General features: G+C 44.9%; 1 protein-coding gene, 1 long non-coding RNA gene and 1 pseudogene across 5 annotated transcripts; 1 reads left to right on the plus strand and 2 right to left on the minus strand.

Annotated features, from left to right (window-relative positions):
- Positions 1-15,176: 15,176 nt before the first annotated feature.
- Positions 15,177-27,065, minus strand: PTCHD3 (patched domain containing 3). The gene is made up of 4 exons (XM_077808261.1): positions 26,268-27,065; positions 25,607-25,728; positions 17,845-17,990; positions 15,177-17,250 (listed from the first exon to the last, which is right to left on the minus strand). The coding sequence occupies exons 1-4, from the start codon at positions 27,063-27,065 to the stop codon at positions 15,674-15,676; spliced, it is 2,643 nt and encodes an 880-aa protein (XP_077664387.1). The 3' UTR covers positions 15,177-15,673.
- Positions 27,066-27,394: 329 nt separating this feature from the next.
- Positions 27,395-50,482, plus strand: LOC144259923 (uncharacterized). 4 transcript variants are annotated; one of them, XR_013344936.1, is made up of 5 exons: positions 27,395-27,531; positions 28,752-28,975; positions 31,041-31,131; positions 36,654-37,254; positions 37,832-38,457. It is a non-coding gene; the product is annotated as an uncharacterized LOC144259923 (long non-coding RNA). The 4 variants fall into 4 exon arrangements; XR_013344934.1 differs by lacking the exons at positions 36,654-37,254; positions 37,832-38,457 and adding an exon at positions 49,258-50,482; XR_013344935.1 differs by lacking the exons at positions 36,654-37,254; positions 37,832-38,457 and adding an exon at positions 49,258-50,482 and having other exon boundaries at positions 27,403-27,531; positions 28,766-28,975.
- On the minus strand, positions 45,298-47,599 carry LOC144261088 (patched domain-containing protein 3 pseudogene; annotated as a pseudogene).
- Positions 50,483-71,845: the final 21,363 nt, after the last annotated feature.

The raw sequence follows: 71,845 nt of genomic DNA on the forward strand, positions 1-71,845 counted from the left end.
TTGTTAGGGGGCTTATTCCTTCACCCGCTTACTTCCCTGGTCCTTCTCGCATGAACAGAGAGCAACAATACCTGAAGTCCAAAGGTGCAAACAATTCGATGTTTATTGGGGTGAACTTCCAGCAAGCATGATTCCAGTTTCCTTCCTTAGTGTCCCCCTTCCCAGCTCTGACACCACCAAGACTTACCTGTGTCCCTGCTCCCATTCCTCCCCTTAGCCAAACATGATTTCAATTTCCCCACCCCCATTCCCTGTTCCCATTTCCCCCCCCCACCCACTTCCTGATTGACTGCAGACTATATAGTAAAACTTGAGTTCTGCTTAGCTATACCTTAACCAATCATTTTACTGAAATTTAACTAACCAATCCTAACATATTGTAACATGATGATTTAACCAATTTTATCCCACCACCTTAATTAGTTTACACCCAGCAAAATTAATTATACAGCAGACAGAAACAACCACAGAACCAGACAGAGATTATACAGACAAACAATGGGGAAATGGGGACTACAGTGATAGAACAAACACAGAAATGAGGATTTCACATCCCACCTATTGACAAGTGAGTTCTTGCCAGACAGGATGCTATCAAACTAAGTTTCCTTTTACATTTTCTAGGCACTTCCCTTTCTCTGGAGGTGATAGGCACTATCAGGACAGGATTGTATTCCTAACTGCCCAATAGCACCTTCTTTCAAAGTGACTAGTTTGGAATGTGAGGAGGTGACCGGTCGCTTCCCAGCTTATGGCTGCCTCTGCTGCTTATCATAGAATCATAGAATATCAGGGATGGAAGGGATCTCAAGAGACCTTAGCCAAAGGCCTTAGCCTAAGCACAGGGCCTCAGACTGTCACAGGAAGAGAAGGACCTTACACTGGCAGGCAGTGATTTTGATTCTCTCTTTTATACCTCTAACTAGCCAAGTGATAAGAATACACCTAAATTCTTAGTGTATAGGCCTTTACAGGCAGGCCTGAATATCTATATCCTAACACCCGTCAAGAAAGAGATTCTGGAGTCATTGTGGATAGTGCTCTGAAAACATCCACTCAATGTGCGGTGGCAATCAAAAAAGCTAATAGAGTGTTGGGAACCATTAAGAAAGGGATGGATAATAAGACAGAAAATATCATATTGCCTTTATATAAATCCATGGTATGCCCACATACTGAAAACTGCATGCAGATGTGGTCGCCCCATCTCAAAAAAATATACTGGAATTGAAAAAGGTTCAGAAAAGAGCAACAAAAATGATTGGGGTAGGAAACAGCTTCCGAATGAGGAGAGATTAATAAAACTGGGATCTTTCAGCTTGGAAAAGAGACAACTAAAGGGGGTATGATACGGGTCTATAAAATCATGAATGGCATGGAGAAATTGAATAAGGAAATGCTATTTACTCCTTCTCATAACACAAGAAGTAGGGGTCACCAATGAAATTAATAGGCAACAGGTTTAAAACCAATAAAAGGAATTATTTCTTCACACAACATATAGTCAATCTGTGGAATGCTTTGCCAGAGGGTGTTGTGAAGGCCAAGACTATAACAGGGTTCAAAAAAGAACTAGATACATTCATGGAGGATAGGTCCATCAATGGCTATTTTCTCAAAAAATACACCAGCTTGCTTTTTGAAGTTTTGCCTAAAGGAAAATTTCTGTAAAGAAATTATACAAAACACACACACGCAGAGGCTAACTGAAAAAGAAAAACCAGCTTATGTGAAAAAGTTAACACTTTTCTTTTTTTACACCAGAGATAAGGAGTCTTTTTCCCTACAGCCCTTTTCTTTCCTAACATTTTAAATGCACCAATCTTTAAAGTTTTGCCTAAAGGCTTTAGATTTATGCAAAAGATGAAAAACAGTGAATATATATGCCCATCATTTACAATAAAAGTTATATCAAACTTCCTTATTTAATTTACTGGAAATTGACTTTAGCTGTAAGCTTTGTAAAGGGAGAAAGTCCTAATCCCAGCATTTACAATAAAAGGCTTGAATAATTGCATAATAGGATTAAAGCTATATTAGCAGGCTTTTATACTGAATGATACTCAGAAAGTAGTTTATTCAAAAATTAGCTACTTTTTTTAAATTTAAAAGGAAAATCTGTTGCTTTTTACAAGAGCCCCCCATTCCCCCTCAGGGTCACCATTTCAGATTTTAATGGGGGACAAATTTAACTGATTGCAGGGGCTAGTTAGGCACCTGAAAACTCTAGTTTTTTGGCAGATAACTTAGCAATTAGCTGACAGGAGCACTGTATCTAATTCCTATATAAAAGAAAGAAAATTAAATAAATATTAAACTCAGCTCTAATATTAACATAGCACCAAACGTGTACATGACCCCAGAAATGGGGCAGATGGCAAGACAAACTATAAAAAGGGGCATGTAAACCTGTCCAAATTACATGGTGATGACTCGTATTGAGTGGTTTACTACTGAGAGCCCATTTCTTATCTTTTTGCACACATGCTACCTTGTGGGTTATGGTGAAAGCAGAAGCACTTTTATTCTCCTGCCCTTGTGGGGTCATCTTTGCTTTTAGGATGGACTAATTTTTAGCCCCATCCCAGTTAGGGCTTTTTGCTGCTGCTTCCAGGTCGCCTGCTGGAGAGCACATCATTGTCTTTTTCTAATCTACTTTGGTTTTCTCCTCAGTGGGTGTTTCCATTTCACTAACCTGGGGACTTTTCCCTTCTGTAGGGGGAGGAACACTCTCACACGACCCATCTTTTACTTGACCTTCGCTATAGCTTAAACCTTTGTTCTGAGCTGCCTTCTCTCCGGCCAATAGTTCTACTTCTTCATCCTGGGCCTTCATGATTTGAGACTGGTGGAAGACTTCTGTATGAAGCTCTTCCAGGTCTTTCTTCAAGAGAAAACACTGTTGGTCACCATTTTCTTTTTTTGTCCTCAGGTGGGACAACTGCTCCTGTTTTATAGCTTGATCCAGGACCTGAATCCTGGAGGAGCATTGCTCTTCTAGCTTCTACAAGGCCTCTGCTTTCTGAACTTGTAGGGCATCCATCTGCGTCAGGATGTCAGCCTGGTCCTCACAGCTCCAGTAATTTCTTCTTCCGAACCTTTCCAATTTTTTAGAAGATGGGTTTTCTGGGTAACTGTAGAAGTTATCATCATCATTATAGCTTCTATTTTAGATACAAACTCTGTATTTATGCCTGTCGAAACCCAGTCCTTTGGTGGGCAATCCAGTTCTTCCAGTGCCTCAAGTTGTTTTGCTATGAGACTGTTGGCTTGCTTAGATTTCTCCAGCTCATGAACACTATTGCCATTGTGCTTGGGACTCATCAGGTCCTCCGTCTCAGTGGGGAATTGTTTACTGAGCCACTTGAGCTCCTCTTTTTGTTCCATGGCTTCTTCCAGGGCTCTGGTCAAAGAGAAGCCTTGATCTCTTTCTTGTCTACTTCTACCCCAGCACGTACACAGGGATGTTCTTCCCTACTAGAGGATGACTGAGGTTCTCCAAGTCCGTCTGCAGCTTCTCCTTGGCTTCCTCCACTGACTCTCTTCATGTCAGCAACCTGTTGGTGCAGGGTAGAGATCTGTTGCTCCGGGCTTCTCTTTGACTCCTCTTCCTCCTCCAGCTGCTCTTGGAAGATGTTCTTCTCATTTTCCATCTGCTTCAGTTTCCTCCAGAGACTCAGCTTCTGGCAAGTCTCCTCCTGCAACAGCTCTGAAGTATTCTGGTGCTGTGACTCCATTGTCTTTCACTAATTTGATCATCTCACTCTCTGACTAACTCAGAAGGCCTGTGATGTAGTCTAGCTCAAATTGCAAACTGATCCTTGCAATCTGACTTTCACAGCCAGCTCCATCCACACACACTCACACAGTAAATTTTACCTGCAGCTCTTGGAGCTGTCCTTCTACCTTTCTCTGCTTTATTCAGTCCTCTTTGCCCTGCCAAAGTATCTTCACTTTAGTGGACAGTATGGCCTACTTATTCTCCAGAGCCTGCTTTGTGTTTTCAAAGTTTGCCGTAACTAGCTTGGTTTGTTCCAGCTGTTCGGTCAGATCTTTCACAACTTGTATATGCCTCCGCCTCAGTTCCTGGTTTTGTGCCTCATGGGTCTTTGCCTCATCATCCAGGGCTTCTCTCAGAAGAGGTGTTTCCACTTTGCCCTGAGTTTTTGCTGTACAGCAGTGGAGTGTAGGCTGTCTGCAAGCTCCGTTTCCAGTGTCTTCAGTTCCTCCTTTAGGTCCTGCTTCTCGGTTTCTGCTTTATTTCTGCTGCTTGTTCACACTCCAGGTCTCCCGGAAGTTCAGTGAGCTGACCTTCTAGTTCAGATTTCTAGTGTCAGGTTTCCTCCTGGACCACATTTTTCTGGGCTACCTCCTCAATCTTAGTCATGACTGCTTGTAGTTCCTCCTCCTTCTAGGGCAGTTATCTTTTAAGTTCTGTGATCTCTAGCTCAGTAACCTGGTCATCCAGATGAGTGGAATCTTCCACAAGCTTCTTGGAAATTATCCCAATTCTGGTTACTGCCCTCCATTGCAAAACAGGATCCATTTCATGACGTGCTAGTGCTGTTGTTATATACCTCTGTCTTCTCCAGAGTCATCATCTTTCGTCCTTCTCATCGCTCTCTGGATGTCTTCCTTTTGCTCTGCTGCTGCTGTAGTGCTTAGCCTGGAACTATGTTCTGGTCCCTAAACAGATTCATCTTCTGGGTCACTGATGTCTGGAAGTGGTCCTGGAATGCTTGCAGAGCCACATCATGCAGCTTCCTCTGGCTTTGCAGCTGGTCCTGTGCCTTGGAGAGACTGCATAGTTGCCTGCAGATCCTGCTGCAACTTCTGGTTACAGACTTGCAAAAATGTCATCTCCTCCTCCAGCTTGAGCCTTCATCTGCTCATGGAGTTCCTCTTAAACGGCTGGGCTTCTTGGGAGGTTAACCAGGAATTTCCTCTGATGAATGTGCTCAGGCTGTCCAGCGTGGCTCATGAACGTGGGTGCCAACCTCAGGGCAGACTGTTACAAACCAGGGCACAAACCCCAAATTGGTTGATTGTTCTATACTTAGATTTCAGCAACCAAGTATTAAGTGTGAAGTCCTCAAGCACTGTAACAGCCTTAACATGGAGCTACAGCCAGTCCCCTTGGGCACTCCAGTCTATCTTGCCACCCCGGTAAACTTACCTTTATGACAGATGGTCCCTTACACCAAAAATCACAAGAATATTAAGGTTACTCCTAGTCCCAAAGGTCCAGTCACTTACCCCAGGTCAATTGCACCTTAAATCTTACACCAAAGACAATGCTTGTAGCCAATCCTCTAATAAACTAACTAAAAAGTTATTAACTAAGAAAAAAATGAGTTATTTACAAGGTTAAAGCAGGTAAATATGCACACACAAATCAGTTACAGTCTTAGGTTTCAAAAGGCAATGGAAGCTGCTCTATATGTCCTTTAGGGCTAACCCAAGCTAAGCAGCTTGAGGATCCCATGCTTATGCTTAGAAATATTACCTTCTCGAAATTCCAAGCAGCAGTGATACAGTTTCTTCTGGTCAGGGATTTTTATTCCCTTCTACCAGAGTTCTAACTGTGACGGGGCATGTCTACCTGCAGGTTCTCTCTTCAACAGTGTGTAGGGGGAGCAACCAACAATGTCTTTGTTCTTCGATGTTTCACAATGGCTCATTGGTTTCATTGGGCCTTCCTGGTGGGCAGGACCGAACACTTTCTGTAGGAAACCAGCATTTCTACATTAATTAATGCTCCTTTTCCATTTGATGACTTACACAATTACAGAGATTTACAATGCAAAGACTTAAGAGAACCTTATAACATGGGGTAAAGCTTTTATAAGTCAGTTTAATATATGCAGCATCCTACAAGCATTTCATGAAGTCTAAACGCATTCTTATAAATTTAACATCTAGTTTAACAATACTAACACACAGGTGAGCCAGACTGGTTTCCAGTTTTGCATTTGTCAGCGTTCACTGAGGCCTGCCTCCTGGTCTGCGAGCGTCAAAAATACTGGTCTCATTTTCCAGTATAGGTACTTGTTCATCCACCTTAGCCACAGCCAAATGGCTTCTTTCTTCCTTGATTAGCTCCTTCTGTCTGTTCTTTGAATGATTAATTTGTTTTTGTTGCTCAACCGGACTCAATCGGAAAATCTGCATCTGGGTCTGCAAATTACTTAACAATTCAAGATTATCAGGGCCCTTCTCAAAACTTGCTCCCTGGTGCCTATCAACTCCTCTCAGCCTTTCCCTGGTTCCTTCAGCCCTGTACCCTGCTGCCTTTTGGAGCAGCTGACTGATTCTTCATCTGACTCTTGTATCAGCTTACTCATGCTTCCCAGACTCTCATGTCCTGAGGCTGAGGACTGACTCAAGTCATCCCCAGCAAATGGAGAGAAGTTTGAAACTCATGGCTTGTCCCATTATGGTTTGTCCCTGAGGCTTGCTTCTGGGGCAACCTCAGGTTTGCCCAGCACTACATTCTTACTTCCCCATAACAGCCCCCTGTGGAAAGTTCCTGCAGGGCAGCATCTTGTGACATGCCTTCTTCCTGGCACCTAACACAATTTACCCAGGGGTATCATTCTAACTAACCCCAAACTGTGTCCCCTTAGTTATTTCTTCAGCTCCTGCAGCTGTCTGGGTCTCAGTATCCTTAATAATGCAGACCTCCCCAGGTGCCTTAGTGTCCTGTGTTGGCCAGCAATCCACATAGTCTCTGGTTCTCAAGGGCAGAGCCAATGTATATGCCCTTTGGGCGAAAGTCCACACATCCAGTTAGCAAGTGTGGCGGGGTGGGACTCACGCCTGCGGCGCCTCCTGCTGGTCATCCAGGGAACTAGCGTTTCCAGCCTCCGGAGTGCCCTCTGCAGGCTGGTGTCCCGCCTGCCACTGGGGCCTGAGTCCCTCCCGGACCCCAGTGCCCCTTTCACGCCAGGGTGCTGCCCCTGGCAGTACCCCCACAAATCTGGGTCTCCCCCCCGAGGAACCCCCGCCCTCTATCCTCACCTCGCCTCAGTCTTTAGCTACTGCCAGTCACCATCTAGCCCCCGCTCCCTGGGAGGGACTGCAGTATAATTACAGGTTTCAGAGTAACAGCCGTGTTAGTCTGTATTCACAAAAAGAAAAGGAGTACTTGTGGCACCTTAGAGACTAACCAATTTATTTGAGCATAAGCCTTCGTGAGCTACAGCTCACTTCATCGGATGCATACTGTGGAAAGTGTAGAAGATCTTTTTATACACACAAAGCATGAAAAAATACCTCCCCCCACCCCACTCTCCTGCTGGTAATAGCTTATCTAAAGTGATCACTCTCCTTACAATGTGTATGATAATCAACATACAGACGTTCTTGTTAAACCCTGGATTTGTGCTGGAAATGGCCCACCTTGATTATCATTCACATTGTAAGGAGAGTGGTCACTTTAGATAAGCTATTACCAACAGGAGAGTGGGGTGGGGGGAGGTATTTTTTCATGCTTTGTGTGTATAAAAAGATCTTCTACACTTTCCACAGTATGCATCCGATGAAGTGAGTTGTAGCTCATGAAAGCTTATGCTCAAATAAATTGGTTAGTCTCTAAGGTGCCACTAGTACTCCTTTTCTTTTTGCGAATACAGACTAACACGGCTGTTACTCTGAAACCTGTCATTATGCAAGGCACTGCATTTAGCCGTATGGAGTGGAAATCTATCAACTGCATGAAAAAACTTGTACAGATACAGACAGACATCATCTTCCTTTCCAAATGCAAACAGATGGACATCGTACCAAAAGGACTGAAGGTAAAAAATCCATTACAATCTACATACCACACAGACTATGCTGACAGCTTGTGCCACACGCTCTCAAAGAAACTGCGGAACCACCTGATCAACATCCTCTACAGCAAACAGGGAAAGATAAAGAATGAGCTCTCAAAAATGGATACTCTCATAAAAAAACAACCTTCCACACAAACTTCCTCGTGGCTGGACTTTACTAAAACTAGACAAGCCATTTACAACACACACTTTGCTTCTCTACAAAAGAAAAAGGACACTAAACTTTCTAAACTACTACATGCCACAAGGGGCCACAGCAATGGTTCCCTCAACCCACCCAGCGATATTGTTAACCTGTCCAACTATACTCTTAGCCCAGCAGAAGCAGCTGTCCTATCTCGGGGCCTCTCCTTCTGCCCTTCCACCCCCACGAACATGGTACAGTTCTGTGGTGACCTAGAATCCTATTTTCGACGTCTCCGACTCAAGGAATATTTCCAACATACCTCTAAACAACATACTAATCCACAGAGACCTCCCTACCAACACTACAAAAAGAAGGATTCTAGGTGGACTCCTCCTGAAGGTCGAGACAGCAGACTGGACTTCTACATAGAGTGCTTCCGCCGACGTGCACGGGCTGAAATTGTGGAAAAGCAGCATCACTTGCCCCATAACCTCAGCCGTGCGGAACACAATGCCAGCCACAGCCTCAGAAACAACTCTGACATCATAATCAAAAAGGCTGACAAAGGAGGTGCTGTTGTCATCATGAATAGGTCGGAATATGAACAAGAGGCTGCTCGGCAGCTCTCCAACACCACTTTCTACAAGCCATTACCCTCTGATCCCACTGAGAGTTACCAAAAGAAACTACAGCATTTGCTCAAGAAACTCCCTGAAAAAGCACAAGATCAAATCCGCACAGACACACCCCTGGAACTCCGACCTGGGATATTTTATCTACTACCCAAGATCCATAAACATGGAAATCCTGGGCGCCCCATCATCTCAGGCATTGGCACCCTGACAGCAGGATTGTCTGGCTATGTAGACTCCCTCCTCAGGCCCTACGCTACCAGCACTCCCAGCTACCTTCGAGACACCACTGAGTTCCTGAGGAAACTACAATCCATCGGTGATCTTCCTGATAACACCATCCTGGCCACTATGGATGTAGAAGCCCTCTACACCAACATTCCACACAAAGATGGACTACACGCCGTCAAGAACACTATCCCCGATAATGTCACGGCTAACCTGATGGCTGAACTTTGTGACTTTGTCCTTACCCATAACTATTTTACATTTGGGGACAATGTATACCTTCAAATCAGCGGCACTGCTATGGGTACCCGCATGGCCCCACAGTATGCCAACATTTTTATGGCTGACTTAGAACAATGCTTCCTCAGCTCTCATCCCCTAACGCCCTCTACTCTACTTGTTCTGTTCATATTGATGACATCTTCATCATCTGGACCCATGCAAAAGAAGCCCTTGAGGAATTCCACCATGATTTCAACAATTTCCATCCCACCATCAACCTCAGCCTAGTCCAGTCCACACAAGAGATCCACTTCCTGGACACTACAGTGCTAATAAACGATGGTCACATAAACACCACCCTATACCGGAAACCTACTGACCGCTATTCCTACCTACATGCCTCCAGCTTTCACCCTGCCCACACCACACGATCCATCGTCTACAGCCAAGCTCTGTGATGTAACCGCATTTGCTCCAACCCCTCAGACAGAGACAAACACCTACAAGATCTCTATCAAGCATTCTTACAACTACAATACCCATCTGCGAAAGTGAAGAAACAGACTGATAGAGCCAGAACAGTTCCCAGAAGTCACCTACTACAGGACAGGCCTAACAAAGAAAATAACAGAATGCCACTAGCCGTCACCTTCAGCCCCCAACTAAAACCCCTCCAACGCATTATTAAGCATCTACAACCTATCCTGAAGGATGATCCAACATTCTCACAAATCTTGGGAGACAGGACAGTCCTTGCCTACAGACAGCCCCGCAACCTGAAGCAAATACTCACCAGCAACCACATACCACACAACAGAACCACTAACCCAGGAACCTATCCTTGCAACAAAGCCCGTTGCCAATTGTGCCCACATATCTATTCAGGGGACACCATCACAGGGCCTAATAACATCAGCCACACTATCAGAGGCTCGTTCACCTGCACATCCACCAATGTGATATATGCCATCATGTGCCAGCAATGCCCCTCTCCCATGCACATTGGTCAAACTGGACAGTCTCTACGTAAAAGAATAAATGGACACAAATCAGATGTCAAGAATTATAACATTCATAAAGCAGTCGGAGAACACTTCAATCTCTCTGGTCACGCGATTACAGACATGAAAGTTGCGATATTACAACAGAAAAACTTCAAATCCAGACTCCAGCGAGAGACTGCTGAATTGGAATTCATTTGCAAATTGGATACAATTAACTTAGGCTTGAATAGAGACTGCGAGTGGCTAAGTCATTATGCAAGGTAACCTATTTCCCCTTGTTTTTTCCTACCCCCCACCCAGACGTTCTTGTTAAACCCTGGATTTGTGTTGGAAATGGCCCAACTTGATTATCATACACATTGTAAGGAGAGTGATCACTTTAGATAAGCTATTACCAGCAGGAGAGTGGGGTGAGGGGAGGTATTTTTTCATGCTTTGTGTGTATAAAAAGATCTTCTACACTTTCCACAGTATGCATCCGATGAAGTGAGCTGTAGCTCACGAAAGCTTATGCTCAAATAAATTGGTTAGTCTCTAAGGTGCCACAAGTACTCCTTTTCTCCTTACAATGTGCATGATAATCAAGTTGGGCCATTTCCAGCACAAATCCAGGTTTTCTTCCCCCCCCCCCCGCCCCCCGCCTTTGAGTGTCCTTTCAAAGACTGAATGACTCACCCAAGAGACTGAGTTTCAGAGACCTACCTGCCCATTAACTAAAGTGGTTTGTGATGGGCCATCCTCACTGTTCATTGTGGAAGTTGGTTTTGCCTGGAGTAGAGAAGTTTTTCTAAACCTAATACTCACCTCTCTTGTGTCCAGGGCTATCCTTAGGCATACACAGCATACGCGGCTGCATAGGGCACCTGAAAATTTGGGGCACCCCTGGGTCTTAGTGTCCATGCTCCCACCTCTTCCTATCCCTCTTCTGACCCTTCCTGCAGGCTCCCACAGCTAGCTGCTGCAGCCTGGTGAATCTTCCTCCAGAGGGGATCTAGTAACTTAAAAGTGAAAAAGCCTTCCAGCCTGCCAGACCTATTAGCACAACACTGAAACTGTTAAAGAGCCATTCAAGTGGTAATGAAGCCATTTAACAGGCATTTGCCAACCCCCAGGTATATACTTTTAGTTTCTGAATTTACTGACAAAATCACATCTCTAAAAAATCCTTGCATAGATTTTTAGATTCACAATCTGAGTATTCATCTTTAGCCTTAAATCCTTGGATCTTCAGTCATATAGTTTTTTAAATAAATCTTTCAAAAGACCACTCTTATCTAAAATACACATTTTAATTTTAATTACTACAGTACAAAAAACTTGCTTCCAAAGTCTTCCTGTCCTTTCTGTCCATCCTTTTCTCCCTTCACTCCCCTGTTGAAGAGAGCCCTTCAACAGACAACAAGTTGCAGTGGGGGAGGTTTAGATTGGATATTAGGAAAAACTTTTTCACTAGGAGGGTGGTGAAACACTGGAATGCGTTACCTAGGGAGGTGGTAGAATCTCCTTCCTTAGAGGTTTTTAAGGTCAGGCTTGACAAAGCCCTGGCTGGGATGATTTAACTGGGAATTGGTCCTGCTTCGAGCAGGGGGTTGGACTAGATGACCTTCTGGGGTCCCTTCCAACCCTGATATTCTATGATTCTATGATTCTATGAACACCCCTTTCCTTCCAAATAGCTGGACAAACGAGTTTCCCTTTCTTTACCTCTAACTATTTGATGAACTAGTTTTAAGACAACCCTCCAGCAAAATCAATACCTTAGCAAGATATAAAATCCTTTCTTATTTCTTATGCCTAAAATCTTTGGAAACATATTTTTTAAAGTTGGTGAAATTTCATAAACATGTCTATTGTTATGGAGATTACACAGAATAAATTAGTGTTCCCTTTTTCTAAAAGCAATGAACATTGTTATGAACACACTAAACCTCTGTGACTGATGAATTTAAAATAATGTCTTTGTTTCAGTGAGTTAAATATGTAGTAATCTGGAATGATTACTTTATGAAGGCTTAAGAGTACATTTAAAATATAAAATCACCTTAGAAATACTGATTAAGAAAATGTAAAACAAAGAAAAGCTGCATCATGTACTCCATAATATTTAATGTTGTATTCAGCAGGACAGCTGATTTGCCCTTACTACAAAGTTTTTGCAAATAAATCTCTGACAAACTTCAGGATATATCAAAAAAACCTGTGACTGCCATTTTTATTCCCAAGTTTAGTGCTTTTAATTAGGTACCTTCTGCATGTCCAATCTTCACCTTCTCGCATGCAGTGGAAAACATGCTCCATTTTCTTTAGAAAGAAATTGCAGAAGAGTGTTTTTTTCAAATGTCATTTGCGTCATTTGAGTTCAGGGATTTGGCTGCAAGGGGGTGAGTGGGGGAGGAAGAGGAAGAGGGAGACAGTGGGGAGAGGGCGGGGCCCGGGCAGAGTGGGGACGGGGCCACAGGCAGAAGAGGTGGGCTGGGGAGCTAGCCTCCCCAAGCGGCAGCTTCACCCACTGCCCATGACCGCAGGTAAGAATGGGTCAGCTCCCACACACCCAGGGCGCGCTGCAGTCTCCTTAGGCAGAGGCCTTATTCATAGAGCCGAATGCACTGGCGCTGCGCATTCTGCATGAGGGAGAGGGCACAGGGGTCTCTGCGGGGAACTGTGACTCTCCACCACCATGAGGCAGGCTGGGAGGCTCAGTATCCTTTGCTGCCTCGCTCTCCCACCCCCGGGCTGTGAGCCCGGGTTGCCGTCGGGCATAGGGGCACCAGTTTAATAATACTGCGTAGGGCCCCATAAATCCTAAGGATGGCCCAGCTTCTGTCCCTTCATTAAGAAATACAAATTTATTGCCAAACATATTCACTCTGTCCCCACATTACTTCAGTGAGGTGCTCTTTGGCCTTGTCTCCTCCTTGCTGTATGTGACACTGAGCCAGAAAGGGTTAAGCAATTTGCAGGCTAAATGACCCAAATTCTACCTTTAAAGACATATTAGAAAAGTATGTAAAATGGTAATTAGGGCCATTCCTTATAAATAGCTAACGAAGCCATGTTAGATAGACTAGAGCTTTGAAATGCAAACCTGTATGGTTAGGTAAATACTAAAAGGTATTCATATGTGTTTACTTACATCTTGTTAAACAGTGTAACCAGTGGTTCTTGGCAGTTATTATATTCTGCTGATTCACAGATCAGAAGGAATATTAACGTTTAGATGAAACGAGTGTAATAATATCATTGTCTATATTTCTCTTTGAAGTTTGTAGTGAACTATCTATGAACTGTTTAATGCTTAATTACCTTATACTGATGAATGTAACTGATTACCTGGGTATACATAGGAAATAGGAGATTTTAATTCAAAGCCACAATGTTTCACCCAAGGAATTCCTGCTGTCAAGAGGCTATCCACAGCCTGCCAGAAATCTATAATAACTCTAAGCCCCAATTCTGTGCCTCAGATCTGCTTAAACTTGGTCAAGGGAAGCTTGAATCGCAAGACTGAGGTCTCCAGCTCCAGTATGGATTACTCTGCTCTTTCACATGGAAGAGTTAGAACAAACTCTATATATGGTCTACATATTTGGATTATAACCTGATGAACTGATTCTGGAAAGAACTTTTTGCAACTCAGCAGCTCACCCTCTCTACTATGAAACTTACCTAAGAGCTTTATTCTGTATGTATAATGATTAAGGCTGTGTGTCTGTCATGGACGTCAAGAAAGTAATGAATTCTGACTTTTCATGACCTCCATGACTTCTGCAGTGGCCGGTGCGGCTGGCTCTGGGGCTGCTCAAACAGATCAGGCAGCCCCTAGGCCAGCCTCACCAGCCACTGCTGGGGCAGTTTGGGTGTGGGAGGGGACTCAGAGCTGTGGCAGAGGCGTTGGGGAAGCACTTACCATGGGGCGGGAGCTCCCTGGAAGTGGCCTGCATGTCTCTGCAGCTCATAGTCTGGCATGGTATGGTATTGCCACCCTTACTTCTGTGCTACTGCTAGCAGGGCTCTTCCTTCAGAGCTGTGCACCCAGCCAACAGCTGTTGCTCTCCGGCCATCCAGCTCTGAGGGCACATAGAAGTAAGGGTGGCAATACCATGACACCCCTAAAATAACCTTGCGACCCCTCTGCAACTCCCTTTTGGGTCAGGACCTCCAATTTGAGAAATCCTGGTCTCCCCCATTAAATCTGTATTGTGTAGGGTAAAAGCACACAAAATACCAAATTTCACGGGAGGAAACCAGATTTCACCATCTGTGATGCATTTTTCATGGCCGTGAATTTGGTAGGGCCCTATTCATTACACTCTCCTGTAGGCAGGTCAAATCAGTTGGGTCTGCAGTTACAAAAGAGATCCTGCATCTTTCCCATTGAGGAAGTGTCATTCCCTGGGAGGGGGTCAGCTCCCATGTCGTCGTCCAGGAGATACACATCTGCAGCTGTCTGTTCGGTATGATACCAACAGTTCCATTCTCATGGTCTGTCTGGCAGAATCTTTCTAGAGTGCTCCACCACCAATAACTAATCTCAAATTTAAGCCACCACCACCAGAGATCCCAAAACAATTGCGTGCTGATTGGGAGCCAGGAGAGCAGAGTGGCGCGGGCTGGGTCACTCCACTTCTTGCTGCCCCGTGAGTGTGGGGTCGGGACTGCCTTGCACTCACCGGGCAGCAGGAAGTGGAGCGACCCGGCCCCAACCCGCTCCACTCCACTGGCTCATGCCTGATCCTGCCCCCCCCTCGGAGGCCTGGGGCCCCACACACACACACCCCGCACGGAGGTGGCTGCGTAGGACACCAAAATGGCTAGGGACGGCCATGGCTCAGAGGGTGTCTATTAAACAGGATGATTGCTGATAAGGCCAGACTAGCCAAAGGTGGCAACTCAGCTTCTGCTGCAAAGGTCCCAGATTGCTCCTGCTCTTGTGCAATAACCTGCTGTTGCTGAGTTGCCAGTCGTTGCAGTACTTAAGTGCTGCTGCTGTTCCTAGGCCTGGTTTTCAATCAACCACTTTAACAATTTGTCTGCTTCCATGGTAATACAGGGATGCCTACATTTAAACTTCATGAGAGTACACTGTGAGAAAGCTCAAATAATGCTGGCATAATTTATATTCCTTTTGAAATCTTTATTGGGCATTTAACACAGAATACATAAGATCAAGAGAACATGCTTTTAACTTCAAATGTATTTTAACCAATTTTTTTTGGTTTGGTAATATTCTATTATTGTGATATCATTTTACTTAACCCATGTTTTCTCTCATGATCTAAGGGCTTATCAGGATGAACAGCTTGTCCACGGCAAACTGGGGTATAATCTACAGCATACTTGCATGCTGTGTAGTAACTGACCATGTGGACCCTGCTATGGTGCGCTAAAAGTTCCCTAGTGGGCTTTGAGCTAATCCCATTAAGTGTTAATCCTGAACAGTAGAAAACTGACATTTTCATACAATGCTAATTTAAATCTGCAGATTAATGTTTTGAAACCTTCAACATGTTCTTTTTGGCTGATATGCTGTATTTTAAATTGTATGTAAATTGATGAGCAATCTGGATTTATTTTTCCTTCAGCATGAAGCTGTTTGATACATTACTTGGACTTTGTGCGTCACTAAAAGAGCTGCTGTTTTTTCCTCGTTTTTATATTTACCCTTTTGTGTGATGATCTGCCACGAATTCCAAAAAATGTTAAAAATACTGGAATAAAAACAAGACCATGAACAGCTCCAAACAAGATAACGAGAAACATAATCTTAAAAAATGTTCTGAAGATGTAAGCTTGTGCTGCAGACAGCACAATTACTCCTAATATAGTGGAGATAGCACCTTGTATCACCGGGTAACCTAGAAGATACAGGGCATCAACTGCCCTTTCATTGACAGTTGACTTTTCACTTGAAACAAATGCATAGGATATATGAGCAGAAAAATCTACTGAAAACCCGATGCAAATGACAAGGTTAATCATGGATATGGAATCAAGATTAACATTCCAGTATGTCATGAAACCAGCAACGCCAGCAATAACAGAAGCAATAGCAAAAGTTACCCACAAGGAGCAGAGCGGATTGGGAATAAGCAGCAAGGAAACACACAACATGACTCCAGTAGCAATTCCAATATTCTGAATGGTGTTTGGCACTATTACAATATACTGATCATAGTATATGAATGCTGGGTGATATACCATTAATGGGATCTTACAGTCCTTGGCTAGGTCTCTTAATTGGTGTAAAAGGTTCTTCTCATCAACTGCAGTAGTAACATTCACTGTTTGAATGAAAAAACGTGAGGCTGCTATTTCCTTATAGCGAATATCAATGTCCCATTCAAATTCTGGAAATAATTTATATAGTTCAGATAGATTACCCATGAAAAACGCCCTAGTATCTATATTCAGTGAACCGATTCTAGCAACATTCTCATACATTCGTAGCCATGACTCTGAGAGACTCTTCTCCACATAGGAGTTATTTTCTAAAGACTCCATACAGTTCTCAATGTCATTACGAATGGATAGATTCCAATAAGGCACATTTTCTGTGATAGTGACCATAACCCTGGGACCATACTCTGAGAAATATTCATCTTCCCAGTCATAGTACTGAATGACATAAGAATCGTCACTAGCCAGATTTCGCAGGTCTATACCTTCCTTCATCTGAGTACACCCATAAATACTACTAGCCAGGAACCCTCCATACAGCAACACCACAAACACTTTGGTCCAGATCTTTGTAAGGAAAGGACCATAATATTTCCTAAAGAATTTGTTCATTGGATGTTCACCTTCGGCCCAAGAAGACTTATCAGAAAACCCTCCTACACAGCACATGTTGTACAAGCAGGAGTGATGAGGCGGAACAAGGTCTTTCACTTTTGTGCAAATTAACCAGTGTCTGTTGCCTTCTTCCCTTTTACCATTTAAAGCAAGAACAGCTCCTAAAAATGTGATGTTGTATAAATAGCAGAAGATGAAAGCAGTTCCTGTGTAGAGACAAAAGGACTTCACAGACTGAAAGGAAGTCATGATCCCTATGTAGAAAGCTAAAACATCAGTGAGAGTGGTGATTGTGATAGACACTGCTGCCTCTGCATAAGTTTCAGCCATCCGCTTTTCAACTTTATTTTTAGGATTAGTCTGTTGCCAGCAGGAGATCATAATGAACATGTCATCAACACCAACCCCTACAAAAGGGAAAAGGTCAACTTATTGTACATACCATCATTATCAATTTTTAATGGAAAATAGCAAAATTGCAAAACAAGCAATGACTTAAGCTGAGCAATAAGCATTGTGTTCACACCAAGCGAAGTTATGGACCCACAGAAAATAAATGCCACACACCCCCTCCATATACGAGGTAATGTATTACATTTTCCCATGGTGCGATCTCTTTAGGTGAGATCTCTCTTTCTCTCTCACCACATTTCTCTGAAAGAGAAAGCACCTCTGGGATAATGAGGTAGATCTCTCATCCATGCAATGGAAAATACAGAACTGCTTTTCGGAGCATGGATCCACCTTCAACCTCACACTGAGCTGAATGGCCCTCTGCTGCTGTACCTCCTGCTATAAACCATTACAAGTGAGCCCTTATTTTGCACATTCTGCACTGCTGAATAACAGGATGGATAAACACCTGGAAAACGACTATCATACCCAGTGGTCTTAACTTATAATTGTGCTGATCCCTGATTCATGCCATGTAAACATAATCTCCCACTAGGCACATTTTGCAGTTCCATTTTTTCCATCAAGCCCAATTCCTTGTCACTTACCCAGTATAAGAAATGGTGCATTTGCTACAGTCATGTCAAATGGTATCCCACAGAACAGCAACAATCCAAAGCTGCTTAGCACAGCTAACCCAGAAGACAGCACTCCACATGCTGCAACCCACACTTTATTCTGTACACAGTCAACCCTGGAAAATTGTGTAAAAAGCATCTTGTTTAGATTTTAAATGCTGTGTTTTTATATTATACAATTATATTATAAATAATATAAAATATGTAATGGCATGCAAAATCCTTATAATATAGAAATTTTATATATCATGTTTGGTAAAAGCAACTTTGGTTACATGAGTCTCATTAATACTTTAATGAGAGCATCAGGTATTAACATTTTAAAGTCACAACATGGGCCAAATCAGTCCTTCAATTTAAAATGCACAACCAGTGACTCAGTGTAGTTGCATGAGTTTAACTGACAGCAGAATTGTTGTAGCTCTCTATTCCCCCATCACACAACAATGAGTAAAAAGAAAGTATTATGGTGCCACCTACTGGGAAGCAAAGAGTTGTGAAACTCTACCCTGATCATGTAAACCAGACCCACTTTTCAGTTTTCTTTGACTCCTAGGCATCTTGCCTGAGAAGTGTGGGGCGCTGTGTCGGGAGCTGCACCATGCAGCTCCCGGAAGCCATGGTAGGGGCCCGCTCCGGCTCCTACACGCTCCAATGGGAGCTGCAGGGGTGTTGCCAGAGGATGGGGCAGTGTGTAGAGCTGCCTGGCCGCGCCTCTGCAAAGTAGCTGGAGAAGGGACATGCCACTGCTTCCGGGAGCCACTTGAGGTATGCACTGCTCAGAGCCTGCACCCCCTGAGTCTCTCCCCACGCCCCAACCCCTTGATCCCAGCCTGAAGCACACTCCTGCACCCCACACCTCTCATCCCCAGCCCCACCCCAGAGCCTGCACCCCAGATGGAACCTGCACCCCTGCCCCAGCCCTGATCCCCCTCCTGCCCTACGAACCCCTCGGTCTCAACCCAGAGCACCCTCCTACACCCCCAAACTCCTCATCCCCAGCCCTACTCCACAGCCCGCACCCCCACCCCAATTCTGTGAGCATTCATGGCCCGCCATACAATTTCTATTCCCCGATGTGGCCCTCAGGCCAAAAAGTTAGCCCATCCCTGCTTTATAGCATGCCCATCAAGGCAGCATCTACGCATCTTGCAAGAGATGCTCACTGCCTTACAGAATCAATCTCTCTAGCAGATATTATGAAAATGTCCTACTGAACATTTACATACAACTAGTGCATGGCTATGTCAACCGTTTCTTTAAAGCTGTCACAGAAAACCAGGCAGGAAAGGGCTGGGGAAAGTTATAGATAGAAACTCTACAGTGAAGCAGAGAGAGAAAGAGTGGCTTTAGTAATAACATTGTTTTCCTTATTCGAATCAAGTTTTTTCTGCTCAGGGGACAGCATCTTCTTCTGTAAGTCCTTACATTTGTCACATGACATAGTGTCAGACATTGACTAATTTAGGACATAAGAGGAAAAGAAAATGCCAAAGTTCCTTCTCTCTACAAGTCTTTCAGTCTGGCACATACATGGAATGCCCTGAGTGGAAGGAGCATATTACAAGATTAGAAAAGGAGTACTTGTGGCACCTTAGAGACTAACCAATTTATTTGAGCATGAGCTTTCGTGAGCTACAGCTCACTTCATCAGATGTATACCGTGGAAACTGCAGCAGACTTTATATATACACATATTCTCTGTGTATATATAAAGTCTGCTGCAGTTTCCACGGTATACATCTGATGAAGTGAGCTGTAGCTCACGAAAGCTCATGCTCAAATAAATTGGTTAGTCTCTAAGGTGCCACAAGTACTCCTTTTCTTTTTGCGAATACAGACTAACACGGCTGTTACTCTGAAACCTATTACAAGATTGTGAGCCCTAATGATGCTTATCACAGGGAACAGTAATGCCCAGGGAAGTTTATTAGGAGTGAAGCTGTAAATGTCTATAAATGGATTAAAAATTCCCTGACAGCTCACAAAATGTAATTGCAAATAGGAACTCCTCATCAAGGTAGTGTGTGTCTAGGGGGGTCCCAATGCGATCAGTTCCTGGCCCCGCACTATATAACGTTTTTATTAAGGACATGGAAGAAAACATAAAATCATCACAGATTAAGCTTTCAGGTGACACAAAGATTGATGGTGAGGACAAGTCACTGATAAGGAGCAATCTGGACCTTTTGGTAAGCTGGCAAGCAAACAATATGCATTTTAATAAGGCCAGAAGTTTAAGCTTTAAATTGTAAAGTTAAAGTTATACTTTTAGGAACAAAGACTGTAGGCCATTCTTACAGGACGGGGGATTCTGTTCTGGGAAGGAGTGACTCTGAAAAAGACTTGGCTGAACACAAGTTACCAGTGCAACACTGTGGCCAAAAGGGCTAATACGATCCTTGGATGTAGACATAGGGGAATATTGAGCAGAAAGAGGCTCAATGAGCACCTACGGGGGAAAAAAATAGCTGTTCAATGGCATGCAGGAGGCACTGAGGGAGGAGGGGGAACGGGGGTGGGGCCTGTGGTGGAGCAGGGGTCCAGCACCCCCAGGGAAATCCCAAAGTCGGCACCTCTGAGAGAGGTTATATTACCTCTATATTTGGCACTGATGTGACTGCTATTGGAATACTCGGTCCAGTTCCAGATGTTGATAAATTGGAGAGGGTTCAGAGAACATCCACAAGAATGATGAAACAATTGAAAACTACGCCTTATAGGGGCAGACTCAAGGAGTTCAATCTGTTTAGCTTTACAAAGAGAAGGTGTCATAAATATAAAGGGAAGGGTAAACCCCTTTGAAATCCCTCCTGGCCAAGGGAAAGCTCCTCTCACCTGTAAAGGGTTAAGAAGCTAAAGGTAACCTCGCTGGCACCTGACCAAAATGACCAATGAGGAGACAAGATACTTTCAAAAGCTGGGAGGAGGGAGAGAAACAAAGGGTGTGTGTCTGTCTATATGCTGGTTTCTACCGGGGATAGACCAGGAATGGAGTCTTAGAACTTTTAGTAAGTAATCTAGCTAGGTATGTGTTAGATTATGATTTCTTTAAATGGCTGAGAAAAGAATTGTGCTGAAAAGGATAACTATTTCTATCTGTGTATCTTTTTTGTAACTTAAGGTTTTGCCTAGAGGGATTCTCTATGTTTTTGAATCTAATTACCCTGTAAGATATCTACCATCCTGATTTTACAGGGGGCATTTCTTTATTTCTATTTACTTCTATTTTTTTATTAAAAGTCTTCTTGTAAGAAAACTGAATGCTTTTTCATTGTTCTCAGATCCAAGGGTTTGGGTCTGTGGTCACCTATGCAAATTGGTGAGGCTTTTTATCCAACATTTCCAGGAAAGGGGGGGTGCAAGTGTTGGGAGGATTGTTCATTGTTCTTAAGATCCAAGGGTCTGGGTCTGTAGTCACCTAGGCAAATTGGTGAGGCTTTTTACCAAACCTTGTCCAGGAAGTGGGGTGCAAGGTTTTGGGAAGTATTTTGGGGGGAAAGACGCGTCCAAACAGCTCTTCCCCAGTAACCAGTATTAGTTTGGTGGTGGTAGCGGCCAATCCAAGGACAACGGGTGGAATATTTTGTACCTTGGGGAAGTTTTGACCTAAGCTGGTAAAGATAAGCTTAGGAGGTTTTTCATGCAGGTCCCCACATCTGTACCCTAGAGTTCAGAGTGGGGGAGGAACCTTGACAGAAGGGTAAGGAGTGACCTGATCAATCTATAAAAACCCAGAGAACAAAAATGTGATAATGGGCTCTTTACATTAGCAGACAAAAGTATAACAAGATCCAGTGGCTGGACGTTGAAGTTAAACAAATTCACACTACAAATAAGGCACATATTTTAACAGTGAGGGGTAATCAATCATTAGAACAACATACCAAGGGCTGTGGTGGATTCTCCATCGCTGGCAATTTTTAAATCAAGGCTGGATGTTTTCTAAAAGAAATGGTCTAATTAAAATAGGAATTAATAGAGTGATGTTCTACGGCTTGTGTTAGGCAGAAGAGTAGAGTAGATGAGAAGATCACAGCGGTCCCTTCTGGCCTTATAACAGGGGTCGGCAAACTTTTTGGCCCGAGGGCCACATCTGGATATGGAAATTGTATGGTGGGCCATAAATGGTCACAAAATTGGGGGTTGGGATGTGGGAGGGGGTGAGGGCTCTGGCTGGAGTTGTGGGCTCTGGGATGGGGGCAGAAATGAGGAGTTCAGGATGTGGGAGGGGGCTCCAGGCTGGTGCAGAGATGCGGGGGGTGAGGGCTTTGGCTGGGGTGCGGGCTCGGGGGTGGTGCTGAGGATGAGGAGTAGGCGGTGCAGGAGGGTGCTCCAGGATGGGACCAAGGGATTTGGAGGGTGGAAGGGGGATTAGGGGTGGTTCAGGGGGTTGCAGCATGAGAGAGGGTCAGGGTGCAGGCTCTGGGGGGGCACTTATCTCAAGCAGCTCCCAGAAGCAGCGGCATGTCCCCTCTCCAGCTCCTACGTGGAGGCACAGCCAGGTGGCTCTGCACTCTGCCCTGTTTGCAGGCTCCACCCCTGCAGCTCCCATTGGCCATCGTTCCTCGCCAATGGGAGATGCGGGGGCGGCGCTTGAGGTGGGGGCAGCGTGCGGAACCCCCTGGCTGCCCCTATGCATAGGAGCAGGAGCGGGGACATGCTGCTGCTTCTGGGAGCCACACGGAGCGGGGCAAGCCCCCAACCCCCGGCTGGAGTGGGGCAAGCCCCGGACCCCGCTCCCTCGTGGGAGCTCAAGGGCCAGATTAAAATATATGGAGGGCCGGATGTGGCCCCCAGGCTGTAATTTGCCCAACCCTGCTTTATAATCTAATCTGTGGTTTGGCTTTACTGAGGAAAGAGAAGAATAATTATGACATAATTCTTAAAAAGACTGATGAGCAGTCAGTTCAAAAAAGGAATAGATTTTACACAAATGGGCATGCTCTTAGGAGAAAGTATGGAAACCTTCCTGAGGGCCCTCTATGAATAAGCAGATAATCGTGACTTTGGTGTCACTAAGGAAGAATATACAAGAGATCATCTAGCAGTTTGGATTGTAGACAAAAATTTTCAGAAAAATACAGTTAACGCCTAAGTTAGCTTTAGGACAAGCACTGCAAGTGTCATGATACCCTAATCTAAGGAAAATACAAGTCATTCAGCAAGAGAGTGATGGAAATACAAGAAGTGGCAAAGGAATAATTCCTATTGGAAAAAGCAGTACCATTTAAAATTGCATCTTAAAGCATGGAGTTCTCTGGCTTGAATTGTAGCAGGTGTCTCACGGGAGAACACTGAACAGATGAGGTCTGCCCACACAGTAGAAGCATATGTAGAAAAAGTAATAAGGACAAGGGAATGTGTCCACGGACGCAAAGAAGTCAGGGAAATATCCTAAGCAAGAGCGAGTGCCTATTTTCTGTGATCTCTGTTCTAAGACAGCATTCATGAACAGGCTTTGATCTCAAGATTTACAATATTATTGTTACATTTAAAATTGATTCAGGAGCAGAGGAAACCTTTATTTGTAATGAGACTTTTAACAAGATTAAGTTCTACTCTGAAGCTGGACCAGTAGAAGTCACTGTGCTCAATAGCCCTGCGTGATAAATAAATTGATGGGTCAGTTTAAAGTCTGTACTAGATGTAAAAATCAAGGAGTATGTGTTTGATCTGTTTGTCGTTAGTGGAGTTACTGCAAGTAGCCTCATGGACCAAGCCATAATCTATGCAGATGACTCTCACAAAATGCTGGAAAAAAATCAGTGTGGGGATCCAGTATAAACCAGGATCTTAAACACAAGATGGAATCATGTAAATCTTAGAGACAGACACAGCTAACTGCGGTCATTGAGACACTACATGGTTGAAGCTGTTCAAGGTACCCATCAGAAGTAACAAGGAGCATTTTAGCTGGTGTTTGTCTAACCTGCTCTTAAAAATCTCCAATGATTGAGTATTACACTCTTGATCCATATTTAGCTTGTGGTCCACTATGACCCCCAGATCTCTTTCTGCAGTACTCCTTCCTAGGCACTCATTTCCCATTTTGTATGTGTGGAACTGATTGCTCCTTCCTAAATGGAGTCCTTTGCATTTGTCCTTATTGAACTTTATCCTATTTACTTGAGACCATTTCTCCAGTTTGTCCAGATCATTTTGAATTTTAATCCTATCCTCCAAAGCACTTGCAACCCCTCCCAGCTTGGTATCATCCGCAAACTTTATAAGTGTACTCTCTCTATGCCATTATCTAAATCATTGACGTAGATATTGAACAGAACTGCACCAAGAACTGATCCGTGTTGGACCCCACTCATTATGCCCTTCCAGCATGCCTATGAACCACTGATAACTACTCTCTGCGAATGGTTTTCCAACCAGTTTTGCAACCACCTTATAGTAGCTCCATCTAAGTTGCGTTTCCCTAGTTTGTTTATGAGGTCATGCGAGACAGTATCAAAAGCTTTACTAAAATCAAGATACACCACGTCTACCGCTTCTCCCCTATTCACAAGGCTTGTTACCCTGTCAAAGAAAGCTATCACACTGGTTTGACATGATTTGTTCTTGACAAATCCATGCTGACTGTTATGTGAATGTATATGTGCATATTTATTTATTTATTTTTCCTAAAGTTAATTAAGTATTTGGTGGCACTGTGAGGACACCAAAAATTTATTGTGAAAACCTCTGTTCTAGAGGTTTCAGAAACAAACCACCACCAAGAGATTTTCCTATCCCTAAAAAGAGTAAAACAGAAAATTCAACAAAACATGAAACTCAGCAAAATGCACACATTCATATTACAGGTTTTTCTTGAACATTTCATATGTATTTGTCTTGTTTAAAAATGTTTTTTTCAATTCAAGGGTAACATAACGAAAGGTTGATCTCACATAGGCCAAAACTAGAGATGCAGAGGCGCAAGAAGGGAAGATTTTCACCTTGGAACCTGGCAGCCCAGGATCCTCATTTTGGTCATTGACAACTGCCTTAAATCCATATTTTCAGATACTCCTGCAATGGAGCAGGTGTAACTAGTTATATAGGAAAGAATCCCAACACATCCTTGATGGAGGACAGGCTCAGCTGTAAGAAAGCCCATGAAAGCTCTCTTCCCCCTCCCCTCCCCTCCCCCCCGGGTTATTTTTCCACCTTCACTCTTTTTCTCCTGTTTTATGTAAGTGTGCTAACACAGGTACATAGAAAGCATTGCCTAGTCCACCTACCTGTGGGTGGCCACAGCACTCTGTACCCTGCAACTGCTACTCCAGGATTGGTCCCTCCGTGCTAAATTACTTTACTAATAATGTTTTGATTTAACGTATCTGCTTTTCAGTACCAGATAAGCATCAAGTCACGTTTCTCTCTTTAAAAATATATATATGGGCATGTTTGAGCAAATCCTTACTCAAGTGAGTAGTTCTCACTCAGGCAAGACGTCTGACTTCACTACAGCTACTCACGTGTAAAACTTAAAGGTTACCTACCATTTTTGTATCAATATTAATAGCCATAGACTTTTACTATTAGTAGTAGATCACCTACAGAGGACTAGGGATCTGCTGTACTAGGCAAGAGGGTCCTTGTCTCAAATTACACACTCTTCTTTTTCAGACGAAAAAGAAGAGTTTGTAATTCAAATAAAAGGTAATTTAAATAAAATATATAAATGATATGGAAAAAATAAAAAAAAAGATGATTAACTTAGAAGACAAGAGCTTACCTTAAACAAGAAATAATGGAAAAGGTTATAGTTAGAAAGTATGTTATGGAAAACAGGGGGATCACTTTCTTAGTATTTCCTTCAAACTCTTCCTGTCTGGATACTGAGGTAAAGTAAGCCACCTGCCATTAAAAAAAAAACAAAAACCAGGTTAAATAACATTTGTCACTACTCTTTTATTGTATGCCTCTGTTTAAACATGATAGGAATAGGGTTCAGAGAGTTATCGTAGGCACTTCTATTTTCATATCTTAATTATGATTTTAGCTGTAATTAGCTATGTTAGCCATAGCTAAAATCATACATTAAGAATAGAAAGAAAATAGCACACAGTTAAACACACAGCCCAAGAGAAGACGAATGACCCTGAGCAAAGCATTTGGTTGAAATAGTCTGGACCTAGCCCTGCACTCTTTATTCAGGCAAAATTCCCATTGAACTAACTCCTAGTTTCACCCTAGTTTCACCCAGCACAAGCGGCCCCTCCCTGTGGCATTTCAGAGCCTTGCCTCTCATTCCGGATCCGTAACGGTGCCGGGTTTGGGAACAGAGCCCAGCGCTCCGGCTCTCCCGCCCCCGAAGCGCGGGGGCTCCAGCAGGAGGATCCCGCTGCACACACCGGGGAGGGCTCCGTGCCCCAGGGGGCTGCTCGACCCTGTACCTGGACAGAGGTGAGATTTAAAGCCTCCAGCTCAGCCGGGATGCGCTCGAGGAAGTTTTCCAGCCACTGCAAACTCCTCTCTCGGTCCGCGGCTTCGTCTTCTCTCAGGTAATAAACCAGCCTCAGGGCTTTGGCTGCCTGCACCCGGGAGGCGGCCGCTCCGCGACCCAGCTGAACGCCGCCTAAGAAGGTGCCCATGAAAACGCTGCCCTGGAACACGGGGTAAGTGAGCTGCGGGAGGAGGGTCTCTAGCCGGGCCGGCTCCCCCTGCACGGCAGCCAGGAGCGGGTTGGGGCTGCTGCAGGGCCCTTTGTTCCGGACGCACAGGTCCGGGTAGGAGAGTTGGGTGCCTGGGTCCGCGCCGGGAACAGCGAGTCTCTGCACCGCCCCGTCCAGCCGCAGCAGCTCCGCGAAGGCGGCCGCCGTCAGGATGTTGGCGCCTGGGGCGGAGACCGCGATGAGGGAGGCGAAGGCGCCCTCTGTGAGCAGCCTCTGGCCGGAGAAGCGCTCGGAGTCGCGGGTCGGGAAATGCTCCTGGGCAAAGCGCCTCTCGCTCTTGGCGGGTCCCCCGAGCGGCGTGAACTGACTCTCGATGTCGTTGGCTTGTCTCTGCCGCAAGAAGAGGAAGCCGGCGCCGAGGCCGCCCGAGAGCAGCAGCGGGAGCAGCAGGAAGGGCCACGGGCGGGCGCCGACCAGCCCCCCGAGCCGGCCGAGCCGCCGGCTGAGAAACAGGGCTAAGTTGTCGTGCGGGGGGATGGTCGGTTCGGGGCCGGGGCCTGGGTCCCACTCAGGGCCCATTTTGCCGCTGCCCCGCCTCTGCTGCTGGGTCCCGGCCTCCGCGCCCGGCTCCTCGGGCCCCAGGTCCTGTCCGCTGACCCCCGCTCCTGGCCCCGCGCCCTGCCCCGGCGCTAACGATTTAGGAAACCGGGAGATGGGCGGCGGCCGACGCTTTCTTGGGCGAGGCGTGTCCTTGTCCTTGTCGTCTTCCGCCCAGGCCCCGCACGCTGCTTGGGGTGTCCCTCCTCTCCTCCCCCCGAGCCCGTTCTTGCTGCTGGCTTCCTGCGTCTTTCATCTCCTCTGCCCTCTCACGCAGCGAGCCTGGGGCGGGGAAACAGTACAGCTGACAGGGCCGTGACTGCAAGAATCACGTAGAGGAGAATCACGAGGCCAGATCCCTGAGCCTAGTTTTGTTTTGAGACTCGGGACCCGCCGTGGAGGACACTCAAAAGGTTCAAAGAAAGGGAAGGAGGGAGACGAGGCCCAGGTACGTTGTATGTGAGGACGTTCCAGGGGGTTTGGTGGGGACCTGGTCTCACACTCTTCGTTTGGCAAGAACCGTTTGGATCAAATGTGTGCAGGGACTAATTGGTTTTGTTTATTTAAGCTGCAAGCTGGTGGGGTCTCTTGACACACAATGTTAAAGGTTTTAAAAGCACATTATGAAAAAGTACAAAAAGATTCCTCCCACTTATTTCTTACTGTAAATTTTTCAGAGGATGAGCAATGGTTCTTCAGAAGATTTAGAGATTCTGGGCACAGTTGCCCCCAGCGAGGGTTGCCAACTTTCTAATTGCACAAAACTGAACCCCCTTCCCTGCCCCTTTATCTGGCACTTCACCAACCGGAAAGCTCTCTAAATGGGCATTTCTGATCTTCATTGAAAGCCCGGTTTATAGTCTGGTTGGCGTGGGGTCAGCAGAGGGTTGGGGCATGGACGGGGTGCGGAGTGCAGACTCTGGGAGGGAGTTTAGGTGTGGGAGAGGGCTTGGGGTGCACTTAGGAGCAGCTGGGACAGGTCACTGCTTGCGGGGAGCCGCCTGAGGTGAGCGCCCCCCAGATCCAGCACCCCCTCCCAAACCCAAACTCCCTCCCTCTTAGTTTTTCACTTACTGGCATCCCCCATTCCTCCAACATGTTGATAAAACAGCTTGTATGGTATTTACATACCCGTTACCAGTTGGTGTCAGGGCCTTGGTGTGCCAAGGGACAGTCCGGTCTCTCCTCTGCCCTGCCTGTCGCACAGCCACTCTTCTCTGGGCTCAGACTGACTTCAGGCCCCGCTGGCCTCCGCTCACTTGCTGTAGTAGGCAGTGAGCAAGGTCTGGGGAGTGTGAGTCATATTGGGGTGGTGGTGTGCGAGTGTGTGTGACTACAACTAGATCTTGCAATGGGATCTGTGCAGGCAGAGCCAATTGCCATGGGAGTGCACTGCCTTCGGTGGGGCTCAGTGCAGATCTGTCAGAGCCTGAGATGGCACCATGAAATGGGAAAAGATGCCAAGTTGAATGGCCCCTTTTTGAGGGAGGCTAATTCTAGAGTATGCTTCTCTACTCATCTCCCACTTATTGTGTACTTGGAGAAACCCAGGCCAAACACAAAGGTGGTTCAATATAATGTTCCTCCTTAATTTAATCCACAAATCCCCATGAGTTCTCTGGCTACCAGTCAATGTAAGGAGCCTTCCTGGGCTGTTGCCTTTTCCAGCTTTGATTTCATAGATTCCCAGAGGGTAAGGACAGAACGAACCATTGTGATCACCTGATCTGACCTCTTCCATTACGGAGGCCACAGAATCTCACTCAGGAATTCCTGCATCCTGCCCAGCAACTGGTGCTTGATCTGAGAGTGCCTGTTAGAAGGAGATGCCCCCCACCGCCTCAGTCTGGATTTAAAGACTCCAAGTGATGGAGAAGCCACCATGTCCCTAGGTAAATTATTCCAATGGTTAATGAATCTCACTGTTAAAAATCTGAACCCTTTTTCTAGCCTGAATGGATCTCGTGCTGCCTGTTTGATTTCAGTGATTCACATTTGGCAAGTGTTATATAAACAGTGAAAGGGGAGCTTCTCAGGGATCCCCCAAACAGCCACCAACTGAGCGGCATTCCAGCCATCGTGGAGTCCATTTGTGCAATGCCATAGCGGTGGGTGCACAGTGCCTTAGAAAAATAAATGGGTAGTGCCAGCCCCAGGAGCTTGCACTGCCTGTGCCCTTTGGGGGCAATGCCAGTTTGGCTGTTGATGCTGAAAGGGAAGCAGGGTTAGGGTCTGATTTACTGGTAAAACCAAAGAAAAACTTCCAACCCCAATTCTCTGTGTGGCTCTCCAAGTCCCATGCGAGGGGGAGCGGGAGAAGCAGGTGCTAACAAAAAGCAGGTACAAAGTGTCAGAGCATAAGTAAAGCTGGCTGGTGTGGCTGGTCTGTGACCCTCGCAAGCCCATAGCCATGGGAACCCCTCTGTGCATTGGGAGCTGCGGATCAGAGCTCAGCGCGGGGGCAGTGTGCAGAGCCCCCGTGGCCATCCATCTGCGTAGGAGCTGGAAGGACATGCTGTCTGCTTCCAGGAGCTGTGCAGACCCGGGCAGGGAGCCTGTGAGCCCCGTTGCACTACCAACCGGACTTTTAACGGCCTGGTCAGTACTGCTGACCGGAGCCGCCAGGGTCCTTTTTGACTGGGTGTTCTGGTCGAAAACCGGACATCTGGCAACCCTATGCTCTAACAAGGGCCCCTGGAAGCTTGTGCATGAGATATATAGGCTGTTGGGGCTTCTGGGTCTTTGCAAAGTAGCCCCCCAAACCCTATTAAATCATACCTTCAGCTGTGTCTTTTAATTTTCCCCCAGGCCTTCTGCATTAGGATTTTAGTGATCATGACATCTGTTTTCAGCAATGCCTCAGGTCTCTCGTCTACTGGTTCATATTATTTAATGCTGTAAAGCATCTGCAGTTACAGTTTGCATAAAAGTGTCATATACAAAAAACAAAAAATTCCTTAGGGTCTCTAGACAAGGTAGTAATAAACAAAATTGTAATTGCTACTTTGTAGCAGTGTCTGCAAAGCATCTCGAAGTACATAACCCCACAATGTTTTTGTTAATCTTATTTATTATTTTTGATAGTCCTTTAGATGGGGAAGATAATATCTCATAAGCAGGCACGTGTTTCTGAATGACAAATACTTGCCTGTGCAAAAGCATAATAACAAAGAATGGCTGCCTACAAAACTTTCACTCAGTGGTTTAAATCAGTTATTAATATTCCCCTAAAACTCAGGACAGCTCTTATCTCCATGCCTTGTTCCCTATGTTTGTGGTTTTTCTTATTAAATTTTTTTTATCATTGTAAAACCCATTACATGTGGGGGGGTTTAACTGTGTCCTGGGCCTTTTAAAGCTTTCTTTACAATTTACTTATTTTTTTTTATTCTGGTCAATTCATTTAGGCAAAACTTTAAAAAGCAAGATGGTGTATTTTTTTTGTTTTTTCATGTTAGCAAAAGAATTCCTGGGACATCTTTTATGGCCTGTGGTCTTACCGAGTGTGGAGGAGAAATTCAGTGGACCCAAGTAGGCCTAAAACTTTGGTCAAGCTAACTGTGTATATAAAGCATAAGAAAAGAGCGTGGAAAATTCCATTAAGGGGCGACTGCAAACAGCACAGCTTAAGAAATGTAACCATAACCTCTAGAAGTTAGAAAAAAACCCTTAACCACAAAGAAAACGCCTATCAATAACAAGAAAAGCTTGTTTTTGCTAAACTCCAACTAAGCCAAAGCTACTGTTGAAACTTGCACTATATGCCAAATAAGGAAAATGCTGTTAAAGGAAGTAGGTTTAACAAATTGTGGTTTTCAGCAATATAAGATCCTGTATTTTCTGCATATGCCGGAGCAGCTACTTAGAGCTGTTACCCCCCTGCGCTTGTAATCAATAAAGGAGCCTCAGGCTTGGTTCTGATCCAAACACAACGCGTGGTTAATTTTTCCATCACAGATCTTGGTGCCAGTGACTCGGATAAACGGTAACCCCCAAGAGCCAGAGGACCGCGAGCTATTCCTCACGAGACCCCGGGCCCATCAGAAAGGTAAGAGACCTTTTGAAATCTCTATATTGGGTTTCTGGTGGAGGACCGCCCGTAGGCTCTGGGCTTGGGTGAGTTGTACGCTCTATCCGGACTTTTGCTGCCAGACACGCCTGAAGCCCTTGGGGTGGGTCAGAGTCCCATCCAGGTTTGGTTTCCCCAGAAAGAGCCACTGAGGGTGGCTAGGCAGGGCGTGGATAGACCTGGGCAGGGCGTGGATAGACCTGGTTCCATGTGCCAGTGTGAAAGTGAAGGTCTGTAGACCGGTGTGAGTGTGAGTCACAGGAAGGCACCCAGAGCGCCCTGCAAAGCCGTGGGCTCATGACCGGCGAGGGGCCTGTCTGGGTCTAGGAGTGTGTGATCCCATCCCTTCTGTCCTCCATACCCTCTTTCCTCCCCTGTCTCTGGTTCCCGCCTGAAGGCGGTTTGAAAAGCCACTGACTGGTCTGATCACCTTGCCTGAAACGACAGAGTATGCAGCACCAGCCGACACCCTTTGCTAAAGGGGAGCTGTAAGACAGTCGTGGAGGCCCTAAACAAACCTTCCCTGTGTGAGTGGGATGAGTGAAAGATCCGTAGGGATTCTGGGAGCCAGGGGGTCCAAAAGGGATTCCTGCACTAGCCAGCTAAAACGGGAGCCAGTGTGTCAAAAAGGATCACTGTCCCGCCAAAAGGCACATACTAGTTCACTTGCAAGTTTCTGGAAAAATTGGAATTGGTATACCAGGAATAGGGATAATTTAACTTTATGGTTTCCCTTAGAGGGAAAGCTTCGACCTTGACAAGATTGTGCACCTCAGAAGTGCTGTTCTGGCCAATGTCCGTATGAGGCATATTTCTATTGGAATAAACAAAAGAAGGGGGGAAAAAACGGCACCGTGAATCTCAAATGAGGAGTCTCAAGGACTCCCAGGAGAAACTTGCAACACAATTAAAAGAGATAAAAAGAAAATTGGCAAAGAATTTAAATCCAACTAACCCGGCAAGAAATATTAAGCAGCAGAAGCCCCTTACGTTCACCCCTCAGACAGTGACTCTCCGTACTGAGAAAATGTTCCCCTTGTCCCAATTCCCGGGCATTGGTGCTTCAGGTCATGAGACCTCTGTGTCTGCACATGCACCTTGGTCTCCTACGGAATTGTATAATTTACTTAAAATTTTTCCAAAAATAAGTGGACCCTGTTAAATTCAAAAAGAAGTTGCAAATTGTTATAAACTGTTATAACCCTACATGAGCAAATTTAAACCAGCTTCTACGAGGGGTCATGCCTAGGGAAACACTGAGTCGCCTTTGTAAAAAAGCTCAGTGGCCCAAGCAAAATCCAGGCCATAACGAAAAAAAATTAAATAAAATCAGAAAAAAGCTGTTAAATAAAATTTTCACAGTCTGCCCAAAGAAAGTTGACTGGAGCAAAAATTAGCACCTGTAAACAAAGTAAAAAAATAAGAATTTGAATAAAACCCAAATATTCTCACCGCCCTAGTTGATCCAAAAGCGGTTGGGGTGGGCAATACTCTTATTCCCCAACCCGTCTCTTCACCTCTGTCCATTTCTATCTGTCCTTTGTTTGACTGTCATGCTTTCCTCCTAAGCCCTTGTTCACCTGCTAACCTTTTGGGAAAAGACTTGCTGTGTAAATTAAATTGTATAATTTGCTGTACCCCAAATGGTGTGTATCTGGACATGCCTGATCCCACTCACAATGAGATCCTGGCAGTTTACAGGAGAAGACCGACCCTAGCCCTACCTCATTGCAACAGGAACTGCTGGCTAAGGTCTCTCCCTCCTTGTGAGCCGATCATGCCAACCACATTGGGTGCATTGGGTCTGCCCAACGCGTTAAGATTCGCTTAAACCCAGCAAGACCCCTTCCCGATGTGCAGCAGTACCCTCTATCAAAACAGGCCAAGGAAAAATCCAACCTGTTCTTACCTCCTGCATTCAGCAAGGAGTCATTATTCCTAGGGTCAGTGAGTGTAACTCCCCCATTTTACTGTGCTGTTAATGCTACTGTTCTTCCTACCTTTCCCGTTGTCCCTAGTCCTGCTCTTATCCTTTCCTACAAAGCACCGGTGCTGAGGGTTGTTACCGCTTCAAATAAGGAAAAGGTTGTATTAAGTCTGAACATAAAAGAATTAAGGTTATTGTTAAATAAGATGCATCTAGATGTAAAAAAATAAATGTTTGTATGTAAATAGGTGTGTATAAATAAATAAAAGGGGGGTTAGTCAAAAAGCCCTCCCTCCTTGCTAAATTGGTAGTAAAACAATGCCTGTGCCCATGTGGGGGGGGGGAGGGGGAATAATGCAACAACAAAAAAAGGTTCGGGCCCAGACAAGCAGGCAACCGCAGTTTGAGGAAGTTAAAAGAAAAGACAGTGAGAAGTTAACTCTGTAGTTACTGGAGAAAATTAATTAAAAAAAAAAAAAGGTGTTATGAAAAGAAAATTCTTGGTTTCTTTGCAGCCATTCCTTTGGAGAAAGGGCGCATTTCTATGGAAGAATTTCTGGAAATAATCCAGGCAAAAGGTTATTTAAGTTAAATTAATTAACGATAAACAAGTTAGGCAAATTAGCTAAAAAACACTCCTGGTGTGTACAATCTTTGTTTTATAAGTTTAAAATAAATTGGTGGTGTTTTAAAATTGTTAAACCAAAAAAAAAAAAAAAAACTTTTGCCAGACAAAAGAAACTAGTGTTGTTTAATTTTGGTATTTAGCATTTAATCCTTAAAGTAACTTAATGCTTCACAAGATTTAGAATAAAGAAAAGGAGTACTTGTGGCACCTTAGAGACTAACCAATTTATTTGAGCATGAGCTTTCGTGAGCTACAGCTCACTTCATCAGATACATACCGTGGAAACAAGTACTCCTTTTCTTTTTGCGAATACAGACTAACACGGCTGTTACTCTGAAAGATTTAGAATGTCGTGCTGCAGCAGGGCAGTCAAAGCCAGGAAAATGAAAAAAGATTTTAAATCTGTTTTGGTAACAAATAGCAGATAAAAGCTGTACTTGGTGCCCCACACTCAGTCTTAAAGTGGCTCTGTGTAATCAACGGTCACTTTGCCAAAGGGAAGCCAAAGTGGATTGTGTTTTCCTTTTCAAATCAATGTGTGCTTAAAAGCAGAAGTTAAAAGTTCATTGTGTCCTTTTGAGACAAAGTCTCTAAGCGGCTGATAACTTTGAATCCAAAAGCAAGCCAAGAATGTCTGTGTTTAATGCAAATCACCTAAATAATAAAAATAGAAGCCATTAAAACCTAATCTGCCTATAAAACAAATACTGAAAAATATGGGAAGTAATTCCTCAGTTTTGCCTGCAATCAGCAAGGGTATTTGTGTTTTTAAATATATTTATATATATATATATATTTCATGTTAGCAACCTGTTGACGCAGGGTAGAGATCTGTTTCTCCAGGCTTCTCTTTGACTCCTCTTCCTCCTCCAGCTGCTTTTGAAAGATATTCTTCTCATCTTCCATCTGCTTCAGTTTCCTCCTGAGACTCAGCTTCTGGCAAGTCTCCTCTTCCAGCAGCTCCAATGTATTCTGGTGCTGTGACTCCATTGTCTTTCACTAATTTGATCATCTCACTCTCTGACTAGCTCAGAAGGCCTGTGATGTAGTCTAGCTCAAATTGCAAACTGATCCTTGCAATCTGACTTTCACAGCCAGCTCCATCCACACACACTCACACAGTAAATTTTACCTGTAAATTTTACCTCTTGGAGCTGTCCTTCTACCTTTTTCTGCTTTATTCAGTCCTCTTTGCCCTGCCGAAATAGCTTCACTTCAGTGAACAGTACAGCCTGCTTAATCTCCAGAGCCTACTTTGTTTTCAAAGTTTGCCGTAACTAGCTTGGTTTGTTCCAGCTGTTCGGTCAGATCTTTCACAACTTATATATGCCTCCGCCTCAGCTCCTGGATTTTGTGCAGCATGGGTCTTTGCCTCATCATCCAGGGTCTTCCTCAGAAGAGTCACTTTGTGTTCTCACTTTGCCCTGAGTTTTTGCTGTGCAGCAGTGGAGCGTAATCTGTCTGCAAGCTCCGTTTCCAATGCCTTCAGTTCCTCCTTTAGGTCCTGCTTCTGGGTTTCTGCTTTGTTTCCGGATGCTTGTTCACGCTCCAGGTCTGCTTGTAGTTCCTCCTCCTTGTAGTTATCTTTTAAGTTCTGTGATCTGTAGCTCAGTAACCTGGTCATGCAGATGAGTGGAGTCTTCCTCAAGCTTCTTGGAAGTTATCCCAGTTCTGGTTACTGCCCTCCATTGCAAAACAGGATCCATTTTATGACATGCTAGTGCTGTTGTTATGTACCTCTGTCCTCTCCAGCATCATCATCTTCAGTCCTTCTCATCGCTCCCTGGATGTCTTCCTTTTGCTCTGCTGCTGCTGTAGTGCTTAGCCTGGAACTATGTTCTGGTCCCTCAGCAGATTCATCTTCTGGGTCACTGATGTCTGGAAGTGGTCCTGGAATGCTTGCAGAGCCACATCATGCAGCTTCCTCTGGCTCTGCAGCTGGTCCTGTGCCTTGGAGAGACTGCATAGTTGCCTGCAGATCCTGCTGCAACTTCTGGTTACAGACTTGCAAAAATGTCATCTCCTCCTCCAGCTTGAGCCTTCATCTACTCATGGAGTTCCCTCTTCAACGGTTGGGCTTCTTGGGAGGTTAACCAGGAATTTCCTCTGATGAATGCGCTCAGGCTGTCCAGAGTGGCTCATGAACATGGGTGCCAACCTCAGGGCAGACTGTTACAAACCAGGGCACAAACCCCAAATTGGTTGATTGTTCTATACTTAGATTTCAGCAACCAAGTATTAAGTGTGTAGTCCTCAAGAACTGTAAGAGCCTTAACATGGAGCTACAGGCAGTCCCCTTGGGCACTCCAGTCTATCTTGCCACCCCGGCAAACTTACCCTTATGACAGATGGTCCCTTACACCAAAAATCACAAGAATATTAAGGTTACTCCCAGTCCCAAAGGACCAGTCACTTACCCCAGATCAATTGCACCTTAAATCTTACACCAAAGACAATACTTGTAGCCAATCCTCTAATAAACTAATTAAAAAGTTATTAAGAAAAAGAAATGAGTTATTTACAAGGTTAAAGCAGGTAAATATGCACAAACAGAAGTGAGTTACAGTCTTAGTTTTCAAAAGGTAAAAGAAGCTGCTCTACATGTCTTTAAGCCCTGGTCTACACTAGGACTTTAGGTCGAATTTAGCAGCGTTAAATCGATGTAAATCTGCACCCGTCCACACGATGAAGCCCTTTATTTCGACTTAAAGGGCTCTTAAAATCAATTTCCTTACTCCACCCCTGACAAGTGGATTAGCGCTTAAATCGGTCTTGCCGGCTCGAATTTGGGGTACTGTGGACACAATTCGACGGTATTGGCCTCCGGGAGCTATCCCAGAGTGCTCCATTGTGACCGCTCTGGACAGCACTCTCAACTCAGATGCACTGGCCAGGTAGACAGGAAAAGAACCGCGAACTTTTGAATCTCATTTCCTGTTTGGCCAGCGTGGCAAGCTGCAGGTGACCATGCAGAGCTCATCAGCAGAGGTGACCATGATGGAGTCCCAGAATCGCAAAAGAGCTCCAGCATGGACCGAACAGGAGGTACGGGATCTGATCGCTGTTTGGTGAGAGGAATCCATGCTATCAGAACTCCGTTCCAGTTTTCGAAATGCCATAACTTTTGTCAAAATCTCCCAGGGCATGAAGGACAGAGGCCATAACAGGGACCCGAAGCAGTGCCGCGTGAAACTTAAGGAGCTGAGGCAAGCCTACCAGAAAATCAGAGAGGCGAACGGCCGCTCCGGGTCAGAGCCCCAAACATGCCGCTTCTATGATGAGCTGCATGCCATTTAAGGGGGTTCAGCCACCACTACCCCAGCCATGTTGTTTGACTCCTTCAATGGAGATGGAGGCAACACGGAAGCAGGTTTTGGGGACGAAGAAGATGATGATGATGAGGTTGTAGATAGCTCATAGCAAGCAGGCAGAGAAACTGGTTTTCCCAACAGCCAGGAACTGTTTCTCACCCTGGACCTGGAGCCAGTACCCCCTGAACCCACCCAAGGCTGCTTCCTGGACCCAGCAGGTGGAGAAGGGACCTCCGGTGAGTGTACCTTTTAAAATACTATACATGGTTTAAAAGCAAGCATGTGAAAGGATTACTTTGCCCTGGCATTCACGGCTCTCCTGGATGTACTCCCAAAGCCTTTGCAAAACGTTTCTGGGGAGGGCAGCCTTATTGCATCTTTCATGGTAGGACACTTTACCACTCCAGGCCAGTAACACGGACTCGGGAATCATTGTACAACAAAGCATTGCAGTGTATGTTTGCTGGCGTTCAAACAACATCCGTTCTTTATCTCTCTGTGTTATCCTCAGGAGAGTGAGATATAATTCATGGTCACCTGGTTGAAATAGAGTGCTTTTCTTCAGGGGACACTCAGAGGAGCCCGTTTCTGCTGGGCTGTTTGCCTGTGGCTAAACAGAAAATTTCCCCGCTATTAGCCATGGGGAGGGGGGAGGGTTGAGGGGGTAGCCACGCGGTGGGGGGAGGCAAAATGCGACCTTGTAACGAAAGCACATGTGCTATGCTTAGCAAGGTTTACCCTGAAAGAGTGTAGCCACTGTTTTATAAAATGTGTCTTTTTAAATACCGCTGTCCCTTTTTTTTCCTCCACCAGCTGCATGTGTTTCAGTGATCACAGGATCTTCTCCTTCCCAGAGGCTAGTGAAGATTAGAAAGAAAAAAAAACGCACTCGAGATGAAATGTTCTCCGAGCTCATGCTGTCCTCCCGCACTGACAGAGCATAGACGAATGCATGGAGGCAAATAATGTCAGAGTGCAGGAAAGCACAAAATGACCTGGAGGAGAGGTGGCGGGCTGAAGAGAGTAAGTGGCGGGCTGAAGACAGGGCTGAAGCTCAAATGTGGCAGCAGCGTGATGAGAGGAGGCAGGATTCAATGCTGAGGCTGCTGGAGGACCAAACCAGTATGCTCCAGTATATGGTTGAGCTGCAGCAAAGGCAGCTGGAGCACAGACTGCCACTACAGCCCCTGTGTAACCAACCGTCTCCTCCCCAAGTTCCATAGCCTCCACACCCAGACGCCCAAGAACGCGGTGGGGGGGCCACCGGCCAACCAGCCACTCCGCCACAGAGGATTGCCCAAAAAAAAGAAGGCTGGCATTCAATAAATTTTAAAGTTGTAAACTTTTAAAGTGCTGTGTGGCATTTTCCTTCCCTCCTCCACCACCCCTCCTGGGCTACCTTGGTAGTCATCCCCCTATTTGTGTGACGAATGAATAAAGAATGCATGAATGTGAAGCAACAATGACTTTATTGCCTCTGCAAGTGGTGATCGAAGGGAGGAGGGGAGGGTGGTTAGCTTACAGGGAAGTAGAGTGAACCAAGGGGCGGGGGGTTTCATCAAGGGGAAGCAAACAGAACTTTCACACCGTAGCCTGGCCAGTCATGAAACTGGTTTTCAAAGCTTCTCTGATGTGTACCGCGCCCTCCTGTGCTCTTCTAACCGCCCTGGTGTCTCGCTGTGCGTAACCAGCAGCCAGGCGATTTGCCTCAACCTCCCACCCCGCCATAAACGTCTCCCCCTTACTCTCACAGATATTGTGGAGCACACAGCAAGCAGTAATAACAGTGGGAATATTGGTTTCGCTGAGGTCTAAGCGAGTCAGTAAACTGCGCCAGCGCGCCTTTAAACGTCCAAATGCACATTCCACCACCATTCTGCACTTGCTCAGCCTGTAGTTGAACAGCTCCTGACTACTGTCCAGGCTGCCTGTGTACGGCTTCATGAGCCATGGCATTAAGGGGTAGGCTGGGTCCCCAAGGATGCATATAGGCTTTTCAACATCCCCAACAGTTATTTTCTGGTCTGTGAATAAAGTCCCTTCCTGCAGCTTTTGAAACAGACCAGAGTTCCTGAAGATGCGAGCGTCATGTACCTTTCCCGGCCATCCCACGTTGATGTTGGTGAAACGTCCCTTGTGATCCACCAGAGCTTGCAGCACTATTGAAAATTACCCCTTGCGGTTTATGTACTCGGCGGCTTGGTGCTCCGGTGCGAAGATAGGGATATGAGTTCCGTCTATGGCCCCACCACAGTTAGGGAATCCCATTGCAGCAAAGCCATCCACTATGACCTGCACATTTCCCAGGGTCACTACGCTTGATATCAGCAGATCTTTGATTGCTTGGGCTACTTGCATCACAGCAGCCCCAACAGTAGATTTGCCCACTCCAAATTGATTCCCAACTGACCGGTAGCTGTCTGGCGTTGCAAGCTTCCACAGGGCTATCACCACTCGCTTCTCAACTGTGAGGGCTGCTCTCATCTTGGTATTCATGCACTTCAGGGCAGGGGAAAGAAAGTCACAAAGTTCCATGAAAGTGCCCTTACGCATGCAAAAGTTTCGCAGCCACTGGGAATCGTCCCAGACCTGCAACACTATGCAGTCCCACCAGTCTGTGCTTGTTTCCCGAGCCCAGAATCGGCGTTCCACAGCATGAACCTGCCCCATTAGCACCATGATGCATGCATTGGCAGGGCCCATGCTTTCAGGGAAATCTGTGTCCATGTCCTGATCACTCACGTGACCGCGCTGACGTTGCCTCCTCGCCCGGTATCGCTTTGCCAGGTTCTGGTGCTGCATATACTGCTGGGTAATGCATGTGGTGTTTAATGTGCTCCTAATTGCCAAAGTGAGCTGAGCGGCCTCCATGCTTGCCTTGGTATGGCGTCCGCACAGAAAAAAGGCGCGGAACGATTGTCTGCTGTTGCTCTGACAGAGGGAGGGACGCCTGATGACATGGCTTACAGGGTTGGCTTCAGGGAGCTAAAATCAACAAAGGGGATGGCTTTACATCAAGGATTATTTCAGGCAGGACTTCACGGAGGGTTCCAATAAGAAACGGTGCACCTAAGTAATTGTTCTTATTGGAACAAGGAGGTTAGTCTGGCCTCTGATTGATACATGGCTAGATTTACCTTGCTGCACCTTCCCTGTGAGTGACTGCAGTGTGACCTAGAGGAATGAGTCCCCTAGACGGGGGAGGAGGCAAATGAGTACAAAACAAATCTGGTCTATTTCTTGTTTTGATCCATCCACTCCATCTATCTTTTACATCTTTGGCTGGCAGCAGACGGTGCAGAAGGACTGCATGCCATCCACATCTCATGGCTGCTCGGCAGAAGATGGTGCAATAGGACTGCTAGCAATCCGTATCGCCTGCCTGCTCACCATAAGACGGTTCAATAGGACTGACTGCAGGACTAAAGAGAATGACCTGGTCAAGTCACTCCAAATTTAGTCCCTGCGCCCATGTCTGCCCAGGCGCTCGTGGCCGACGTGGCCAGGAGCACCTCGGACATGACGATGACGGCTACCAGTCGTACTGTACCGTCTGCTGCCACGAGGCAAGGGGTTGCTGCTACTGTTAGAAATGCAGTACTGTGTCTGCCAGCACCCAGGAGACACGGTGACGGTTACCTGAGCGGGCTCCATGCTTGCCGTGGTATGGCGTCTGCACAGGTAACTCAGGAAAAAAGGCGCGAAACAATTGTCTGCCCTTGCTTTCACGGAGGGAGGGAGGGAACGGGGGCCTGACAATAAGTACCCAGAAACACCCGCGACAATGTTTTAGCCCCATCAGAGTGCTCCATTGTGACTGCTCTGGACAGCACTCTCAACTCAGATGCACGATTGTTTGCCGTTGCTCTGACGCAGGGAGGGGCGACTGAGGACACAGCTTACAGGATTGGCTTCAGGGAGCTAAAATCAACAAAGGGGGTGGCTTTACATCAAGGAGTATTTCAGGCAGGACTTCACGGAGGGTTTCAATAAGAAATGGTGCACTAAGTTATTTTTCTTATTGGAACAAGGAGGTTAGCCTGGCCTCTGATTGATACATGGCTAAATGTACCTTGCTGCACCTTCTCTGTGAGTGACTACAGTGTGACCTAGCGGAATGAGTCCCCTAGACAGGGGAGGGGGGGAAGCAAATGAGTACAAAACAAATCTGGTCTATTTCTTGTTTTGATCCACTCCATCTATCTTTTACATCTTTGGCTGGCAGCAGACGGTACAGAAGGACTGCATGCCATCCACATCTCATGGCTGCTCGGCAGAAGATGGTACAATACGACTGCTAGCCATCCTCATCTCTTGCCTGCCTGGCAGAAGATGGTACAGTACGACTGCTAGCAATCCGTATCGCCTGCCCGCTCACCATAAGACGGTTCAATAGGACTGACTGCAGGACTAAAGAGAATGACCTGGTCAAGTCACTCCAAATTTAGTCCCTGCGCCCATGTCTGCCCAGGCGCTCGTGGCCGACGTGGCCAGGAGAACCTCGGACACGACGATGATGGCTACCAGTCGTATTACACCGTCTGCTGCCAGAAGGAAATGGGTTGCTGCTACTGTGTAGCAATGCCGTACCGCGTCTGCCAGCACCCAGGAGACATACGATGACGGTTACCTGAGCGGGGTCCATGCTTGCCGTGGTATGGCGTCTGCACAGGTAACGCAGGAAAAAAGGCGCGAAACAATTGTCTGCCCTTGCTTTCACGGAGGGAGGGAGGGAACGGGGGCCTGACGATATGTACCCAGAACCACCCGCGACAGTGTTTTAGTCCCATCAGGCATTGGGATCTCAACCCAGAATTCCAATGGGCAGCGGAGACTGCGGGAACTGTGGGATAGCTACCCACAGTGCAACGCTCCGGAAGTCGACTCTAGCCTCGGTACTGTGGAAGCACTCCGCCGAGTTAATGCACTTAGAGCATTTTCTGTGGGGACACACACACTTGAATATATAAAACCGATTTCTAAAAAACCGACTTCTATAAATTCGACCTTATTCCGTAATGTAGACATACCCGGGGGCTAACCCAAGCTAAGCAGCCTGAGGATCCCTTGCTTATGCTTAGAAATATTGCCTTCTCCAAATTCCAAGCAGTATAGCGCTGCCGTTTTTGCTGGTCAGGGATTTTTATTCCCGTCTACCAGAGTTCAAGCTGTGACAGGGCATGTCCACCTGCACGTTCTCTCTTCAATGGTGTGTAGGGGGAGCAACCAACAAAGTCTTTGTTCTTTGATGTTTCACAATGGCTCATTGGTTTCATTGGGCCTTTCTGGTGGGCAGGACCTAAAACTTTCTGTAGGAAGCCAGCATTTCTACATTAATTAATGCTCCTTTTCCACTTGATGACTTACACAATTACAGAGATTTACAATGCAAAGATTTAAGAGAACCTTCTAACATGGGGTAAAGCTTTTATAATTAAGTTTAATATATGCAGTGTTTTACAAGCATTTCATGAAGTCTAAACACAATCTTATAAACTTAACATCTAGTTTAACAATACTAACACACAGGTGAGCCAGACTGGTTTCCAGTATTGCATTTGTCAGTGTTCAATGAAGCCTGTCTCCGGATCTGTGAGCGTCAAAAATGTTGGTCTCGTTTTCCAGTCTGGGTACTTGTTCATCCACCTTACCCACAGCCAAATGGCTTCTCTCCTCTTTGATTAGCTCCTTCGGTCTGTCCTTTAAATGCTGGATTTGTTTCTGTTGCTCACCCAGACTCAATAGGAAAATGTGCATCTGGGTCTGCAAATTACTTAACTGTTCAGGATTATCAGGGCCCTTCTCACACTCGCTCTCTGGTGCATATCAACTCCTCTCAGCCTTTCCCTGGTTCCTACAGCCCAGTACCCCGATGCCCTTTGGAGCAGCTGATTGATCCTTCATCTGACTCCGGAATCAGATTACTCAGGCTTCCCACACTCTAATGTCGCAAGGCTGAGGACTGAGTCAAGGCATCCCCAGCAAGTGGAGAGAAGTTTGAAACTCATGGCTTGTTCTTTTATGGTTTGTCTCTGAGGCTTGCTTCTGCCTCTGGGGCTGCCCAAACAAATCAGGCAGCCCCTAGGCCAGCCTCACCAACCGCTGCTGGGGAAATTTGGGTGTGGGAGGGGACTCAGGGCTGTGGCAGGGGGTTGGGGCAGCGTTTATCATGGTGTGGGAGCTCCCCAGAAGTGGCTGGAATGTCTCTGCAGCTCATAGTCTGGCATAGTATGGTGTTGCCACCCTTACTTCTGGGCTGCTGCTGGCAGGGCTCTGCCTTCAGAGTGGTGCACCCGGCCAACAGCCACTGCTCTCCAGCCATCCAACTCTGAAGACAGCGTAGAAGTAAGGATGGCAATACCATGACGTCCCATAGATGCCGATTCCGTGGCTGCGCCAGAGCTGGAGCACCCACAGGGAAAGATGAGTGGGTGCTCTGCATGCACTGGCAGCCAAGCTCCCCTCCCCATCCCCTCGGCCCCACCTCGCCTCCTGCCCCTCCCCTGAGCGCGCCACGTCCCCCGCTCCTCCACCCACCTCCCAGTACTTGCCACCACCAAACAGCTGTAGCAAGCTCCGGGAGGAGCCAGAACATGGCGTGCTCACGGGAGGAGATGTGGAAGAGGCGGGGCTGGGATGAGGATTTGGGGAAGGGGTTGGAATAGGGGCAGGGAGGGGGCAGAGTTGGGGCAAGGACTTTGGGGAAGGAGTTGGAATGGGGAAGGGGTGGAGTCAGGGCAGGGGAAGGGAGGAGGGCGAGCAGCCACCGATACCAGTAGAAGTCAGTGCATATGTGACACTCCTAAAATAACCTTGCCCACCCCCCCATCCCCCGCAACTCTCTTTTGGGTCAGGAGCCCCAATTTGAGAAATCCTGGTCTCCCCCTTAAATCTGTATTGTGTAGGGTAAAAGCACACAAAATACCAGATTTCACAGGGGGAAACCAGATTTCACGGTCCGTGACACATTTTTCATGGCCATGAATTTGGTAGGGCTCTATTCATTACACTCTACTGTAGGCAGGTCAAATCAGTCACGTCTGCAGTTACAAAAGAGATCCTGCATCTTTCCCATTGAGGAAGTGTCATTCCCTGGGAGGGGTTCAGCTCCCATGTTGTCGTCCAGGAGATACACATCTGCAGCTGTCTGTTCGGTATGATACCAACAGTTCCATTCTCATGGTCTGTCTGGCAGAATCTTCCTAGATTGCTCCACCACCAATAACTAAACAAGTGCTGCAGAAGAGTGGATCTCAAGAGTAAGCCACCATCACCAGAGATCCCAAAACCATTTCATGCTGACCTGGGCTGTGTCCCAGGAGAACAGATTTTACTCTGTAACCAGCATCTGTATGTCCATCCAGTCTGGCTGATTGTAGCCTATTGCTCCTGCAAACTCCAACACTTCAAAGGTGGCCTGTTCTTTACTACAGATGAGCTGGGCCAGGCAGATTTCTCACAGGAAAACTGTGGCAACCGTTTCAAATGTCACCAAATCATCTGGTTACATTTGAGTCAGAGGGTGGCTATTCAACAGGGTGGCTGCTGATGAGGCCAGATGGCAACTCAACATCTGCTGCAATAGGTCCCAGAATGCTCCTGCTGTTGTGCAGTAACCTGCTGTTGCTGAGTAGCCAGCTGCCACAGTACTTAAGTGCTGCTGTTGCTCCTAGGCCTGGTTTTCAATCATCCACTTTAACAATTTGTCTGCTTCCATGGTAATACAGGGATGCCTACATTTAAACTTCATGAGAGTACACTATGAAAAAGATCAAATAATACTGGCATAATTTATATTTCTTTTGAAATCTTTATTGGGCATTTAACATAGAATATATAAGATCAAGAGAACATGCTTTTAACTTCAAATGTATTTTAACAAATTTTTTTTGGTTTGGTAATATTTTATTATTGTGATATCATTTTACTTAACCCACGTTTTCTCTAATGATCTAAGGGCTTATCAGGATGAACAGTTTGTACATGGCAAACGGGGTATAATCTACAACACACTTGCATGCTGTGCAGTAACTGTCCATGTCGACCCTGCTATGGTGCACTAGAAAGTTCCCTAGTGGGCTTTGAGCTAATCCCATTAAGTGTTAAACCTGAACAGTACAAAACTGTAACATTTTCATACAATGCTAATTTTAATCTGCAGATTAATGTTTTGAAACCTTCAGCATGTTCTTTTTGGCTGATATGCTGTATTTTAAATTGTATGTAAATTGATGAGCAATATGGATTTATTTTACCTTCAGGGTGAAATGTTTGATACATTACTGCTGGTTTTTTCCTATTGTCTGTGATCTGCCACGAATTCCAAAAAATGTTAAAAATACTGAAATAAAAACAAGACCATGAACAGCTCCAAACAAGATAACGAGAAACAATCTTAAAAAATATTTTGAAGATGTAAGTTTGTGCTGCAGACAGCACAGTTACTCCTAATATAGTGGAGATAGCACCTTGTATCACCGGGTAACCAAGAAGATACAGGGCATCAACTGCCCTTTCATTGACAGTTGACTTTTCACTTGAAACAAATGCATAGGATATATGAGCAGAAAAATCTACTGAAAACCCGATGCAAATGACAAGGTTAATCATAGATATGGAATCAAGATTAGCATCCCAGTATGTCATGAAACCAGCAACACCAACAATAACAGAAGCAATAGCAAAAGTTACCCACAAGGAACAGAGCAGATTGGGAATGAGCAGCGAGGAAACACACAACATGACTCCAGTAGCAATTCCAATATTCTGAATGGTGTTTGGCACTATTACAATATACTGATCATAGTATATGAATGCTGGGTGATATATCATTAATAGGATCTTACAGTCCTTGGGCTAGGTCTTTAATTGGTGTAAAAGGTTCTTCTCATCAACTGCAGTAGTAACATTCACTGTTTGAATGAAAAAATGTGAGGCTGCTATTTCTTGATAGCGAATATCAATGTCCCATTCTAACTCTGGAAATAATTTATATAGTTCAGATAGATTACCCATGAAAAACGCCTTAGTATCTATATTCAGTGAACCAATTCTAGCAACATTCTCATACATTCGTAGCCATGACTCTGAGAGACTCTTCTCCACATAGGAGTTATTTTCTAAAGACTCCATACATACGATTCTCAATGTCATTACGAATGGATGGATTCCAATAAAGTTCCAAGAAAATCCACATTTTCTGTGATAGTAACCATAATCCTAGGACCGTACTCTGAGAAATATTCATCTTCCCAGTTATAGTACCCAGTCATAGTACCGAATTCATAAGAATCGTCACTAGCCAGATTTCGCAGGACTTTACCTTCCTTTATCTGAGTACACCCATAAATACTTCTAGCCAGGAACCCTTCATACAGCAACACCACAAACACTTTGGTCCAGATCTTTGTAAGGAAAGGACATAATATTTCCTAAAGAATTTGTTCATTGGATGTTCGCCTTCTCCCCCAGAAGATTTATCAGATTTATCTCCTACACAGCACATGTTGTACAAGCAGGAGCGATGAGGCTGAACAATGTCCTTCACTTTTGTGAAAATTAACAAGTGCCTGTTGCCTTCTTCCCTTTTACCATTTAAAGCAAGAACAGCTCCTAAGAATGTGATGTTGTATAAATAGCAGAAGATGAAAGCAGTTCCTATGTAGAGACAAAAGGACTTCACAGACTGAAAGGAATTCACGATCCCTATGTAGAAAGCTAAAACATCAGTGAGAGTGGTGATTGTGATAGACACTGCTGCCTCTGCATAAGTTTCAGCCATCCACTTTTCAACTTTATTTTTAGGATTAGTCTGTTGCCAGTCTGTTGAACATGTCATCAACACCAACCCCTACAAAAGGGAAAAGGTTAATAGCTTATTGTATATACCGTCAATATCAATTTCTAATGGAAAATAGCAAAATTGCAAAACAAGCAATGACTTAAGCTGAGCAATAAGCATTGTGTTCACAGCAAGTGAAGTTATGGACCCACAGAAAATAAATGTCACCCGCCCCCTCCATATACGAGGTAATGTATTACATTTTCCCATGGTGAGATCTCTTTCTCTCTCACCACATTTCTCTGAAAGAGAAAGCACGTCTAGGATAATGAGGTAGATCGCTCAGCCATGCTATGGAAAGTACAGAACTGCTTTTGGGAGCATAGATCCACCTTCAACCTCACACTGAGCTGAACGGCCCTCTGCTGCTGTACCTCCTGCATTACCTGTGAGCCCTTATTTTGCACATTCTGCACTGCTGAGTAACAGAATGGATAAACACCTGGAAAACGATATCATACCCAGTGGTCTTAACTTATAATTGTGCTGATCCCAGATTCATGCCATGTAAAAATAATCTCCCACTAGGCACATTTTGCAGTTCCATTTTTTCCATCAAGCCCAATTTCTTTTCACTTACCCAGTATAAGAAATGGTACATTTGCTACAGTCATGTCCAATGGTACCCCACATAACAGCAACAATCCAAAGCTGCTTAGCACAGCTAACCCAGAAGACAGCACTCTAAAGGCTGCAGCCCACACTTTATTTCATACACAGTCAATCCTGGAAAATTGCATCTTGTTAAGATTTTAAAAGCATCTTGTTAAGATTTTAAATGCTGTCGTTTTTATATTATATAAGAATACATAAATTTATAATTACCATGTTTGTAAAAGCACCTTTGGTTACATGATTCTCATTAATACCTTAAAGTCACAGCATGGGCCAAATCAGTCCTTCAGTTTAAACTGCACAACCAGTGACTCAGTGTAGGTGCATGAATTTAACTGACAGTAGAATTGTTGTAGCTCTCTATTCCCCCATCATACAACGAGTAAAAATTATGATGCCACCTATTGGGAAGCAAAGAGTTGTGAAACTCTTCCCTGATTATGTAAACCTCAGTTTTCTTTGACTCCTAGGCTCCTTGCCTGAGAAGTGTGGAGTCCTTTCTCCTGTTCTCTCCTTCCTTCTGCCTCTCTCTCACTAACTTGCAAAACACTAAGGAAAAAGAGAAGATAAGAAAAAGGAAAGAAAATGACCAGAATGAAGAAACCTGAGGGCTCTTTTCCAGACTGGAGAGAGAGAATGAAAGGCAGTGCTCTGAGCTCTGCTGCTGAGCACCTCTGTTTTGCGGAGAGGGAAAGGCTCAACTGGGGCAGCCATTCAATTGGACATTATGACGCCCACCTCTAAGGTGGATTCCAGCATGTCTTGTCTTTGCCTCTCCTATGAGCAGCAAGTGGGCTCCCCTGATTGGAGTACATTTGGCTGTAGTACGGTGCCTGACACACTGATATGAGCACTCTGCCTGGGCCTGAAGTCCAGCTTCACAGCTTACACAGCTCTGTGATAGCATCTGTACCCTCCACAGAGTTCAGAGGTCTCCCAACTGGTCCCAGTGCTGGTGACACACTTTATCAGTAGGTAATCAAATTTGACACACTTTATCAGTAGGTAATCAAATTTGACACACTTTATCAGTAGGTAATCATTTTTCTTTTGACTTCGTTGTTTAATACATTGCTTTGAAAAGGAAACTCACCTTAACTGATTACTCGTTATAGTGGGTATGGCAACACCCATTTTTTCATGTTCTCTGTGTGTGTGTGTCTTCCTACTGTATTTTCCACTGCATGCATCTGATGAAGTGGGTTTTAGCCCATGAAAGCTTATGCTCAAATAAATTCGTTAGTCTCTAAGGTGCCACAAGTACTCCTCGTTCTTTTTGCTGATACAGACTAACATGGCTACCACTCTAAAACCTATGCAAGTTATGTTGGGAATGTATATCTTAGTTTGGTGTGAAATAAACTATTTTAGTGCATCTGTGTCCTTCGTAAATGAAAACACAGGGGTTGATGTGGCAAGGTCCTCAGGATTGTGAATCCCCCCGCTAACTTCAGCAGGAGTAAAGAAAACTCCATCTCTAGCTACAGAATCCCTTGATACTATGCTCATCAAGGCAGTATCTAAGCATCTTGCAAGAGATGCTCACTGCCTTACAGAATCAACCTCTCTAGCAGATGCTATGAAAATGTCCTGCTGATCATTTACACATGACTAGTGCATGGCTATGTGAACCGTTTCTTTAAAGCTGTCTCAGAAAACCAGGCAGGAAAGGGTTGGGGAAAGTTGTAGGTAGAAACTACAGTTTGTTGAAGCAGAGAGAGACAGAGTGGCTTTAGTGATTATTTTGTTTTCCTTATTCGAATAAAGTTTTTTTTCTGCTTAGGGTACAGCATCTTCTTCTGTGATTCCTTACATTTGATACATGACATAGTGTCAGACTGATTAATTTTGGACATAAAAGGAAAAGAAAATGCAAGAATTCCATCTCTCCACAAATCTTTCAGTCTGGTACCTACGTGGAACGGCCTGAGTGGAAGGAGCATATCACAAGACTCTGAGACAGAAAGATGTTTACCACAGGGAACAGCAATGCCCAGGGAAGTTCACGAGGAGTGAAGCTGTAAATGTTCATAAATGGATGAAAAACTCCCAGACAGCTCACAAAATGTAATTACAATTGGGAACTCATCATCAAGCAGGTGTGTGTCGAATAACAAGACGACAAGGGATCAAATACCAGCCAAAAGTGCTCAGTTGGGCAAGCAATCCCATCATGCTGAGCACCTAGGCAGGGTGAGTGTGCCCATGCAAACGAAATAATGATGATAATAAGTAAATTAAAAGATTTCGGTTCCGTTCAAAAGTGTCTGGTTGTCTGGATTTGGCCCGTGGTCTGCCGACTGATTACCCCTGGTTAGTACACTCGGAGCCTTTTACCACACCCCTTTCTTTTTCTTTCAATATACAACTGTATTGAGCTTTTCCTGATTTCACTTAATCTCCCTATTGACTTCTAATTAAATTAGAGCCTGGTAACACAGTACACAGGAAAATGATGGTGAGTTTTTATTGTTTGATCTGATCTGTGCAATAGTATTTGCATAAACCCAAGGTGGATGTTTGATGAACTAGTTTTAAGAGAACCCTCCAGCAAAATTAATACCTTTGTGAGATATAAAATCCTTTCTTATGCCTAAAATCTTCGGAAAAATTTTTTAAAGTTGGTAAAATTTCATAAACATGTCTATCGTGATGGAGATCACATAAAGTAAATTAGTGTTCCCTTTTTCTAAAAGCAATGAACATTGTTATGAACACACTAAACCTCTGTGACTGATGAATTTAAAATAATGTCTTTGTTTCAGTGAGTTAAATATGTAGTAATCTGGAATGATTACTTTATGAAGGCTTAAGAGTACATTTAAAGTATTTTCCACTGAATGCATCTGATGAAGTGAGCTGTAGCTCACGAAAGCGTATGCTCAAATAAATTTGTTAGTCTCTAAGGTGCCACAAGTACTCCTTTTCTTTTTGCGAATACAGACTAATACGGCTGCTACTCTGAAACCTGTCATTTAAAATATAAAATCATCTTAGAAATACTGATTAAGAAAATTTAAAACAGAGAAAAGCTGCATCATGTATTCCATAATATTTAAGTTTGTATTCAGGACAGCTGACTTGCCCTTACTACAAAGTTTTTGCAAATAAATCTTTGACAAATTTCACAGTATATCAAAATATCTGTGACTGCCATTTTTTATTCCCAAATTTAGTGCTTTTAATTAAGTACCTTCTGCACATCCCGTCTTCATCATCTGGCATGCAGTGGAAGACATGCTCCATTTTCTTTAGAAAGAAATTGCAGAAGAGTGTTTTTTTCAAATGTCATTCGGGTTCAGGGATTTGGCTGGAAGGGGGTGAGCAGGGAGGGAAGAGGAGGAAGGAGATAGTGGAGAGAGGGCAGGGCCAGGGCAGAGTGGGCCACAGGCAGAAGAGGTGGCTTGGGGAGATAGCCTGCCCAAGCGGCAGCTTTACCCACTGTCCACGACAGCAGGTAAGAATGGGCTGGCTCCCACACACCCAGTGTGCGCTGGAGTATCCTTAGGCAGGGGCCATATTCACCAAACCAAATGTGCTGGGGCCACACATTCTGCGTGAGGGAGAGGGTACGAGGGTCTCTGCAGGGAACTGTGACTCTCTGTCACAGGCCGGGCGGATCAGTATTCTTGCTGCCTCATCCGTCCCTCACCGGGCTGCGAGCCCAGGCTGCTGTCGGGCATAGGGGCATCAGTTTAATAATACTGTGTGGGGCCCTGTAGAGAGGCTAGCCGGGGCTCGTCTCTCTCCGGGGCGGCAGGGAACCACACCGCCTGACCACCTTCGGGAATAGCTCTTGCGGGAAATTAGTCTGCCTGCGGGAGTCTTCCTCTACGGCCTTAGTGAAGGTACAAATAAACACAGTGAGCCCAGGCCCTGGGTCAGGGCAGGGCACTGGTGAGTCAGGCCCTGAGGCCGGGGCTGAGCAGTAACAGTGTATAGTAACAAGCCCAGGCCCTAGGACAGGGCAGGGCAATGGTGAGTCAGGCGCTCAGGCAGGGGCTGAGCAACAACAGTATAGAAACAGTAGGCCCAGTCCCTAGGTTCCAAAGGGCCTAGGAGAGGGGGAGACAGCTGCCCATGAGTTGGGTTGCAGGGGGGATGCAGGCCCTCCCACTCCACTGCATCCCAGTCCTAGCAGCGGCAGAAGACCCGCTGCTGAATCAGTGGGGATCCTGGCCACAACACACCGACATGGGTTCTGGCAGTGCTGCAGTCAGACTAGGGTCGGCTGCCCCCAGGCTATTTCCAGACTCCCCCTCTTGAGGTACCTGGGTCAGGGTGGTGTCCTTAGCGGGGTCCATCACCATGAGTTCCTCAAGATAGCTGGCCAGGGGTAGACCCGGCAATTCCTTTTGGGTAGCTGGCACGGGGCAGGCTTGGCAACTCCTCTGGGTAGCTGGCACGGGGCAGGCCAGGCCAGGCCAGTCCTCGGGTTTTCCGCAGGCCACTGGGCTTTCCCAATCGCGAGCTAGGCCAGAGGCAACTGGCCTTCCCAGCGGCTGCTTCCCCGGTGAGCCCTGAGGTCGGGCCTTTATACTTCCAGGGCAACGCCTGATGCTCTGGGGGGCGGGCTCAGAGCTCCCTGGCTCTGCTCGCTCTAGTGTCCAGAGGGGCTCATCTTTCTTCGGGACAGCAGGGAACCACACCGGCTCACTACAGGCCCCATAAATCCTAAGGAAGGCCCTCGTCAGGGGTCTTTCAATCTCTGTTTGAGCACCATTTGCAATGGTGCAGGCAATCCCAGTGTGCCCCCTTCAAGCCCAATGTCATGCTGTAGGCGTGTCACACCTTAATGTCCCCCAATTGGGGAAGCCATAGTCACTTTAACAGCCCAGGCAAGAAGAAGCCAGCACACTGTAGTCAAATAACATGTTCCCTTTTTAATCAGGTTTTCAGGACAGGAACCATTGAAACTGCAGTCTGTAATTGCCACTCATCATTGGCAAGGGTGTTGGACCAGCTGCCTCTGCCTATCCCCAGGCTGCACCTCTGCAGCCCCAGGACCTCCTTAGGCCTTAATGAGGCCTCAGCCTGGAGCTCTCCAGCTCTTCCCAGCATTGCTCTGCTTCAGGTGCCCTGCTCCCAGGCAGCTAGGTCCTTCCCACTCCAAGGCTGAAGTGAGACTGACCCAGCTCCTCCCTTAGCCCTTCTTATACTGGCCCAGCTGGGCCCTGATTGGCTGCCTCAAACCTTCTCATGATGGGCTCTCCGAGGCAGCCCTTTCCCAGGGCTGTTTTTAACCTCCTCCAAACTGGAGCGGGGTGACTGTCCCGCTACACGTTATTGTTTTTTTAATCCCTGTGTAGACATACCCATCGTGCTTGAGAAGTTTATACATGATAATTGGTTGGTGAAATCAAAATATAGAACTCACAACCAGTTTGGGGTTTGTGTCCTGGTTTCTTACACTCTGCCTGAGGTTGGTATTCATGCTCTTGAATCACTGCAGGCAGCAGGATTCACAAATCACAGGTCATTTAATTTTATAGCTCATAACCCCAGCACTGTGAAAGTTTAGACTTGATAGTATGAGTTTTGAAGGTTGAAGAATAGACACAATAAGTGAATCACAGTCATATGTTGGCCTTGGGACAAAAGACCTTGAACAATTATGTTTGCAGGAGGGAATATTCTTTAAAGAGAAAACCCCAGATTAGGAGCTGAAAGGTTTGCTCATAAATTTTGGCCAGGTGCCAAGGGAAGGAGAAGAGTTGGAGTCCAATCTAGAGGAAGAGAACCCTCCTGTCCCAGACCCTGCAGAGGCAACCATCACAGGGGAACTGGTCCGATTGCAGCAGTGGAGAGCCAAGGAAGAACCCGAGCACCAGAGATTCATGGTGGAATTGTGGATCAGGCAGACCAAGAAGCAGAGGCAGCTGAAGAGAAAGCCCACTGGAACTCAAGCAATACAGCTCAAAATACTGTAACGGCAAAAGGAGTTTCACCCCCACAACACAAGAGAGTAGGAAAGTCTGCCCAATTTATAAAAGAACAGAATGTACAGAAGAGTTCCTGTCTACTGTAGAGACTATGTAGGATGCTCAGTATTCCAGCAGATAAACAGATGGCCATCCTTTTAACTAGATTAACTGGGAAAGCTAGATAAGTTTTTAATCATATGGAGGGAGGTGATGGAAGAAATTTAAAGAAAACGTATTGACAAGATTTGTTCACCCCTGAGACCTATTGACTGAAGTATAGAAACCTCAGAATGTTTGACAATGTCACTCATGTTGAATGTGTACATAAAATGTGTAATTTTATGGAAAATAAGGATAATGGGAGTGGGGTCTGAAGATGATTATGGAAAACTGTTTGATCTGATGGCCCAGAAGCAATTACTATGGGTAGGTATAGATGAGGTAAAGGCAGCCATCTGTGACGGAAAACCATCCACAGTTTTATCAGCTGCAGAAATTGCTGACGAATATGTTGAATCAAGGGCCCATGCAGGGCCAAATCCCAGGGGAAGGAAAATCCCCACGTCACCCAGGTTAAGAGAGAAGGGGGAATTGGAAATAAACCTAACTCCAACTTTGTTAAAAAAAACCAAAGGAGCCCCGCATTTAAAAGTCCCTACCCAAATGGTAGGCAAGTAATCTGCTATCATTGTGGGGCTGCCGGCCACATAAAACCAAATTGCCCTAAACTTAAGGTAACCATAACCCCATGATCCATACACCCACCTGCCACACTGAATGCCACTTCACTGCTCCAGAGGCAGCAGTAGAGCAGGAGGAATTCCTAGTGAACTATATTAGGTCTGAGTCTTGGGAGGGGGTGACGGGATTCCCGGGGTGCAACCTGGACGGAGGGACCACTGAGTCCTCCAAGCCCGCCAACCATCTCACACTGTGATGCTGATGTCAAACTACAAATCTCTGATAGGCACTGCACTTTCACAGACATTCCCAGGCAGTGATACACCCAACTGTATTATATGAATGATCTCCCAGCCATTCATGAACCATCAACAGAGAGGCTCCAGCCAATTCCCCCTAGTTCCCCAGTCTGGTACCCCAGAACTGTATAGTCTTGCATTGGTCAGAAGCCTGCCCTGTGTAAGTTCATTAGTTACTTCACCACTTCTTCATAGGAAAGTGGACATGAACCAGCCTTTGTAACCTGAGATTTCCCAAGCACTTCTGCCAAAACACACTGTTTTAGGTAAAATATAAAACAGATTTATTAACTACAGAAAGACAGATTTTAAGTGATTATAAGTGGTAGGCACAAAAGTCATAGACAGTTACCTTAAGAAAATAAGTAAACAGGCATTCTAAATCCTAAACTTTTAAGCAAGAGTTGAATAAAACTGCTTTTCTCACCGTGACAGATGGTACAAGGAGGTTACAGTTCCTCAATACACATCTTGGGACTACCTTTTCCTGGGAGCAAACTCCCTCAATTCAAAGTCGTCTTCCTCCAGATGTGCTTCCAGGTGTTGAGATGGGGAAGGGGAGAGACCAAGTGATGATGTCACTTCCTCTTTTATACTTTCTTGCAACTTGCTGGAAAGATGTGCTGTGACATGGGGGTCAGGCAATCCCCATTGGTCAAGCAGTCTCCATTGCATACGCGCCTTTTCGGAGGAGTCTCTGGGATAGTGGATTCTTTTCTTCATGGGTTTTGGTTATTAATGGCTTCTCCTCTGTTGTAACTGAAAGGCTGGTTTTGGGTGTTCCCAGTCTCACAACATATTTCAGTAACACATATAGCAATACTTCTTACTTCACATACAATGATAGAACATACAATCCAACAGCATACTAATGTTCAACAGATCAGAATTTTTAAAATGATACCTCACACGGTATACTTTGTACCAAACATATCATAATAGTATCACCGTGGTGAATATGGAGGTTCCAGGGTACTATTTGAGGTACAGAGTTCACAGAGGGTAGTGAAGAATTTATTAAAAATGCCAAGGTAAATGGCATAGTTTGTAAGGGCTGGAGAACACAGCATCCCAAGTCACTTTGGTCAAGGAAAGTTTGGTGAGGGAGGAAGACAAACTTTCTGGTAAAAGTTTAAATATATTAGCTTTGGCTGAATTCTCTGTAACTGTACCTCTGGCTAGGGTTCCCTTCGAGTGGGAGGCTTTTAAGGCAGATATTAGGCATTAGATATCTTCTTCCTGCTGATATTTTAATAGGTTTATACTTTATAGGTTAATATTTTAGCTATGTCTAAAAAAGTTAATGTCAGATCTCTCAGCCAGAAACAGTATGGCTCTAACTCACCTGCTTTGTCTGTGGACAGCTGCGACGGCTACGAGGAGGAGGGAGATGCCCTCAGTCCTTTGTCAGCTGAAGGTAGCAGTTTGTCCTCAGAGGAGGGGTTTGAGAATTCCACTGCTTTGCCAGAGTCTGCTCTGAACTTAAGTGAGACTCAAAAGGAGTTTATGGAGGCTCAACAGGCTGATCCTACCTTGGACAAGGAAAGGAATGCAGCTCCGAATAGTACCCTAGCTGTGGAAGGGAAGGGTTGATTTTTTCTAGAAGATGAATTGTTGTACAGAGGCTCCCATAGGGAAAAAGAGGTGTCCCGGTGAAATTTGAAAACAGGTGCTTGTGCCTGATAAGACAAGCTCCAAAAAAGCTCAGGTTTTTATACCCACCTACATCTTTATTTCAAAGTTCAATCTCTGTATTTAGTTGGTTGACATGTTCACTGCAGCTCTTAATTAATAGATACATAAGGAATTTATGCACCCGTCCCCAAACATCCCCATTTGTGATTTGTGGGTGAAAATTAAATTGTCTACACAACAGGACTACTTTTGGCTAATTAAGCTAAAATAGATTTGTCTGTTTTCTGTTAAAAATAGAGCACTACAAAGCGTTCTTATAGTATTAAACATTAAACTACCATATACAACAATCTGTATTACTGTATCCTCTCCTGAATGAGGGCCTTACAGATGTCATTGAGTGTCTTAGTTCTTTCATTTTAAACATGTTTTTTTTTGTGCTTAAAGTTTTGATTTTTAAAAGAAAAATGGATGTAGCACAACAAAAATGAACATCCCACGAATACACACAGTTTTAAAATGTCCAACTGTTCTTACAGTGTATTATTTTATAAATATAAGGTTTATGAATCCTTGCAACATTTCAGTTTTGAGTTAGATTGCTGTTTAAAAATAATGTATTTTGAAAACTAAATGTTTAAAGGCTAGAAAAACTGACCCCATAGTGTTCTACAAACTCAGAAGGTTTTATTTAATATTAATCAGAGCTTGCTGCCCCCATTTCTGTGGTTGATAGCCCAGAAAACCTAATTACTGATAATTTTTCCAAGCCACAGCAGGCTCTAAGACCTTTAACCCTGATGGAACGTGAAGGGAACATGGGTCTGCGATGACATCTGAAGGCAATAGTTCCACACAACTCCATTTTTTCAGTAGGTTCTGGTTAAATCAATATAGTTCAATGGGGTTGAGTCAGCTCTATTGTATTGAAGCACATGTCTCAGACATCCATGTTTTATACAAAAGAAAGAAGCTGTTTGCTTTATTTTAAAGGCATGTTTTTGGTTTTGGTTTTTTATTTTCCCTGGATTCTACTACATCCATTTCAGCTTTATGCTGTAAAAAAGTCTCCTTTCTTAAAGACACAATAGCTTGGTTTTCACAAACTATTTTTATTTAAAAGACATACAACCCTTGAAAACAAACCAAGATGCCCCATCAAGACTTTCATCTTATTTAAGGACAACACAGACCTTGTAACAGAAAGACAGATAGTCAGAAAGACTTTTTCAACAGATATTTTTATTTACAAAGATATCAAGATTTATAACATGGTATGTCACATGTTTGTGACATTTTCTAACTTAATCCTTTTAGATTTCTTACAAATAGTCTTTTTCCTAAGCAGGGTTCTGTAACTTTTTGTGTGGATCAGGCAGTCAATATAATACGCTAAGAGGGTATCTTTCAGTTTGGCAATTTTGTTTAAAACACTGTTAGGGTCTTGAGGGCTTTGTACAGCATTTATCAAGGTCACCCCTTGTGCTAAATTTTCTTGGGTTAAGCACAGACCCTGCATTGAATAACCTCTGGCAATAATCTTGTTTAATTAGCTTTCCAAACACAGGTCAGAATACAGGGCCTGGAGCTTGCAGTTTATATCCTCTCCACATGATATTGTTGGCCTGGTATGTCTATAACACAGCCCTCAATCTTTAAAAAGCTTCTCTCAAAGACAGTGATTAAGGACAGCATAAACAGAAATGTGTACAATAGACTGTATAACTCTTTTACAGTCATGACTTAGCAGTAGCTCAGTTCTGTGTTGGCATCCTTTCATCTGCGAGAGATGGTGGGAACTGCAGCCTATGATGTAGATGGTTTGCAATGTCTCATGTGACTGAATAGTCCAATTCGAGATTTGTATGGTCTTTGGCAGTTATTGCAAATGAATGTATCTTGGTTGGGAACTGCTTGCTTCCTACGGGCGCTTTTCTCTTTAAGCTGTAGGAACCAGCTTTTGTCATGGACTTTGATACCATAGAGATGATGGTGTTATGCTCATACAAAGCACACGGGATCTTTTTCAGGGAAAAAGGCAATACGCTGCATTTATTGAGAGTACAGCAGTTCGCATATGCTTTTCAGTCACACACACACACCACACACACACACACACACACACAGAGTCAGAGAGAGTCCTGCCAGTCAATGTTTATAGTTACCAGTCCAGAGTCTGGATCAATCTAGTGGCCAGCAAGATTGGTTGTAGAGGGGAGATAGGCTTTGTCAGTCATGATCTGATGCTCCTGGAGTTGTGGCAAGACGAACCCAAAGCCTCATGGCAAAGCACCCTGTTCTTATGGTCCTCTCTCTTCATTAAAGTCTGTGGATTTTGCTGTGTCAGTTTATGACCGGTTACTCCTTAATTGGTATTATCTTTTGATATTAACACTCCAAAGCACCTCTGAGAGGATCATCCTGTCCTGGATTGATTTAAACAATTGTCATTTAGGGCATTTAAACAATTGCCAGCCTCCACCTCAGGGTCATCAGTCTGCCCTTCCTCAATCATGGATGGGCGTTGATGGTTCTCTGATAAGTCTCGTTAAGTTTCTTTACTCCTCCTCTCTTGACCATCTGGTTTTAACAATGGCCTTCACACCTTATCTTTTCCTGATGCATGCATTCCTCATTCACACAAACAGTCTTTTACAGAGACTTTCAAAGGTATACAAACAGCAGTATTTTATATTGAGCAAAAAGACATTGTAAATTAAACCTTGCTAAATGTTATGACCAAAACAGTTCACATTGGGGCCCAGGCCTATTGTAAATTAAACCTCTAATAATCTCATTAACATAGACACAATACAAGATTCTGTCTCTTATTAACTAAACCTTAAAACAAATAAATGTATATTTAACTAAATGGTCTAATTTGTAATGCATATAGGAAACAAGACCCCATAGTAAACATTGTAACTTATCCTAAAACAGAGGGTGACCATAATCAGCCATGAGGATTAGTCTGATCTGCCCCTGCCTTAACATCAGTACAGTCACTGGCAGTCTGTCAGATGCATTTCTACCAATGTCCCAGAAGGTCATTTGTCATAAATATAAAGGGAAGGGTAAACCCCTTTGAAATCCCTCCTGGCCAGGGGAAAGCTCCTCTCACCTGTAAAGGGTTAAGAAGCTAAAGGTAACCTCGCTGGCACCTGACCAAAATGACCAATGAGGAGACAAGATACTTTCAAAAGCTGGGAGGAGGGAGAGAAACAAAGGGTCTGTGTCTGTCTGTATGCTGGTCTTTGCCAGGGATAGACCAGGAATGGAGTCTTAGAACTTTTAGTAAGTAATCTAGCTAGGTATGCGTTAGATTATGATTTCTTTAAATGGCTGAGAAAAGAATTGTGCTGAATAGAATAACTATTTCTGTCTGTGTATCTTTTTTGTAACTTAAGGTTTTGCCTAGAGGGGTTCTCTATGTTTTTTTACCTAATTACCCTGTAAGATATCTACCATCCTGATTTTACAGGGGGCATTTCTTTATTTCTATTTACTTCTATTTTCTATTAAAAGTCTTCTTGTAAAAACTGAATGCTTTTTCATTGTTCTCAGATCCAAGGGTTTGGGTCTGTGGTCACCTATGCAAATTGGTGAGGCTTTTTATCCAACATTTCCCAGGAAAAGGGGGGTGCAAGTGTTGGGAGGATTGTTCATTGTTCTTAAGATCCAAGGGTCTGGGTCTGTAGTCACCTAGGCAAATTGGTGAGGCTTTTTACCAAACCTTGTCCAGGAAGTGGGGTGCAAGGTTTTGGGAAGTATTTTGGGGGGAAAGACGCGTCCAAACAGCTCTTCCCCAGTAACCAGTATTAGTTTGGTGGTGGTAGCGGCCAGTCCAAGGACAACGGGGGGGAATATTTTGTACCTTGGGGAAGTTTTTGACCTAAGCTGGTAAAGATAAGCTTAGGAGGTTTTTCATGCAGGTCCCCACATCTGTACCCTAGAGTTCAGAGTGGGGGAGGAACCTTGACATGGTGGCATAGCGGTGGGATTAACCTGAAATCATTTTGAGATCCAGTTGAGATTTTTTGAACTAGAAATACAGATTTTAAAAAGAAATTATTTTTTCCTTTGGAAAGGAAGTCCAGAAAGCAGTTGAAACTGAAAGCAGATTGTTTTTCTCTGCTTTGTGGCCAAGCAGAGACAAAAGGGGATTATCTTGTGAATTGCAGGTTTTCTTTGCCTGGAGGCAGGGTACTTAACTCCTGCAGGGAAATTCACAGTCTTCCAACCCAGAGGTTTTTTTTTCTTTTCTTCCTAAAAGTAAATAGGGGGTGTGTGTTCTACCCATTTGCTTTTTCTTTGGGCTGGATAAGCAGGTTTCCAAGTAGTTGGAATTTTTTTGCTTTAATTTGGGCCCAGAGCAGAGACAAGGGAATTGTCTTTTTCTGTAGGCTGACAATCACTATCAGAGAATAGGTATTCTATTCCAGCACAGCAAAATTTTACAGCCAAGTTTTTTTTGTTTATTTCTAAACCTCGGGTGTAAAGTTAGTTAAAAACAGAGAGGTTAGAATGACCAAATCCTCAGCTCGACTACAGCTGGAATTAGCCAAATTTCAGGCTGAGGAAAAACAAAGGGAACATGAAAGACAGATAGAACTCATGCGGCTGGAGAAGGAGGTACAGGAGGCTGCCCACAAGAGGGAAATGGAGGCAAGGAAGCATGTGGAGGAGGAGAAGGAAAAAGAGAGGAAGCATGTGGAGGAGGTGGAGAGGATAAAGGCCCAGCAGAATATACCAACAAACCCTAGCAATCCTTCTCCAGGTACCACTTCCCATCCCAGAAAGTTCCCCATCTACAAGGCAGGTGATGATACTGAGGCCTTCTTAGAAAACTTCGAAAGGGCCTGCCTTGGGTACAACATCTCTACTGACCAATACATGGTAGAGCTGAGGCCGCAGCTCAGTGGACCCTTAGCTGAGGTGGCAGCTGAAATGCCTAAAGAACACATGAACAAGTATGAACTGTTTAAATCCAAGGCGAGAGTCAGAATGGGGATAACCCCCGAGCAGTCTCGTCAGAGGTTCAGAGCCCTAAGGTGGAAACCAGACATGTTATTTACCCGACATGCCTACCACATTGTGAAACATTGGGATGCCTGGATATCAGGAGCAAGTGTTGAATCTCCAGTAAATTTGCCCTTCCTAATGCAAATGGAACAATTCTTAGAGGGTGTTCCTGAGGAAATAGAAAGATACATCCTAGATGGGAAACCCAAAACTGTAATCGAGGCAGGAGAGATTGGAGCCAGATGGGTGGAGGTGGCAGAGAAGAAGAAAACTGGTCGCAGTTGGAGCGGAGACCAGAAGGGACCACCCCAGACCACACCCTATTACCGGGGGCCGCCCAAGGCCCCACCTACCTCCCAAAGAACCCTCCAGACCCCTTATCGTCCTGCCACCCCGTTATCCAGCAACCCTCCTCGCCCCAGTGACCCGTCAGCTGGACGATGTTTTAAATGTAACGAGCTGGGGCATGTAAAGGCCAACTGCCCCAAGAACCCCAACAGATTACAGTTCATTGCACCGGAATCACACCAGAGGTCCACAGGCCCAGATACCTCCCAGATACCCTTGGAGCGGAGGGAAACTGTGAGTGTGGGCAGGAAGAAGGTCACCGCGTGGAGGGACACCGGAGCACAAGTGTCAGCTATCCATGCTTCCTTAGTGGACCCCAATTTAATCAACCCAGAGATCCAAGTGACGATTCAACCCTTCAAGTCCAACTCTTTCAATTTGCCTACAGCCAAGTTGCCTGTCCAGTACAAGGGCTGGTCAGGAACATGGACTTTTGCAGTCTATGATGATTATCCCATCCCCATGCTGTTGGGGGAAGACTTGGCCAATCATGTGAAGCAGGCCAAGAGGGTGGGAACGGTCACCCGCAGCCAGGCTAAACAAGCCGTGAGGCCTAGCTCTGTTCCGGAAACTTCTATCAGGACCCGGTCAGAGGTGATGGACCCGGACCCCAGGCCAATGTCTGCAACAGCAGTAGTGGATCCAGTCCCAGAGACCCAGACGGAACCAGTCCCAGAACCGGAACCAGCCGAACAACCAACACCAGACCCAGTGTCAGCACTGAATTCAGTACTTGCAACCTCAACACCAGAGGGCCCCACCGACCCTGAACTGGCAGCAGCCGATAACCCAACACAAGAGGCTCAGCCGGAGCCTGAATCCCAACATAGCGCACCAGCGGAGAGCGGTGCACAGTCAACAGAAACAGCTCCATCCCCTATATCGCTTCCAGAGGGACCAAGCCTAGGTCCACAATCCAATGAGGGACTGATGTCTCCCGCATCAAGGGAACAGTTCCAGACCGAACAGGAAGCAGATGAAAGCCTCCAGAGAGCTTGGACGGTGGCACGGAGCAACCCACCGCCTCTCAGCTCTTCTAATCGATCCAGGTTTGTTGTAGAAAGAGGACTTTTATACAAGGAAACTCTTTCTGGTGGACACCAGGAAGACTGGCATCCTCAGAGACAGTTGGTAGTTCCAACTAAATACCGGGCCAAGCTCTTGAGCTTAGCCCACGATCACCCTAGTGGCCATGCTGGGGTGAACAGGACCAAAGACCGTTTGGGGGGGTCATTCCACTGGGAGGGAATGGGCAAGGATGTTTCTACCTATGTCCAGTCTTGTGAGGTGTGCCAAAGAGTGGGAAAACCCCAAGACCAGGTCAAAGCCCCTCTCCAGCCACTCCCCATCATTGAAGTTCCATTTCAGCGAGTAGCTGTGGATATTCTGGGTCCTTTTCCGAAAAAGACACCCAGAGGAAAGCAGTACATACTGACTTTCATGGATTTTGCCACCCGATGGCCGGAAGCAGTAGCTCTAAGCAACACCAGGGCTAAAAGTGTGTGCCAGGCACTAGCAGACATTTTTGCCAGGGTAGGTTGGCCCTCCGACATCCTCACCGATGCAGGGACTAATTTCCTGGCAGGAACTATGAAAAACCTTTGGGAAGCTCATGGGGTAAATCACTTGGCTGCCACTCCTTACCACCATCAAACAAATGGCATGGTGGAGAAGTTTAATGGAACTTTGGGGGCCATGATACGTAAATTTGTAAATGAGCACTCCAATGATTGGGACCTCGTGTTGCAGCAGTTGCTCTTTGCCTACAGAGCTGTACCACATCCCAGTTTAGGGTTTTCCCCATTTGAACTTGTATATGGCCGTGAGGTTAAGGGGCCATTGCAGTTGGTGAAGCAGCAATGGGAGGGATTTACACCTTCTCCAGGAACTAACATTCTGGACTTTGTAACCAACCTACAAAACACCCTCCGAACCTCTTTAGCCCTTGCTAGAGAAAACTTACAGGATGCTCAAAAAGAGCAAAAAGCCTGGTATGATAAACATGCCAGAGAGCGTTCCTTCAAAGTAGGAGACCAGGTCATGGTCTTAAGGGCGCTCCAGGCCCATAAAATGGAAGCATCGTGGGAAGGGCCATTCATGGTCCAGGAGCGCCTGGGAGCTGTTAATTATCTCATAGCATTCCCCACCTCCAACCGAAAGCCTAAGGTGTACCATATTAATTCTCTAAAGCCCTTTTATTCCAGAGAATTAAAGGTTTGTCAGTTTACAGCCCAGGGAGAAGATGATGCTGAGTGGCCTGAAGGTGTCTACTACGAAGGGAAATGTGCTGGTGGTGAGGAAGAGGTGAACCTCTCCATGACCCTTGGGCGTATGCAGTGACAGCAGATCCAGGAGCTGTGCACTAGCTACGCGCCAACGTTCTCAGCCACCCCAGGACTGACTGAACGGGCATACCACTCCATTGACACAGGTAATGCTCACCCAGTTAGGGTCCAACCTTACCGGGTGTCTCCTCAAGCTAAAACTGCTATAGAACGGGAGATCCAGGATATGTTACAGATGGGTGTAATCCGCCCCTCTGAAAGTGCATGGGCATCTCCAGTGGTTCTAGTTCCCAAACCAGATGGGGAAATACGTTTTTGCATGGACTACCGTAAGCTAAATGCTGTAACTCGCCCAGACAACTATCCAATGCCCCGCACAGATGAACTATTAGAGAAACTGGGACGGGCCCAGTTCATCTCTACCTTGGACTTAACCAAGGGGTACTGGCAGGTACCGCTAGATGAATCTGCCAAGGAAAAGTCAGCCTTCATCACACATCTCGGGCTGTATGAATTTAATGTACTCCCTTTCGGGCTGCGAAATGCACCCGCCACTTTCCAAAGACTTGTAGATGGTCTCCTAGCGGGATTAGGAGAATATGCAGTCGCCTACCTTGACGACGTGGCCATATTTTCGGATTCCTGGGCAGACCACCTGGAACATCTACAAAAAGTCCTTGAGCGCGTAAGGGAGGCAGGACTAACTGTTAAGGCTAAGAAGTGTCAAATAGGCCTAAACAGAGTGGCTTACCTTGGACACCAGGTGGGTCAAGGAACTATCAGCCCCCTACAGGCCAAAGTGGATGCTATCCAAAAGTGGCCTGTCCCAAAGTCAAAGAAACAGGTTCAATCCTTCTTAGGCTTGGCTGGTTATTACAGACGATTTGTACCGCACTACAGCCAAATCGCCGCCCCACTGACAGACCTAACCAAAAAGAAACAGCCAAATGCTGTTCAGTGGACCGGAAAGTGTCAGAAGACCTTTAACAAGCTTAAAGCGACACTCATGTCTGACCCTGTACTAAGGGCCCCAGACTTTGACAAACCGTTCCTAGTAACCACAGATGCATCCGAGCGTGGTGTGGGAGCAGTTTTAATGCAGAAAGGACCTGATCAAGAATTCCACCCTGTAGTGTTTCTCAGCAAAAAACTGTCTGAGAGGGAAAGCAACTGGTCAGTCACTGAAAAAGAATGTTATGCCATTGTCTACGCTCTGGAAAAGCTACGCCCATATGTTTGGGGACGGCGTTTCCACCTGCAAACCGACCATGCTGCACTGAAGTGGCTTCACACAGTCAAAGAAACTAACAAAAAACTTCTTCGGTGGAGTTTAGCTCTCCAAGATTTTGATTTCGACATCCAACACATCTCAGGAGCTTCTAACAAAGTGGCTGATGCACTCTCCCGTGAAAGTTTCCCAGAATCAACTGGTTAAAATCGTCCTTAAGATGTGGAAAATATTGTTAGTCTTTATGTACTTGGTAGTATATTTAGAGATGCATGTGTCTTATTAACTGTTTTTCCTAGAGCTCCAGGAAGAAATCCCAGCCAGTGTTTCACCCTAGCTGAGATTTGGGGGGCGTGTCATAAATATAAAGGGAAGGGTAAACCCCTTTGAAATCCCTCCTGGCCAGGGGAAAGCTCCTCTCACCTGTAAAGGGTTAAGAAGCTAAAGGTAACCTCGCTGGCACCTGACCAAAATGACCAATGAGGAGACAAGATACTTTCAAAAGCTGGGAGGAGGGAGAGAAACAAAGGGTCTGTGTCTGTCTGTATGCTGGTCTTTGCCAGGGATAGACCAGGAATGGAGTCTTAGAACTTTTAGTAAGTAATCTAGCTAGGTATGCGTTAGATTATGATTTCTTTAAATGGCTGAGAAAAGAATTGTGCTGAATAGAATAACTATTTCTGTCTGTGTATCTTTTTTGTAACTTAAGGTTTTGCCTAGAGGGGTTCTCTATGTTTTTTTACCTAATTACCCTGTAAGATATCTACCATCCTGATTTTACAGGGGGCATTTCTTTATTTCTATTTACTTCTATTTTCTATTAAAAGTCTTCTTGTAAAAACTGAATGCTTTTTCATTGTTCTCAGATCCAAGGGTTTGGGTCTGTGGTCACCTATGCAAATTGGTGAGGCTTTTTATCCAACATTTCCCAGGAAAGGGGGGTGCAAGTGTTGGGAGGATTGTTCATTGTTCTTAAGATCCAAGGGTCTGGGTCTGTAGTCACCTAGGCAAATTGGTGAGGCTTTTTACCAAACCTTGTCCAGGAAGTGGGGTGCAGGGTTTTGGGAAGTATTTTGGGGGGAAAGACGCGTCCAAACAGCTCTTCCCCAGTAACCAGTATTAGTTTGGTGGTGGTAGCGGCCAGTCCAAGGACAACGGGGGGGAATATTTTGTACCTTGGGGAAGTTTTTGACCTAAGCTGGTAAAGATAAGCTTAGGAGGTTTTTCATGCAGGTCCCCACATCTGTACCCTAGAGTTCAGAGTGGGGGAGGAACCTTGACAAGGAAACAAGACCCCATAGTAAACATTGTAACTTATCCTAAAACAGAGGGTGACCATAATCAGCCATGAGGATTAGTCTGATCTGCCCCTGCCTTAACATCAGTACAGTCACTGGCAGTCTGTCAGATGCATTTCTACCAATGTCCCAGAAGGTCATTCCTTTCTGCTATTCAAAAAAGGTGGCTGGCAGGTGATCAAATCATACATTAATACATACTACATTATTATAACCGTCAATCATTATAACCTCTAATATAAATATAAAATCCTTCTCCTACAATGGCGCCACTTGTTATGATCACTTGCCAAGATTTCCCATTAACCAGGATCAATTCCAAATTCCTTCATATCTCACTTGCATGTGTCTTTATAGTGAAGCTTGGGATGTCCTGTTGTTCTTGTTCCCTCTGATAGCTCCCTGTATAGTATGTCCTTGGCTATATGTCAGTCTTCCAACCTACTCAGACGGCCCAGCCAATGCAGTCATCTTTGCTTGAGCAGGGGTGTCACACTTGGTAAATTTGCCCTTTGATGAACCTCTGCGTTGGTGATTTTATCCTGCCATTTGGTGTTCAGTATGCGGCATAAACAACGTAGGTGGGAACTGTTTAACCTTTTCTCCTGATGAGGATAAGTTTTCCATGTTTCCCCACCATACACGAGAGTGCTGAGGACACAAGCTTGGTACACTAGCATTTTGGTCTTGATGGTAAGCTTTGAGTTGTTCCATGCTCTTTTAGTTAGTTTGCTAAAGGTGGTGGCAGCCTTTCCAATGCAAACATTAATCCAGTGAGAGGTTGGTGGTTACTGTGGAACTTAAATAGCTGAACTTTTGGACTACTTTTAGCTGGTTTGCATTTAAGGTAATTGAAGGATCTTATGGAATCTCCTGTCCTAATACAACCATTTTCTTGATGCTGATGGTGAGAGCAAATGCCTGACAGGCACTTGAAAGGCAGTCCATGAGTTCTTGAGAACTATAGAACTAGAACTACAAGAACTCATAGTTCTATGCCCAGTGCCTTCCTTAAATCCAGAGAGCTGCCATCCTCTTCATGCTCAGTATACTCTTGAACAATTTGTCTTGGTGCTGAGCAAAAACAAGTTGGGCTTGATTCATTTTCGCTCTCTGATGCAACATTGTCCAGGGCCTCTGAGTCCTCTAGAAAAGTGTCATTGAGCTGTTGGGAGATATTCAGAAAAGAAATAGCTGTAAGTCCCCTGTTTTTAGATTTTCACCACCCTAAATTGGTTCCTTGACCGTCACTTTTTATAGTTTATTTACCTGAGCAACATATTCTCTGTTCACCTTGTCCAATAGTGCCTCCAATGAGCTGTGGTTGCCTTCCTTCATGGGGACAGACAATGGGTGGCCATCATGCTTATCAATGTGCCTCGTAAGTGCTTGAGTCTCAAGGTCAGGTTCTGGCATATCTCTCAATGAACTCCCTTTGGCAGCTCCCTCCTCCTCCTCAGAACTGTCACTAATGTAGTGCTTTCTTCCCAGGCAACTGAGCACCCTTGAAGCTAAAATGAGTTTTGTAGTTCTCACGAGGGTGGTGAAAAAGGCCATGTTTCCTCTAAGCATTTCCACAATTTCTGAAAAACATTCTGTTGAAACAACACGGCCTGCTCCACACAGTGATGGGACTTCTGAGGATGGTGCTGCCCTCTGGCCAACCATTAAATTCCAGAGATTGGGGTTTCTGGCCTAGACCCTTGTGCTAATTTATTCTGATTAGTACATGTTTCCCTTCTGGGAGGCCCTACAGGGGGTGAAACCGAGGCCAATTGGTAAAAGGAGTGGGAAGAGGGGTATCAAAACCCTCTTCTAGATGGATCTCCCCACCCCAGAACTTACCCTAGTTAGTCAACCCCGCTCTTAGGGAGGTCTTACAAGGCTGAAACCCCCTACTGCCCTCTACCAATTGGAGTGGAAGCTCTTAGAGGTGGTCACATGCCAACTCTTGCTTCTAGTCATGTGTCAACCTTGGCCCGTCAAGTAATATTCTTGGCTAGGGGCTTACAGTGAAAGATGTGCGGGCCTTAGCAGTCGGGGACAGTGTCAACATTTGATTGACTTTGTATCCTTAGGTTATGGGGGGATTAGGGGGAGAGACTTCCTTAATCTTGGATGTCCTTTTAACAACAAACTCATAAGCAGGGGAAGAAACAAAAGCAACAATACTGAGAACCCTTAAAAGAACCTTGGCTATCAAAGGGCATTCAGACACCCAGGATCAGTAGCCACTCTTGAAAATCTGAGCCCAGAAAAAATTTTCTGTTCCCCTTGTTAACCAACTTCTCTCTTCTTTCAAACCTTTAGGCTGCCAGGGTGTTTTTCTCCAAATGAGGCTGCGGAATTTTTTATGATGTCTCATTTAAGACACTTTTGGAGACAAATTTCCCCAAAATGCCCAGGGCTGGATTTCCATGTGCTCAGAACTCATAATCAGGGCCAGTGTGCAGAAAGGAACTGTGTTCACTTGAAATTCTGAGATGCGATGTGATAGGATATGGGTTTATGGTACGCCAACAGGTATGAAGGAGCACACGGTTCAGACAGAGACATCCTTTGTAGGAGGATGTATTAATGGGGATTCTCTGTATCCTAGTCAAGAAGAGAGGATAGAAGTTGATAAAGTACAGGTAGGACCTGAAGAGAAATAGTCAAATGAAAAAAAGTCCCATTCAGTTACATCACATCAAGGAAGACCAAAAAAATGACAAATTTTATAAGTGCTTGTATACAAATGCTAGAAGTCTAAATACTAAGATGGGTGAACATGAGTGCCTTGTATTAAACGAGGATATTGATATAATAAGCTGTAACCATGCCTTTGTGGGTCACAACTGAGAATGCCAAATTCAGAACAAACTGCTGAGAAATAGGGCCAATACACCCCAAGACTGTTGGCTAAACCCCCGTGAGATATACCAAGCCAGCAACAAAAGTAAACTTCTGCTTCACAACACTGGCTAACAAGAAGTCAGAACAGCAGTTTCCTCAGCATTCCAGTGCTTGTATCACCACCAAAAACACTGGATTTAAAGATGAAAGGTTCTTTAAAACCAATCTCGTTAAATAAAAGGTTCTTCAGATCCCAAAGGGCCAGCCATACACTCAAGTCAATATATAATTTAGATCTTACCCAAAAATCATGCTGTTGCCAGTCCATTAGTATCTAGAATCTAAAGGTTTATTCATAAAAAGGAAGAAAGAAAGGTGGGAGTTAAAATTGTTAAAGGAATCAAATACAATAAATGCAAATTTCTTGGTTCAGGTTTGCAGCAGTGATGGAATAAACTGCTAGCTTATGTCAAGTCTCTGGCTGCTTCCAAATCTTTGGAAGGTCCTCACTCCATTGATTAGAATGCTCCTATTAGTATAGCCCATAATCCAGAGGTTTGGGCAGGAAAGAGGCTGGAGCAGGAAAGAGACAAAATGGAGGTATTTCCAGGCCCTTTTATATCTTCTGCCATGTGGAGGGAATCCCATTGTTCTTACTGTGGAAAATTGCAGCAACAAGATGGAGTTTGGAGTCACACGGGCAAGTCACATGTCCATACATTTCACTTAGTCACAGCGGGAAATTCCATTAAGTGTAGCTAGGTATCTCCCATGGTCCATTGTGAGTTAAGTGTCCTTGTGATGGGCCACTCAATTTGACTAATCCCTCCAAGATGTGCTGGCTAACTACCTTGTGGGCATTACCCCAGGAGCAAACATTTGAAATCCAGGTTAGAGCCAATATTCATAACTTCAAATACAAAAGTGATGCAGGCATACAGATAGCATAATCATATTCAGCAAATCATAACCTTTCCATAGACACCTTCCTTGATAACCTTTGTGCAAGATTTGTTGCAAATATATAACAGTGGTTGCAACAATGATCTATGTAGTCATATTTTAATCAGATAATGTCACATAAGCATCACAGAAACTTGGACCTATGATAATCTATGGGTCATGGTAATACCAGGGTACAACTATATAGAAATGACAGAGTAGGTTGTGCTGGTGTGGAGTGGCACTATATGTCAAAGAAAGCAGAGTCAAATATAGTAAAAATCTTAAATGAATCAAACTGTACCATAGAAACTCTATCGATAGAAATTCCATGCTTAAATAATAAGAGTATAGCAGTAGGAATATATTATTGACGAACTGACTAGGATAGTGAGGGTGATTGTGAGATGGTGAAGGAGATTAGAAAGGCTACAAAAACAGAAAACTCAGTAATAATGGGGGATTTCAACTATCCCCATATTGACTGGATATATGTCACCTCAGGACAGACTGCAGAGATAAAATTTTGAGACACCATTAACGATGGCTTTTTGGAGCAGCTAGTCCTGGAACCCACAAGGAGAGAGGCAATTCTTGATATAGTTCTAGGTGGCACAAGGATCTGGTTCAAGAGGTGAATATAGCGGAACCACTTGCTAATAGCAATCATAATGGAATTAAAAATAAGATCTGTCATAAATATAAAGGGAAGGGTAAGCCCCTTTAAAAACCCTCCTGGCCAGAGGAAAAATCCTCTCACCTGTAAAGGGTTAAGAAGCTAAAGGTAACCTCGCTGGCACCTGACCAAAATGACCAATGAGGAGACAAGATACTTTCAAAAGCTGGGAGGAGGGAGAGAAACAAAGGGTCTGTGTCTGTGGTATGCTGCTTTTGCTGGGGATAGACCAGGAATGGAGTCTTAGAACTTTAGTGAGTAATTTAGCTAGGTATGTGTTAGATTATGATTTCTTTAAATGGCTGAGAAAAGAACTGTGCTGAATAGAATGACTATTCCTGTCTGTGTGTCTTTTTTGTAACTTAAGGTTTTGCCTAGAGGGATTCTCTATGTTTTGAATCTAATTACCCTGTAAGGTATCTACCATCCTGATTTTACAGAGGTGATTTCTTTACTTCTATTAAAAGTCTTCTTGTAAGAAAACTGAATGCTTTTTCATTGTTCTCAGATCCAAGGGTTTGGGTCTGTGGTCACCTATGCAAATTGGTGAGGATTTTTACCAAACCTTCCCCAGGAAGTGGGGTGCAAGGGTTGGGAGGATTTTGGGGGGAAAGACGTGTCCAAACTACGTTTCCCAGTAAACCCAGTTAGAGTTTGGTGGTGGCAGTGGAGATCCAGGGACAAAGGATAAAATTAATTTGTACCTTGGGGAAGTTTTAACCTAAGCTGGTGAAAGTAAGCTTAGGAGGTTTTCATGCAGGTCCCCACATCTGTACCCTAAAGTTCAGAGTGGGGGAGGAACCTTGACAACATCCTTGTGAGGAGGGGAGAATACCCAAGAAGCCCACCAGAGTAGCATTTAACTTCAAAAAGGAAACTACACAAAATGAAGAAGCTAGGTAAACAGAAATTAAAAGAAACAGTCACAAGAGTGAAATGCCTGCTAATTGCCTGGACATATGTAACACCATAAACTATGTAAAAACACCATAATAAAGGCTCACACTAAATGGATATCCCAAAGGAAAAAAAACAGTAAGAGGTCCAAAAAAGAAAAAAAAAGAAAACACCACTGTGGCTAAACAACAGAGTAAAAGAGTCAAATATAGTAAAAATGAATTCGTCACTACCATCCCAAGTTAGAGGCAAAGAGGAATCCTTTAAAAATTGGAAGTCAAATCCTGCTGAAATAGAAAGG

Source organism: Eretmochelys imbricata, chromosome 2, assembly GCF_965152235.1.
Source record: "Eretmochelys imbricata isolate rEreImb1 chromosome 2, rEreImb1.hap1, whole genome shotgun sequence".
Lineage (NCBI taxonomy): Eukaryota > Metazoa > Chordata > Testudines > Cheloniidae > Eretmochelys > Eretmochelys imbricata.

Coding starts and splice junctions, on each gene's coding strand:
- PTCHD3 (XM_077808261.1), bottom strand. CDS start 27,065: ATGGGCCCTGAGTGGGACCCAGGCCCCGGCCCCGAACCGACCATCCCC. Junction 17,991..25,606: donor TCCATTATTTCTTGTTTAAG/GTAAGCTCTTGT, acceptor ACAATTTTCCAG/GGTTGACTGTGTACAGAATA. Junction 17,251..17,844: donor TGCACCATTTCTTATACTGG/GTAAGTGACAAG, acceptor TCCCTTTTGTAG/GGGTTGGTGTTGATGACATG.